The sequence below is a fragment of the Pipistrellus kuhlii genome, unplaced genomic scaffold (assembly GCF_014108245.1).
Source record: "Pipistrellus kuhlii isolate mPipKuh1 unplaced genomic scaffold, mPipKuh1.p scaffold_m20_p_46, whole genome shotgun sequence".
NCBI lineage: Eukaryota > Metazoa > Chordata > Mammalia > Chiroptera > Vespertilionidae > Pipistrellus > Pipistrellus kuhlii.
The window spans coordinates 780,462-841,409 of record NW_023425547.1 but is presented as its reverse complement, the minus strand read 5'-3'; the positions used below and the strand labels follow the sequence as shown (position 1 = coordinate 841,409).

At 38.4% G+C, this 60,948-nt stretch overlaps 2 protein-coding genes across 5 annotated transcripts; one reads left to right on the top strand and one right to left on the bottom strand.

Moving 5' to 3' along the window:
* Nucleotides 1–1,461: 1,461 nt before the first annotated feature.
* On the bottom strand, nucleotides 1,462–26,025 carry RLIM (ring finger protein, LIM domain interacting). Of its 4 annotated transcripts, XM_036412613.2 has the most exons (5): nucleotides 25,778–26,021; nucleotides 24,031–24,094; nucleotides 7,307–7,499; nucleotides 5,501–5,584; nucleotides 1,462–4,255 (listed from the first exon to the last, which is right to left on the bottom strand). In XM_036412613.2, exons 3-5 carry the CDS (start codon nucleotides 7,473–7,475, stop codon nucleotides 2,682–2,684), a joined length of 1,827 nt encoding a protein of 608 aa, XP_036268506.1. In that variant the 5' UTR covers nucleotides 7,476–7,499; nucleotides 24,031–24,094; nucleotides 25,778–26,021; the 3' UTR covers nucleotides 1,462–2,681. The 4 variants fall into 4 exon arrangements, with proteins under 4 accessions (XP_036268506.1, XP_036268507.1, XP_036268508.1 ...); XM_036412614.2 differs by lacking the exon at nucleotides 24,031–24,094 and having other exon boundaries at nucleotides 25,778–26,020; XM_036412615.2 differs by lacking the exons at nucleotides 24,031–24,094; nucleotides 25,778–26,021 and adding an exon at nucleotides 16,943–17,064.
* A 526-nt stretch (nucleotides 26,026–26,551) lies between these two features.
* On the top strand, nucleotides 26,552–43,359 carry LOC118704741 (Y-box-binding protein 1-like). The gene is given in 6 exon segments (XM_036412634.1): nucleotides 26,552–26,595; nucleotides 41,981–42,213; nucleotides 42,216–42,420; nucleotides 42,631–42,818; nucleotides 42,821–43,177; nucleotides 43,301–43,359. Coding segments are annotated over 6 exon segments (1,086 nt in total).
* The last annotated feature ends 17,589 nt before the right edge of the window (nucleotides 43,360–60,948 follow it).

The window sequence follows — 60,948 nt, the reverse complement described above, 5'->3', positions numbered from 1 at the left end:
CAGGACAGTATCTTTCTTTAATAAAGAAAAAGTGCAAAAATACAAAATAAAATGTAGTCTTTTGCAAGAACATGCTCCCTTAAGGGAATAGGTATTTGGATGCTGGTAGGAAAACAGATCTTTCTTCTCCACAGTACATCTGACACCTATAAATGACCTTGTCTTCAATGTCCACCAGTAAGTACATATTAATCATCAGCCTTGCAAAAAAAAAAAAAAAAAAGCAAATTCTGCTAAATTCTATAGTCTAATGGAAACCAATGAATGCTATTGAAAAAGATGTCCACATGCACATGCCCAATATGTGCATTCTACTGAGGGCTATAAACTTAAAATTCTATTTCCAGTATTTATGAGTAGGTTCAATATATACTTTCATAACCAGAATTCAGCATGAGTTCTTTAATACTTGAAAAATGAGTAATAGAGTAATGCATAGTGGGAGATACCTGTTTTTAGTAACTTTTATGCTTAGAATGAGCTGTTGTTTTTAAAATATATAAAATTAACACCCCCCATAATAATGGGACATTTTATACCAAGAGAAAAATGGGTTTGTTTTTAGCCAATCAGACTACCCCACAGATTTGAAAACCAGATTACATACCCTTAGAAAATGAGACAAGGAGGCTCACAAATATAAAGGAATTATGACTTTTACATGGACAATTTTTTTAAAAGATAAAATGTATTATATAAGCGCCATAAACAGTAATTTCTGCTTATATTAAAAAAAATAAGTGAAACTTTGTTTGAACATTATTTCCTTGCAAGAGCAGTACATATCCTTAGCAAACAACTACCACATTTACAAGTTAATTTCGTTGATAGGTAGGATTGAAAGCAAGAGAAAAACATGAAAATATGAGCTTTGAAATCATCTTCACAGCTAAATTTACAACAGTTAAAATAACTAGATAGGTTCCTAAAAGCAGACTTGTTTTATTTTTTGAGTATCTGATTATACCTGGGTAGTAAGCTCACTTTGTTAAAGGCCAAGGATGTGTTCAATTCCTCATAGGACCCATTAGCTTTTTCCAAATAAACAAACAAAGTCTTCCATAATCAGACTAATCTAAACCCCAACCAGCCTCAAAAGTAAAATTTGGCAAGAGTGCTGAGGTTCTTTTCACAAACCTAATGTTACTACTAAGGAAACAACATAAAGTGCATGTCCCATGGATCATAAGTCGGTGGCCTCATCTTCAAATATGGGCAGCACAACAAATTTGAATTTCAAATAACCCAACATGACTCATTTTCAAAAAGAAAATCTCTTAACTACTCAACTGGTCTTTAAATGTGAAATATTAGGTTGTGTTAAACAGCAATGAAATACTAACAAGTGTGCACAGGTACCTTAAATGACAAATCTTGAAAACAATGCAAACCGAGTCTTTCTTATTTGTATACACATCAGTACCAATGTTTATGCTAAAAGTGGTTTACAATCTCCTTCTTCTACCTTCTTTGTTTTTTGAGGAGACTTGTAAAAACAACAATGTAAATTGTACTAGGTCATAGTGGCTTATTTTTTTTTTAAAGCAAAGCTCTGCCCCAATATTTGTTCATCTACTTCATCTGCTCAAGTAGAATACTGTGCCAAAGATCTCACCATATGAAACCAGTATGATTACACTGTCTTCATGAAAAAGTTTAAATTCTTCCAGAGTAGTAGTCTCCCCAGTCTTTCATTTTCTGCCTAAATACAAGTTAAAACACACAATTTCCATTGGCCTTCAATGTAGTTCTATTCTGCACTCTGACCTTTACTTTGCAATGTCACAGTAGCTCACATACATTAAATAGTATAGATATGTTCTGCTCTTGACATGTACACACTTATAAAAGGAGCCTTATATTTTTTTGGTGTGATTTTTTTTAAACTATATTGGCTCATAAAAAGCATTTGTTTTCATTTCTATGCATGGTACTTTACAATTTGTAATGCATTATTACAACAGTGCATTGGAAAAGTACTGAGCCTCTACAAAATAGCTTTACATTTTTAAACAATTGAATGTGATTTTTTTTCACTTACATAAGCATAGGCTTTTTTAATATTTCCACAAGATAAACATCTTAATTAAACTATAAGCTCACTTCTACAGTGTGCCACAGTGATGGGCTTAGGAGACAGTTATACACTTAGAAGATCTAACCTTAGGTGTTATTTACATTGATATGTCCAATATCACCTTGCCTAAGAAGTGAACAAATAATAGTCAGCATGTAGCCAAATTAGTGCCAACTAATAAGTGGGAATGGTGAAGCTTTAAGCAATCACTTATAAAACATGTACTGTAACTTAGTCTAAACTGATAATTTCCTTAGCCTCTCTCTCCTATGGCATGGGAAACTTTAAAAATCAATATGAAACAGCCACTGCTAAGACAGATCTTTTAAGATAACAAAGGAGAAACTAATAAACATATATAATAAATCATTAGTGTATCAATTACTGATACTGAAATTAGATTTTATGTCCTAAAACATTGCTTTTTAAATATTTCCTTTTATTCTGGAACAGAAATTGGAGACAGGACAATTATTCATTCAGAAAGCAATGACTCAATTCAGGTTGCAACTTTACAAGCACCACTCAAAAAGTGGACATAAAGCAAGTGATTCCTGTTTGCCCATCACTATACCAGATACATATCTGAGAGCTCAAACCTTAATTACACAACGCTTTCTCTGTTACCAGAAGCTAAGACTGCCCTGCGACAAATAGGACAAGTAGAATTTTCAGATAACCAGCGATCGATGCAGTGGACATGATACTCATGGGAACAAGGTAGTTTACGAAGTTTGTTGCCTTCTGTATATTCTGTAATGCAAACACTACAGGTTTTTAATGCATCATTTTCACCAAAACTTCTCATTGCCAAATTGTCAATCTGTTCTTTGGTGAGTCCTCTAGGTTGGTCATCATCATCCTCATTTAAGAGGAAAAATTGAGCCAGGCTAAGGAAGGGCAAAGAGCCACTTTCATCAAATGTTACTGGGGCCCTGTGTCGAGCCTCTCGCCTGCCACCTGATGATGAGCTTCCTTCACTACTACTTTCAAACACCTCTGAGCTAACCTCTGAACTTTCACCATTGGAACTAGAACTAGGACTGGAACTCGTACTGGAACTGGAACCAGAACTGCTACCACCACCAGAACCCCCTCTTCCATTCCGTGACTCTGCCCTTTCCATATTTTGACTTGAGATTGAGCCACTAGACTCTGAATCACTATCACTGTACATAAAGTAGCTTAATTCACCAAAACCTGTCATTATTTGCCTTAACATGGTCTGAATTGCTACAGATGTAGTCTCACTTAAACCAGTATTTAAGATTCTACGAATTGGAATTCTGATGGTACTGACATAGGTTCTCACACCTGCCCGCTCAGAACGTGAAAATGTACGCCTAAAACCTCCTCGTTCACTTTCATAAGTGACTGTGTTGTTTGGCGTCTGAGACCTTGACCGAGTTCTGCTAGCTATGCTATCTCTCTGCCGATATTCTCCAGGACGGACTCTTCTTACTTGAAGGTCAAGGACTATGGTTGGAGGTCTCTGTCCTGATCCTATAGATTCACCATTGCCAATTGTGTCTGAAGAACCTGCTCCCTGTGAGGCATTTCTTATTCCGGAAGTTGCAAAAAGTCCTCTACTTAGCAAGTCAGGTCCACTTATTTGCTGTCTTAGTGTCACATGGTGCCGGGTTCTAGAACTTCCTTCAGTCTCATTTACCAAAGGATGCTCAAAAGTCTGAGATGAGATACTATGATGAGACCTTCGTGGAATTTCACTCATTGGATGCAGAGGTGACCTGCTTCTTTCAGCTCTTGCTCGTGTTCTCCGATGGTCGGGGCTTCTGCTTCTTGCTCTTCTTTGACCTCTAGTAGATGGGACTTCTATTAATGCTTCAGTTGAATTGCGTTCTGATCTGGATGGCCCTGCAGATGTTGATTCAGATCGTGGATTTCCCACTTGCCTTTGGCTGTTATCCATGTTTTCTCCATTAGAACGTCTTGCAGATGGCTCATTTTCATTCTCTAGGTTTTGACTCCCATTATTACGGTTTACATTGATCTCTAAGCTGAATCTGAAATCACCACTGCTTGGATTAGTCCGACTCACTGCTCGCCAAGATTGGTTTCCTCTCTGACCACTTCTTGTTGTATTTCCAGTTTGTCTGACAGAGTTAAGCCAGTCTATTATAGAGTCACCATTAGACACATCATCTGAAGATTCTCCACCTGTTTTTAAAAAATAAGAGGAGAAAAGGAACTACTAAAATTAGGATAATCATGTAATAGTGCTCTAAAACTATTGTTATTAGAAAAAACTTAAAAACTTTGTATTAGAAAAAAAAGGAACAGCTTCTGAACAGATTTCAAATTTATAGATTTTTGTAAGCTGTACTACATAAACTTGCAAGTAAAGGCAGAGACATTTCAATTTCATTTTGAAAGAGCAAGCTAATCCAAACAAAATTTAGAGAATTTTCTTAAAGAGGATCTGGAGATAGTCTATTATATACAGAGCCTAGCATACCACTGTGGACTGTCAGAAGACAATACTTTAAGTTCACTATTAAGACACTCTTGCAATCAAACAAGGTAAATACTAGTTAAGGTATAGAGCTAGAATATAGTTCAAATTACATTGCTGTCAAATTTTCACTAGCCTGTAACATTTTTTATAGGCTCTTGATTTAAGTGACTTTGATAAGACATTTTAAAATACAAGACTGCTGTAGCTATTGTAAAAATACAAAATAAACAAGGTTTATAGATTTGAAAATGTATTAATATTTCTTCATGTTACCAAGATTCCTAATTAACATGAAATTGGACATCAGACCAAATGAATAGTCTGAACCTAGCACAATACATACAATGGCACATTCAAGACCAGACTGTTATCACAGCCTCTTTGGTTAGATAGTGAAATTCTCTACTTCACATTGAGAAAAAAACATCAGGATGTTAGAATGTTTATCCATATCCCTAGCTTCTACCCACTAGATGCTGATAACAAACTCCCAGTATTGATAGACAAAAAATGTCTCCAGCCATGGCCAATGTCCCATAAGGGGCAAAATTAAACCCTATTGAGAACCACGAGGTTAGAAAATAAAGCATTTCTTTCTGCTGGTGAGGAACTCATATGTTTACAAAAAAAAAAAAAAAAAAAAGAAATAATTCAGTAGATAGAAAGAAATTTCAATGGATATGGAAAATCAAGAAAATACTACATTTATATATGCCATTTCTCACAATGCCCAATTAATATAAACAACCCAAAGATGAAGCAGAAAGACACCTTACGTTCACATTCTTACCAAATATCAAGACAATGCCATTTCTCTTTTTATGAGCAGTTAACTTAGCACCAAATTAATTTATGCCATTTCTGGATAATCTTTAGCTGACATTTACTGTTATGAAGTTTTTTATCCATTCCATCCTCTACCCAACCCTTACAAACCCTTAAAATACCTCTATTTTCATCTGAGTTTTGTGGTGGTGGGCCCTCTTTAATTTGCTGTAATCTTCTCAGCAACTCTTCCTCAGTACTTTCACCTGAAAATAGTTTTAAAATGTTTGCCAAATTACAAATAAAAACTAATGACTCTTACCCATCTGAGATGAAAACCAAGGATTAGGAAATCTGGGTAAAATTCATTTCTTTGGGAGCATGACATTACAATTTATATTTGTTCAAATTTCTTATAGTTTACGGAATGTTTTTGTCTGTATTACCTCATTCATTACAATTGCAAGTCTGGAAGCTAGATATTACTATCTGTATTTTAAAACAAGAAAACTGAGACTGAGTGAGAGACTGACATGCTAATAAATGGCAGGACCAGAAGCCCAGTTTAGATATTCTGAATGAAACCTGGTACTGATGATACAAAATGTACTTCCTTTCACTAACACCTGATCTTTTAAAATTTAAGCAATTCTACTAAAAAATTAGTAAAATTAAATAGAGATAAGAACTATGGGAAATAATGGATTTTAACTATGATTAAATAGGACCTAATAGCTAAGCACAAAGTTCTGAATAATTGGTAATTTTACCAAAAGCCAGCTCTGGAGGATTATGATTGGGACATATTCAGGGAATCAGTAATAACAAAACAGAGTAAGTCTGTCCTAGAAACTAAAATTCCTATTAGCTCTTCCATAATTAGACTCATGCCTAGAAGTTAAATAAGTCAACAAAAATATGGTTCAGCCCAGCCAGCATGGCTTAGTGGTTGATCATCAATCTATGAACCAGTCAGGGCACATGCCCCGGTTGTGGGCTCAGGTTGTGGGCTTGATCCCTAGTGTGAGGTGTGCAGAAGGCAGCTAATCAATGATTCTCTCATTTTTGATGTTTCTCTCTCTCCCTTCCTCTCCGAAATCAATAAAAGTAATTTAAAAAATTGTTCAGCTCCACTGTTATCTTTTTTATAAAAGCACATTTAAAAAATATATATTTTATTGGCCAAAACCGGTTTGGCTCAATGGATAGAGTGTCGGCCTGTGGACTGAAGGGTCCCGGGTTCAATTCCGGTCAAGGGCATGTACCTTGGTTGGTTGCGGGCACATCCCCGGGAGGGGGTGTGCAAGAGGCAGCTGGTCGATGTTTCTTTCCCATCGACATTTCTAGCTCTCTATCCCTCTTCCTTCCTCTCTGAAAAAGAAACAATAAAATCTATTAAAATATATATATATATTATTGTTTTTTTGCAGAGAGGAAGGGAGAGGAATAGAGAGCTAGAAACATCGTTGAGAAACATCGATCAGCTGCCTCTTGCACACTCCCCACTAAGCCAAACCGGTTAGGGCAGCTCCACTGTTTTCAAATCAGCTCACTATAAATTCATAATATAATTCATAACTAAAAATATCATATAGCTGAAACCGGTTTGGCTCAGTGGATAAGAGTGTTGGCCTGCAGACTGAGGGATCCCAGGTTCGATTTGGTCAAAGGCACGTACCTTGGTTGCAGACGCATCCCCAGTGGGGGGGCCAGGAGGCAGCTGATCAATGATTCTCTCTCATCTATGTTTCTAACTATCTCTCTTCCTCTCTGTAGAAAATCAATAAAATATATTTTTAAAATATTATATAGGATAATTCCAAATATAAATGAACAGAACCAAGTAATAAATATAGTAAACGTCATTCTATATACCTTGCATTAAAATCACACTTCATAATGTCTAGAGAAACTGATTTTCAAAACAGGCTATTTTTTAAAAGACCAACGAATTACATATATAAATTCTTAAACTACATATCTCATACCTGGGGTGCCTAGCAAATTGTTATCCCTCATAAGCCTATAATCTTCTTCACTCAGGTTATTCACAAACTGATAGAAAGCTTCTTCCCGATCCAATCGGTCCATCTGACTTCTGCGCTGTGCTGCAGACTGATCACCACTTCCTTTATCATTAGAATCTGAGCTTTCCATCTTGATGAACAAGTGGAAATTTATCTAAAGGAGAAAGGAAATCAATCTTGAAAACAGAAGTATGTGTTCTATAAAACATTTTCAACTATGTGAAAATCCAGAATATAGGTCAAGATGTAAATTTTAAGAACTCATCTGAATGAAATTTTATAATAGAAAAACACCCCCAAAGCCCTATTTTACTAGGAAAAGACTAGGTCAGGGGTTGGCTAACTATGGCCCAACGGCCAAATTAAGCTCTGTTGCCTATTTTTTCTTGTTGAGACCCACAAATGCTTTTTACACTTTTCAATGTTTATTTTGAAGGAATTTTTATGATGTGTAAGTTATATGAAATTCAAATTTCAGTGTTTATTTTATTGAAATAGTCATATAGGTTCATTTACATTCATTATCATCTGGTTTTTATGATATAATGACAAAGTTTAATAATTGTGACAGACTAAATGTGGCACTTTTCACTGCTTTACAGTTGTGATCTGAGCATTGTAAGTTGTAGTGATGCAATTACAATTTGACAACATTTCAAGAGCCATGTACATCACCATACTGTGACAAGTTACAGGTGCACACTCATCAAGTCAAGAAGATGGACTTAAAATGCCACCCTTAAAGGCAAAGAAAAGGGATTATTTTATCGGATTAGATGGTGAAGATTGTTTATTATGCAGCATGTAAAGGCACAATAACTGTGCTTAAGTAATGAAATATATGTCGATATTATCAGACTGAGGATATTATCATTCTTAATTCATTCCTAATTCACAGGGAAGCTACAGTGTAAAATTAGAAAACAAGATAAAAAAACAAAATATTTCTTCACAAAATTAAAAAATAAGACTTCAACCAAAGTAAGTTTCCCGTGGCTCATTGGTGGCTAAGCAAGGAAAATCATTTATTGATGTTGAGTTAATTTGCATTTGATGGAAGAAGCTAAAGAAATGTGTACAGAGAAAATAAACTTGTTTAAAATTATTAGTGTTTTGATGCACACAGTTGCTCAGAAGTTAAATATATTGGGACACATCAATAAACAAATGAAAAACAAGGCATCAAATGATTTTGAGTGGTTTTCCTTGGCTCACTGTAAGTCCACAACTGTAAGTGATACTATTCACTGTTTATTCTAGGAGTCAAGAGTTGATTATTCAAGGAGTTTAAGATGTATAAGTAGCCTCTATAAATCTGTATGGAGCCGAAACCGGTTTGGCTCAGTGGTAGAGCGTCGGTCTGCGGACTGAAAGGTCCCAGGTTCGATTCTGGTCAAGGGCATGTACGTTGGTTGCGGGCACATCCCCGGTAGGGGGTGTGCAAGAGGCGGCTGGTCGGTGTTTCTCTCTCATCGACGTTTCTAGCTCTCTATCTCTCTCCCTTCCTCTCTGTAAAAAATCAATAAAATATATTAAAAAAAAAAAAAAAAAAATCTGTATGGAACTACTACAGGTGATAATGTTTTCAAAGAAGTTGAGAAAACACTAATGCAGCACAACCTGAAGTGGAATTTGCTAAGATGTATTACAACTGAAATAGTGGTAAAATGTGTAAAACAGAAAAAAAACGTGGTTAGATAAATTTACAAACCTTGTGAAAATGTAAGATATTTAAGTCTATGGTTATCCACAATATTATTCATCAAAGGGAGTTTTCAGAAAATATTTAAATCCATCATATTATTGAACCAATAGTGTGAATGGCGAGCTTCATTATTGTAGATTTAACAATCATCACCAGTTCCATGAATTTTTGTCAGAAACAGAAACTAAGTATCTTACTTCATCACTTGTTCATTTTGATGGCTTAGCATTGGTAAAAGTTTATTGTGATTTGTACCCAAGCCCAAGTGGAAATTTTTCCCCAATGAGAACCACCCTCAATTACCATTACAAAACAAGTGTGGAAATTTAGCTTTTGCTAAAGGATTCATAATGTTCTTAATTAATCCAAACTAAAATAACCAGGCAGCCCAGTCTGTGTGGCTCAGTGACTGAGCATCACCCTATGAACCAGGAAGTCGAGGTTCCATTCCTGGTCAGGGTACATGCCCCAGATTGCAGGCTTGATCACTGGTACAGGGTGTGCAGGAGGCAACCGATGGATGATTCTCATCATTGATGTTTCTATCTCTTTCTCCCTCTCCCTTCCTCTCTGAAATAAATTAAAAACCATATTTAAAATTACAAGGCAAAATAGTGCTTATATGTAAACTTACCCTGCAGTAAGTCATTTCAATTAACACTGGAATCACAAAGTCAAGCAAGCTGCTTTACATGCACTTCTTTGTGCTATCAAAGAAATGAGAGCTGCATTCCCATACAAATTAGTAGATATATTTTATGAGCACAAACTACAGTTCCAGAAGTATTTTTTTAGACCTTGGTGCAAATAAAAATAAAATTTCCTTATTTCAAAATCCATTTACTAGTAAGTGTGCAACTTGGGAGCTTTCACCTAACCTTCACAAAGTGATAACTGCAGTGTAATGATGTTAAAAGGTAAAGATGCAGAGAAGAGTCTAGAATTCTATAAATACTTTCTAAGGGATGAGTATGCTTCATTAAAATTATATGCTTCTGGCCGAGCCGGCTTAGCTATGAACCAGGGAGTCACGGTTCAATTCCTGGTCAGGGCACATGCTGGGGTTGTGAGCTCCATCCCCAATATGGGGCTAGCAGGAGTCAGCCGATGAATGATTCTCTATCACTGATGTTTCTCTTTTTCTCTTTCTCTTTCTCTTCCTCTATCTCCTTCCTTTCTGAAATCAATAAAAACATTAAAAAAAAAAAAAACTATACACATCTGGACTGATTACATAGCAGGAGCACTAGATGAAAACCTACACATGATTTTGATAAGGAATGTTTAACTCCAATTAAAAAATGTTAACCCCCAAAAGAATGCCTTTTTTAAATTAGTAGACCTATATTAAAATATTGTACTTGATTATTATTACATTTTGAGTTCTTAATTGTTTTTGGAAGTGATGGATAGGTTTATATCCTTGATTGTGGTGATAGTATCACAGGTATTTGCTTATGTCCAAATGCATCAAATTGAATTCATTAAACTTGCAATATTTTGGTATATTAATTATACATAAATAAAACTTAAGAAATCACATATTTCCTCAAAAGTTCAAATCTGCCAAAACCGGTTTGGCTGAGTGGATAGAGCATTGGCCTGAGACTGAAAGGTCCCAGGTTCGATTCCTATCAAGGGCATGTACCTTGGTTGCAGGCATATTCCCAGTAGGGTGTGTGCAAGAGGCACCTGGTCGCTGTTTCTCTCTCATCTATGTTTCTAGCTCTCTATCCCTCTCTCTTCCTCTCCGTGAAAAATCAATAAAATACTTTTTTTTTTTTAAAAAAGTTCACGTCCAACAAGCTATAAAACCCCTACAAAATTCCTAGAGTTCATTAACTGTTCTGCCTTCTTACTGGAACCTGTATTCTTGGAAGAGATTGTTTTTAATGTTTTTTATGGGGAACTCTTCACAAAGGCAGGGCTGTTTAGTCCTTGAAATCTTTGTTGGGATCCAATCCTTCATCATTCTAATTTCTGAAGCATGTGACTATAGATGTGAAATTCTGCCCATCTTCTTCCTGTAATTCAATATCATTTATACTGCTCTTAAAAATCAATGTCTTCTTGTTTATTTCTAAGCTGCCTCTAGAAAAGGTATGAACAATTGCTTTTTTGATTAGAAAAATAATTTTTCAGAATCTATATACCATGCTTCCCAAAATGTTACTTATTTGGGGGAAAATATGCACTATAAAACATCTCTACTAACATTGATTTCTACTATAAACTCAGTATTAAAACTGCATTTTACTTTGTTTTTTACATTTTAAGTTTTATCAAGAAAAACTGTGGAAATTTGGCTTCTCTTTATATATCAATAACTGCATAATATGCTTCAATTTTACTTTATTTTTTTATCAGCAACACAAAAAAAGTATTACTTGGCCTTTTACAGAAATAGTTTGATAACCTCTGCTCTTGATAGTACATAAAACTGGCCCAAATTCTTAATTATCATTCACTACTTATATGGCCTTAGGAAATACTAGCAGATTTACACACATTCTAAATTAACTGGTGGTAAATAATCTAAAATTCCATCCAACTTCAGCTGGATCTTTTTAAACTCACAATGACACAATAAGTTAATCCCATGAACATATGATAATCTGATTTGTAGAAAAAAGGGAATCTATAGGTGCTGGTACTAGGATTTAATGTCACACACAACACATGAAGTATCTGGATGTTCATAAGTCAATACTAAAGAGAAAAAGAACAACAAACCTTCTTGCAGATATAAAAAATAAAAACCCTAGTCTCTACCTGTCTGCTGAACCTAAACAAATTTTAGTTCAGACATGGGCACATCTAGATTTCCATCGGTTTAAACAAATGAGATGAACACATCAAGGAAGGGGTAGGAAGGATAAACTTAACATTTTTTGAAAAAACTTTCTAATCTCACAACTAAGAATCCATAATTTTGGTAAAACTAAACTATAGAAATTTCTGAGACATGTTTTTATAGTAACTTGAAACTTTAAGATGACTAGAAATCAACAGCTTAAATAAAGCATTCATAAGTTACATGGGCCATCCAATAGAAAAATTAACAAAAGGAAACCACATTTTTTCATATGTAGCTAACTATCGATAATATTATTTGATAATAGTAAGCTAATTTTTAAAATATATTTTATTGATTTTTTTACAGAGAGGAAGGGAGAGAGATAGAGAGCCAGAAACGTCAATGAGAGAGAAACATCAACCAGCCGCCTCCTGCACACCTCCCACTGGGGATGTGCCCGCAACCAACATACATGCCCTGACCGGAATCGAACCCGGGACCCTTCAGTCCGCAGACCGACCCTCTACCACTGAGCCTAACCGGTTTTGGCAGTAAGCTAATTTTTTAAAATATAGAAAAGCGCAAAGGAAAAAGTACTTCAGCTGCAATTCTTCAAAGAAAACCACATTAACATCTGACTACTATACTTAAGTAGTTACTATTTTGAATGCTAATAATATGAAAGTTATGATGAAGGAAGTCCACTTGTGAAGGACCAATGAGTTCTGAAATTTAACAGTAGAGTTGAAAAGCTTTAAAAATATAAATCTTTCAAATAAGGCAAAAATGTCTGTTAAGTTCTGACATTTGAAGGCCATGAACCAAAAAAAACAAACAGTAAACTCATGTACCAAGCACTGTTATGGGGCAGATTTTTTAAATAGTTTTGAAAAACAGTACCTAAAATAAGAAAGGGGTCTTGTACTGAGTATGTGGGAGAGTTGGTATAGTAACAAGATGTAAGATAGAGGTACTCAAGTTCTATTTTGTTTCTATTTGATTCAATAAGAAAAATCACCTTCCAACTGAAAATAGTGGCAAAAACAAACTTTTCAAAGAGAGTTAAGAGCCTAAATTCCAAAACTTCTAATGATAATCTTTAAAATACTAGACTTTAAAATTATCTAATATTCAAAGAAAGTGACGTGTATAGACTATAGCATAGCAAAATCTGACAATAAACCCAAGGGAAAATTCTGCAAACATGTACAAGAATATGTGTTCACCAGCAGTAAGGATCATTGCCAAATTAACCTCATTTTGCTCACATAGAGGTGTTTCTCAACTTTGGTTTGCATGTGAGAATCACCTGAGGAGCTCTCTCTGGGGTTGACCAAACAGCAATATTTTTACAATTTCACAGTTAATTATATTGTGCAATCAGGGCTGAGAGCCATTAAGACAATACTGCTGACTAGTTTGATTTGGTTTCTATAGAGAGACCAAAAAGATTTTTCATGCTATCTTTATGAAGAAATGTGGGCTAGAGCAGTGCTTCTCAAACATCAGCATACAAACTGAATCACCTGAAAATCTTGTTAAAATGCAGATTCTAATTCAGTAGATTGGAAGTGCAGCTTAGAACCTGCATTTTATTTGTAATTTTAAATTTCTTTTAGATTTTATTAATTTCAGAGAGAGAGAGAGAAAAACATCAGTGATGACAGAGAATCGATTGGCTACCTCCTGCACGCCCCACTAGGATTGAGCCCACAGCCTGGACATGTGCCCTGACCAGGAATCAAACCATGACCGCCCAGTTCATAGGTCCATGCTCAACCTCTGAGCCATACAAGCTGGGCAGAACCCGAATTTTAAATCAGTCTCCAAGTAATGTTATCATTCTGATATAGAATCAGTTTGAGCAACACGGAACTTGAGGACAATATAGTTTAAGAGATTCACATTATTGAATACCACCCTTAAAGATTATGGACCAATGTTACCTTGAACATTTTACTAAGAGTTATACAGCTAAAATAACTCATAGTAAGAGTACTAGAGAAAGGGAAAAACCTGTCTGGGCAGTTCAGATGAAGATAACCTGGCATTTTTAGTTAACAAAAGTTAAATAAAAAGCTGTTTGACCTGCCTGTCTATGAAATCTAACATACTCCCTACTTTGCTTTCACAGACCAGTATTCAATAAAGATATGTAACTGCCCCACTGCAACCATCTGTTCACACTATATGTGGACTATCTGAAACATTTTAAATATCTGCAGAAGAAAAAGGGACAAACAGAAGAAAGTATCTAGAGTAACTAAGATGACTGCAAGCCAGGGATCATCATAAAATAAATGGTAAAATAACCTGGAGATGTCTAGTGTGAAGACAAAAACGGGAACAATTACTGTCTTCAAATATTTAGTTAAAACATGAAAGTGTGCCAAAATAAAGTCAAACTAGAGCCAATAGTTGAAGAAACATGGAAGCATATAATTCCTTCTTTTAATACAATAACCTAACAAGTAAAATTGTTAGGTTAACAAACTACCCATTTCTGGAAATATTCAAGCAGAGGCTTTGTATTAAAGAGGGGAATCCTTATCAGTTAGGAATTTGAATATACTGATTTCAAAAGACCATTTGGACTAAAATGTCATTAAGTCAGATGGGTTAAGTATCTTGGTTTTCTCCTCTGGGCTTACAGGTCATATTTATTTTTCCCATTTTTATTGAATATGTTAGGGTGACATTGGTTAACAAAATTATACAGGTTTCAGGTGCATAATTCCACAACACATCATCTGTACACTATATTGTGTTCACCACCCAAGTCAACTCTCCTGCCATCACCATGTATCCCCACTATACCCCCTTACATCTCCTCCCTACCCACCAATCACCACCATACTGCTGTCCCTGTCCATGAGTTTTTTCTCTTTTCCTTTTTTGCTCAATCCCTCCACCCCTTCATATCCTTCAACAGCTGTCAGCCTGCCTCTATTTTGCCCGTTCATTTTGTTCATGAGATTCCAAAAGTGAAATCATGACACTTTCTTGACAAACCAATTAACTTAGGTTGCCCCATCCCAGCCCTCCTACCATCACACTTCTACTAATGCTGTTCCCTCAGCCTTTTTTTAGGTTCTCCCCATTGCATTCACCCTTCAATGTTCCATAAAATCCTATCTAAGTAATTATTACTATTTCACCTACCAATTTTTGCATTCATCTCTACACAGCGTTTGTCTGTGCCATCAAAGTGGCACTTTGTGCTTGATATGGTCTTTTATATATTTAATATATAGCTTACTTATCCAACATAAATCATTTCAAAATGTTATCAATATAAGAATCAGTGAAGTGTTTTACATTTTTTTTTATAGCAAGTCTCTGAAATCTGGTGTATGTTATACTCATAGCACATCTCCAACTGGATGCTATATTAGCAATTGTTCAATAAAAACAAACATAAAAAAATAATAAATTAGCAATGGTTCAAGTGAAATGCAGTTCTATCAAAACAACAGCTGTGTTCAATGAAAAAGTATTTTACACTGCTTCAGTTTTTTATTTAACTTTATTAAAATTAAAGAAAATTTAAAGTTCAGTTCCACAGCTACCCTAGTGACATTTCAAGTGTCCAGTAGCTACATGTGCATTTTGAAAAAGGAACTCCTGAATGCAAGCAATATTCTAAAATGCCTTGTAAAATAATCTTACACATACCCAATGAGCCTGGTCTCATTTTCAACAGTTCCTTCACCATTTAAGTGGTATATACTGGAAAATGTAATGAATATAAACCACTAGTTCAGCCCCTGGGAGATGTAATGTCACTAATGTTTGTTAAGTGAAAACAAAAGCTTAAAAATCCAGGCCATAGATGTCAGAGAATCACAGTCCAAATGATCTAATAGATCTCTTTCCATTTTGCTGTGAAAATATTAGTGAAGAATTATGCTAAAAATTTGTAGTACAGCCGAAGCCGGTTTGGCTCATGGGTACAGCGTCAGTCTGCAGACTGAAAGGTCCCAGGTTTGATTCTGGTCAAGGGCATGTACATTGGTTGTGGGCACATACCCGGTAGGGGGTGTGCAAGAGGCAGCTGGTCAATGTTTCTCTCTCATCGACTTTTCTAGCTCTCTATCTCTCTCCCTTCCTCTCTGTAAAAAATCAATAAAATATATTTTTTAAAAATTTGTAGTACATTTCCAATTTACTAAGAGGAAAAACGAATCCCTACACACCCCTTGGCTCCTTCTATCATCATAAAAGAGAAGAACTTCACTGTATTATCTTACTGTCAGTTATAATATTCATGTGCATAAATCAGGTATTTTGGATTGAGTATAAAATTAGCATCAGCCACTTTTTAACTTAAATCCTATCCTATATAATAAAATCCTAATATGCAAATCGACAGGCCAGAGGAACCTCCAGTTGCTATGTCGCACACGGACCACCAGGGGTCAGATGCTCGACACAGGAGGTGCCCTCTGGTGGTCAGTGAACTCCCACAGGGGGAGTGCCACTCAGCCAGAAGCCAGGCTCATGGCTGGTGAATGCAGTGGACGTGGCGGGAGCCTCTCCTGCCTCCAACTCCAGGGCAGCACTAAGGACTCCTAGGGGGATGTCCACCTCCTGGCTTAGGCCTGCTCCCCACAGGCCTCTAGTATTTCTATGAAAAGTTTACCAATAGAACAATTTAAGAGAAAAAATATATAAATGTTTCCTAAATCACTTAGCTCTCCCCCAAATTATAAGCAATACCCACCACTCTATATTTACACAGTCCTTTCATCTACATTTCATTTAATTCTTACAATAGTCGTATGAAGAACACCTCACTACCTCTATTTTACAGATATAAGAAACAGAAACACAGAGAGAGGAAGTGATTACCAAAGGCTGTGTGGCTAATAAGCAGAAAGAGTCAGTAATTAAATCTAGGTCTTCTGATCCATATTCAGTCAACTTTCCACTAAATGGACAACTGACTCCCAATATATTCCAAGATGATATATTTTAAAATACATTCTATCAAGTGTTCAAAATCCCTATGAGCTTTGTATACTAGATTGATTCCTCTTTTAAAAATTCCCAAAGTGATAAAGCCTTTATAAGTACATTACCAGCAGGACTTAACTTTTGAATCAGTCAACTTTTAGTGTATCTGTTTTAAATACAGTTGTCCCCTAGATAAACAGCATATTTTATTAACCTTATCTGTCTCAGCATGCTGTGTGCCAAACGTATCCAAATCCATTCCTGGAAACAAATGGCCAAATTAGAAATTTTGCCCAGTCACTTAAAAAATTACTCACAATGAATGTATGACAGTGCCGGGTAAATTTTTTTTTAAATAGCTAAATAAATCTTTAATATCTCTAATTGCAAATGTACAGAAATTGCACAGCCACACAGTCTTAGAACACCAACACTTTCTCTATACATTATTACATAGTTAAAAGCCACAGCCGGAGAGGCTCCGGCCGAGACTCCACGTTTGCAGTTTTGTCCTTTTCACATACTTACAAAAGGAGGGCAGGGGGTGTGGGGCCGGGGGGCTCGGGGCCGAGTGTAGACAAAAGGGGGCTGTTTCCCTGGACAGTCTGCCTTCCGCAGACAGACGGGTGGGAGGAAGAGGTGCACCCCCGCAGATGCTCTGTGGGGGCGATGAGAGCTCTGTCCTCAGATCCCCACCCCCTTATTGGGCAGTTGGAAAAAGTCTTCACTTATAGGAAGTTTGGCAGTTTCGTTCACCCTAAACATAAAAGTTCAACAAAAAAGTCAGGCCCCTCTGTGCTGGCAAAGGAAGGCAGAGGGCCTCCCGTAGGGTCTGGGCTGGGACCATGTCCTTCCCTCAGCCCTCCCTGGGACCCTCTGCCTGCAGGCTGTCCAGCACCGCAATGTGGGTTCTGTGTGGCCCGGGCGAGAGCCCCCTTTGCTGGCCTAGCTGGAACGCACGTGCCCCTCACCCCCCACCCAGACAGCATACTGCAACGCAAACCAATTAACGCCAAGGGCAGGGGAATGCCCCAGCACCCAAACTTCTTCCTCCTGCCCAATACTATTCTCTAGATTAAAATATAAAATACAAACCATCGGAGAGCAGCGGTCCCGGGCAGCCCCGGCAGCACCAGGACTAGAGGACTATGTAAAACCATTAAGTGAAATAGTTACATTACAGTCAAACACCAAGAACATTTACAAAAATGGTCAGACTTGAAATTCAGATAAAAATCTGCGGCATCTGTACACGTTTAGTTTTTGCACTAGGTAAGTACAGTTTGGCCTGAGAGCTCACAGCCCAGCCAAGGCCGCCAGCACTGGCCGCCGAGCCAGCCTCCCGCGCCTGCCGCGGACCCCCCTGTATTTTTAAGAGGCGCTGGGTCCGAGGTCGTTCTATGAGGCATTCGGTGGGAGGAGAGTCAGGTGGGGGAGGGGAGCTCACTAGGCTGGGAGGAGGGGAAGGACGAAACTGAACCAGAGGACATCACTGGGGCCAGGCCCTGCCTGTGAGACCAGGAGAGGGAGAGCAGAGCCTCGGCCCCCACGGCCTTCCTTCCTGAGGTCTGTGACCCTGGGGGCTGCCCTCGCCCAGTATGTCTCTGGCCTGACTGAACTGCAGTTTTCGTCTGAGAGCCCATTCCCTGAGCGTGGTCCAGGCCCAGGACGGGCGCGGTGTGGTCTGGGAGTGCCGGGTAAATTTAATTCTGAGAAAAAGCCAACAAGAAAACCAAACCTGAGATTTATTAACTGTAATTAGAGAAGTTAAAACAGATTTTATTTACCTTGAGAATTTTAAACCATCGTTAGTCATTAACATATATTAATATAAATTATGCAAACTACTATATTTTTGACCACTGCTAAAAGCATATCACTTAATCATTGTAATCCATTTACTCCAATGCTTAAATATGTAATTTTTATGGGGTGAAAAGTCACTTAAGACATTTTGATCAGTTTTAATAGGTTGGAGACGTGGTGCTAAGTATAAGCACACACATTATATTCAATGGACATACTCCATCATAGTACCCAATTATGGAGACTTAAGGGAACAAAATGTACTGTTAACAAAACCAACAGTCTTTACAAAACTGAATTCTGAAATTCAAATGCTTTTTTGAGTGTCAATTTAAAAATAAGCCACATTTTTTAAGTCTGGAAGAAATAACATCTTTTTCAAAAGAAAAAGGGAGGGAGGAATCAAAGTAACCTAATACCAACCAACTACCAAAGTTATCTTGAGCATTTTCATGTGTTCATACAAACTCCAAACTCAAAAGTGTTCTAAAGTAGAACATGCCGATTAAAAAATAAAAAAATTAAATTAAATTTTAAAAAACTGACATAAGTATGTGTCATTGAAAAGAGAAGGGCAGGTATCATCATGTTTGCAACAGAGATTCATTAAAACCTCAGAGTAGATGTAAATTAATGACATACTATCCTTGTCAATAAAGAAAATGTTAGATCATTCATACCATCACCAGAGAAAAATATAATGCAGTTAAAAAAATCAAATCACAAAGAACTATGGTCAGGATATAATGTACCATCACATATGTAGTCACCAAAAGTGTTGGGAATTCTTCATATATAGAATGTTTAATTAAAATGTTTCGGCAATTGGCTCTTGCAGGTTTGCTCAGTGGATAGAGCATCAGCCTGTGGACTGAAAGGTCCCAGGTTTAATTCCAGTCAAGGGCACATCACTGGATTGTCAGCTCAATCCCAGTAGGGGGTATGCAGGAGGCAGCCGATCAATTTTTCTCCCTCATCATTGATGTTTCCATCTTCCTCTTCCTTCCTCTCTGAAATCAATTAAAAATATATATATATTTTAAATGTTATGGCATTTGACAAAACCGGTTTGGCTCAGTGGATAGAGCGTCGGCCTGTGGACTGAAAGGTCCCAGGTTCGATTCCGGCCAGAGGCATGTACATTGGTTGCAGGCACATCCCCAGTAGGGGGTGTGCAAGAGGCGGCCGGTCGATGTTTCTCATCGATGTTTCTGACTCTCTATCCCTCTCTGTAAAAAATCAATAAAATATATATTTTTAAAAAATGTTATGGCATTTGTAACAGACAAATGAAAGGTTGAAAACACCCAGGATGGCTTTTTTTTATTCCATGAATAGCAGTGTGGTATTCAGCTGTGTAAAAGAACAAACAAAATAGAAATACTGGGTTCTTGTCTTAGCTGTAACATTAACTATTAATAGCTGTGTTAATTTGGCCAATTCAGTTAACCACTTGTACCTCAGGGTCTCCATCAATATTAGAGTACTGGATTATTAAAGCATTAAAGTACTTTCCAGTTCTATGAATTCATGACTATGAATAAGATATAACCAAAGTCACATTACAGTATTAAGACAGAAAAATAAACCATAAGAAACATAAAAAAAAATTAGGACGTAAGATAAAAAGTTGTGCTTTTCTCACTCATGTATTTCAGTCTCCCTTTTGGTCACCACCTTATCTGTTTGAAAATAAATATAAAGCACTCCTCTTTTAAAAGCAGGGGGAAACTGAGGTATCATGCCTTTACTTATTGCAGGATACCTCTCACCACCCACACTATTTGTGGATTATTTCCAGCATTGGCCTATCAAAGGATGCTACCCAGGGCTCCACCACTGCTGATACTACTGTAATATGAGATTATAAAATATTATTTATATGACAATGTTAGCTTAGCCTCACTTATATACTATTTCTATCACTTGAAAAGGATCATAACAAAAATACACAAAAGGATTCAGAAATGTCCTTCATATGTCTAATCTCTTTGCAAGTCTACTGACTTGCAGTTCACAATTTTAACTATTACAACCCTCTAAAACAGTAGGATCAAAAGAAAAGTCAACAGATCAAGGACAGAGATCAAGCCAAATGCTGCCAATTCATAGGAGCAAGTTAGTTTTCAAAGGAAGCTATTATAATGACATTTCAATTCACTCAAGTACTTGAGGCAGAATTTCATATTCTTCCATTACCCATTTCACTGATCTGCCTCACTACATTAGAACTTGGTCTTATCCACACAAGCTCCATTCTGACTTGCTTTTTCATTATTCCCAAGAAGTAAAAAAATTACTCAAAACCCAAAAGGATCATATATTTATAAAAAAGTTACTAAAGTAAAATTACTGATTACTAACAATTTTGGTGATAATTGGTAAATAAAGTACTATTTTTGAAGACACGAGTTTTCCATCAAAAATTAACTTTTTAAGCCCTAGCTAGTTTGGCTCAGTGGATAGCCTTTGGACTGAGGGGTCCCAGATTCCAGTTGAGGGCACATGCCCATGTTTCGGTCCCCAGTAGGGGGTGTGAAGGAGCAGCTGATCAATGATTCTCATCATTGATGTTTCTATCTCTCTCTCTCCTCCCTTTCTCTCTGAAGTCAATAAAATATTAAATAAATAAGAGTGAAGTCAATTTTTAAAATTAATATCACTTGACCAACCCTGGCCGGGTGGTTCAATTGGTTGGAGAGCCTCTTCCTGTACGCCAAAAGGCTTCAGATTTCATTCCCAGTCAGGGCACATAAATAGTTTGCAGGTTCGATCCCCTGAGCAAGGGTTGTGGAAGGCAACCAACTAATGTTTCTCTCTTCCTTCCTCTCTCTCTAAAAAAAAAATAATAATAATCAATAAAAACGTATCCTCAGTGAGGATAAATAAAAAAATACATTAAAATCACTTGACTAAAAAAAATTATCTACATAAATGACTATTATATTATTTGAAGAAATCAACTTTGTGTTACAGAACCAAACATGCTGACAACTGTGCTTCCTGAATCTGAGTTTCTAAATAGAAATAATGACAAAGGTGACTATATATCCCGTTTGTACAGTAGCAGTCTATACCTGTTGTCGTATAATACTTAATAGGAACCTGGTCCTCTTTCATTCTCAAAAGTAACCCAGTTTGCAGAGACTGGTTTGGCTCAGTAGATAGAGCATTGGCCTGTGGACTTGGGTCCCAGGTTCGATTCCAGTCAAGGGGATGTACCGTGGTTGCAGGCACATCCCCAGTAGGAGGTGTGCAGGAGGCAGCTGATCGATGTCTCTCTCTCATCGATGTTTCTAACTCTCTATCCCTCCTTTCTTTTCTGTAAAAAAAATAAAATATATATATTTTAAAAAGTAACCCAGTTTGAATAAATTATATGGCTACTTAGATGTAACTGACGGTAACTTTACTGAATAAAAAATGAAAATTGTAATTAAGAGTTAACTCCTTCTTACAAGCAAGTGGAAGAGCAAAAGGAAAGCGACTTTTCATTTCAGAAAAGATTACTGAACACAATATTTTCCCACACACACAGTAAGTTCATCACCATACAAATGTTATAACAGAAACCCAACCTGTAGTCATGAAATTGCAAAAGGTCCACGAATCTATATACACACCACACACTGTCTACAGCTATTTGTCTCAACATATGTAGGTGCTATTATGACTAAAAAATTAAAATATTGGGTTGGAGCACTAAAATACAAGAAAATTGACAATAAAATATTGTCAATTTTCTTGTATTTTAGTGCTCCAACCCAATATTTTGTATTGGGAATATATGTATTCCAGAAACAATATCTGGAATATATGTATTCCAGAAACAAAACCATAAGTTCATAAGTATATTCCCAAGTCGTTCAAAATTGCCAAGACTTTTTTTAATCTAATAGATATTTCTTTTGATAAAAGGTAATATGAACTGCTTGACTTTCTGGGAAACTTCCATATTCAAGGTTGAGAAATATAGATACAGAAGTACTATTGCTTTCTTATATTGGTTGTCAAAATCTCAAAGGATTATGTAAACTGACTACTTTTTTAATCTTTTGTGTTACACAGAAATTTTAAGGAATTAAGACACACATCCCAGGCCCAAGGCCATGGCCCAAAATTCTAGAACCTCATTGATTTGGGTTTGCCAGGACTTTTCACATTTTAATTGGTTTCATATTGTAAGTTGTAAATTAAGGAGGCTGGTCCATGATTTACTGTTTCCCAATCCACTAGGACTGTAGAAAAAGTAATATAACGTTATACTTCCATGAATGCAGATGCACCTTTGACCTACTGTGTTACTTAAGGCTTCACTACCTATTCACTAACATGAAAGAATATATCCAACCAGCCTAGTATTTGTAGCTGTCATTTCATAATTAAGCCATTTCATGAAACCATTTCTGATTTTAAATTATCAAATTATACAGTAATAGATGAAACGGGGGGGGGGGGAAGAGAAGGAGTGGGGTAATTGCTAAATACGTCTCACCTGCTTCATAAAATATTCTTTTTAAGCTTTTGATGCAATATAACCTATAGATTTTTTTTATTATGACCTTCATTTCTTTGCATTTCTGATCTAAACAGAGCAATTAAGTCTAGAGGCAAAAAAGTTTAGTGACTTCAGGCATTAGACAGACCTGGGTTAAAATGGGGGCTCTGCCACTTATTAGCTATTTAATCTAGGACAAATTATTTAATAACCTCTTCCCAGAGTCTCAGTTACCTCAGTAAAATAGATAGCATCCTCATGAAGCTTTGCTGCGATGATTATTCATGTAATAGCACAGGACCTAGCACATAAGCACTCAATACAAGTTAGTTATGAAGTTAGGACAACTACCCATCCCAGTTTGCTTGGGACAATCTTGTTTGTGCCTGTTGTCCAAACATAATTAATAATAATGTCCCTTTTGCTTTTAAAAGCAACCCAGCCAGGGCAATAAATTATGTGGTTACTTTTAATGATGATGATTAAAAGAGTTAATACCAATTAAAGTATCATATATCAATTACTTTTTGAATCTTGAAAAAGAAAAAAATAGAACACAAAATAATGTAAGATGATGTTCTGTAAAAAAGTCTACTGATATTTTTAGCTATTCAATGAACATATGAACAATATTTATTTATACCCATCATGTTCATTTTGTTCTACACAAGTACTAGTAAACTTCAGACACTATTTTAAAACAGGAAAATTCACAGATAAAGCACTAGTGAGTTCCAGCTACTCAGAAACACTACCCTTTGAATTACCAGTATAAAACATCCATTCTCATCACGAAGTATGCCCAGCACCAACTAACATGTATCAAATAAGCCCATCCAATTACCAGGTCTTCAAAACTGAGTATTTTAAAACATGCATTCTACACATAAATAATCAGGAGACGCAACAAAAAAATAAGTTACCTGACTGTTATGACATAGTATTGTAAAACAATAAACTGGATTTTAGTTTTCTTCACACTCTGCTCTAGAAAAAAAAAAGAATCCATTATTCTTCCTCTTTTATATTTTCTTTGAAATACACATTTTAAAAAAATACACATCCTAAATATTGTAGTCTCTCTCTCACACATACAACACACACACAAACCTACCCAATATAACTCAAAATTAAGATATTTGGGGAGACAGGTTAGAATGAACCATGAATCTTATATTCTAGATATAAAATTTCCAATCTATCGTTTAATATAAGCTTGCTTAAAATAGGCCTTACTTTATCAGACCAGTAATTTCACATTTTGATACTTTTGAGGACTTACTGGGAACTTCACAGTTACCTCTGTAAAGTAGTCCTAGCAGTGGCCTAGGCCTAAGGCAGAAACTAAAAAAGTATGAAAGAACATCAGGATGAAACATTTTTCAATAAGAAAAGTGGGTTCTAAAATCATATTTTAAAAAGTATTTAGACATGAAGAATGAAATAAATGATTAGTAGTTAATAGTACGTTTATTTCTCCCTTCCTTCAATCACCCAAAGATATTGTGGTTAATTCTCATTCAGGACGTGCAGGCTCCTTATTTCCAGCAAAAATTATTGTGGGGCAAAAGGTGGATGACAACCCGATATAAATGCTTCCCCTTGCCCCCAAATGATAGAATGACCCAGATAATAAACTTGCTAGGCCTCAGATTCCAGGACTAACCTGTGGAATAAGTATGGTGAAACTGTCTAGGGAAGGAACGTGGCTGTCTCCTCCATCTTGAAATTAATCAGCATAAGGGAAAAAGGGACTGAGTATTCAGGAAGCAGAAGCCCAACCGGTTAATACTAGTTACTAAAGCTATGGCGTACGTGGCAGGTACCGCCCGCAGAAGCCAAGACCCCTAGGCTTTTTTTTTTTAAGGGGGCGGGGGTTGGCTGATGGAACGGAAATTAACTTGAAAATCTTCTGGCCACATTCCTCCCTTTACAAGGGTAAAACAACACGCAATTGCTCTTCCCTCCTTTTTTTGGGGGGTGGGAAGGTAGGGACGGTAGGTATCCTTACTGTGATATCTGGCAAAGGATATTCCAGGGTTATTCAAACGAGGGAGTAAACCACATTTGCCTGAGATCCTCCGGGAAGATGTCATCACAGCCTCAGGGGCCACCTAATTGATAGTGCCCCGCGCGAGCTCAAAAGGAGGTTTTGCAAATCCTGGGAAGTGGAAAGGCCCAAGAATTCCCGGCATCGAACTTAGAGCAGCCAGACTTACCTCCTACTCCCAAACCCCAGCCCACCGAAGTAAAGGGGCGGAGAGTCTCCAAAGGGAAGGAAGTCTCCAAAGAACCAAAGAGAGAAAACCCTGAAAAGATTCAAGATTCTCACGCCTGAGGCCAAACTTGAAAGTCGCCTCCCTGAAATTCTCAAGACTCTGCAGGGTCCTGGCTGCGGGTAGCGCGGCCGCAGGAAAAAAATATATATATATATTGCCCCAGCACACTTCCCTCCGGAGAGCTGCGGACTAGACACCCAACTAAAATGGCAGCGGCGACTACGCCACGGAGCCCCCCGCAGCACCCGGCGCCCGGGGTCCGGAAGCGGCGCCTCGCCTCCTCCGCCTCAGGCCACTCGGACCATTTTGAGAAAAAGCGGCGGCCGCAACTCCGCCGTCTCCCTCTCGCTCCCCATCCATTTCTCAGAGGACCCCCCAAAGCTCCACTTACTCGCTGTGAGTTGTTGGGATCCGAGTTGGGGGGAAGGCCGCCGCCGCCGAGGCTTCCGCGCGCCTCTCTTTGCGCCGCTCTCAGACCCGCCTCCGATGAGTCGCTGGTGGAGACCCGCCTCTAGCCCCGCGCCCGCTCGGAAACGTTGCTCAGGCAGCCATTATCTCCCCCATTGTTACCAAGCAGCGACAGGAAACGACTGCCCCCAACAGGAAGTGATGATGCTTTATCCCGGGCCTCACACCGGCCCCGCCCTCGGCCCGTCAGCCAATCGCAGGCGACTCCTCCAAAAGCCTTGGCGGGAGGAGGACGCGCGCGGCCCGCGCTGGAAAAGGAACGCTGCGCGTGACGTGTGACGTCGACCGTGAGACAAGCCCCACCCTCCTCCGCCATTTTGAATTGTGGCTAGAAATTAGCTCTCCGGGAATTGTGGGAACCTTTGCTTTCCCATTTTGAAACCGAAGCACGTCACCTTCCCATGGCTTGCAGCCGTTTTTTTTCAGAGAGCTAAAAAGGTGATCTTAGTTTAACTTGCGGTCGCTTCACACAATGAATCCACAGTAGTTCCTACACCATCCTATCTTTTATGCGAGGTATATGTTTATGAAGCGCCAACTGTATGGTAAGCCCTGTTGTACATGTTGGGGATACAGCGGAAATAAAAACAGACCAAAGTACGAGTTCTCCTAGACTAAGAGAGAGAGAGAGAGAGAGTGAGAGAAAGGGGTGAGAAAGTGCTACGAATTGCAATTTTTAAAAAAAGACTGGTCAGCGATGGGCTTTCAGATGGTAACTCCTGAAATACTGGAAAAGGGGCGGTGATTGTAAAAGGGTGGGAAAATCTGATAACGTTGGAATTTGTGAAGGGCAGTTAAGGAAGGTCTTCTTATGAGGTAATGCCAATAGGAAACTCCAGAATAAGCCACACAGAATCTAACGCCCGGTTTCACAATTAAAGAAAAACAACATTATCCAAGTTTTCAGGATGTTTCCATGTTTCTTTTCTCACTTTTCTGTGGGTTTTTTTTGTTTTTTTTCAAGTAACACTCCAGCTATATTGGCTTTTTTCCCGATTTTTTTTTTTTTTCAACAAACCAAACCTCTTCCCACCTATACCATTTTACACAGGCTGGAATATTTTTCTTCGTATCTTTCCTGTCTTCATACAAGCCTCTTCTCAATTGTGGTTTTCCCAGAGAAGACGTCCGGAATCACCCTATTTTACGTAAAAATTTCTCCGCCTTCTTAACTGCTTAATTTTCTTTAAAGCACTTAATCTTAAAATGTATTATTTGTCTACCTCAACTCTTAAGAGCAGTGAGCCTCTTTTGTTGTTGTTGTTGTTCACTGTCACATCCCCAGTCAGCTCATAGTAGGCTCTCACGTATTTTTTGAGAGAACACTTCCTCAGCATGAAGGCCATTTTATCAGCCTGGAACATAAGTATTTTACTCCAAGCAATTACCCAATATCCCTCATAAGCTCCTCCTGGACCAGCTTTCCAGCAGGCTTGATCTTGTCATTTTTGACAGTATGAAAATATGATTTAAGTGCTATATGTCTAATCAGTTTTTGTCTTGTATTATATAATCACATACTAGAACTTTTACTAGATGTGTAAAAGGAATTCTTCAATATCTTGCAATGTTATTAAGGCTGATATTGAGCTTATGGTAATAACATTACCAACTCCTTAACACACATGTGTCAAACACAAGGCCCGCGGGCCAAATCCGTCCCGCCAGGCCTTGCAATGTGGCCCGCACCGCGCTGTCATCACTGCACTCCGCTGTGTTTCCATCACAATGACAGTTTATGACTGTTCAGTAAACCATTCGGCCCGCGATTTAGGCTGGATTTTAGATTTTGGCCCCTTCTCTGATTGAGTTCGACACTGCTACCTTAACACATTCTTAAGGCAAACATGGCTTACCATAAAAAGAAGTAGAAGAAAATGTAAGTGAATATGTGTATACCCTTGAGGATATAGAACTTTCTAAATATGACACAAAATTCATAAGTGGAAATACTATTAAATACGACTTCATAAATAAAAGTAAAGCTTCTGAATGTCAAAATGTAAGGTTAGTAAAGTTAAGTGACAAATAGCAAACTGGAAAAAAAATGTCAACATGACATAAAACAGGTATGGGGTAATACTAGTTTGTGATAAAATTAAAAGACAACATAATTGACAAAAACTGCTAAATACATGATAAACATATCTGGCTAATATCACTAGTCCCTAAAGAGCTATTATAAATTGATTAAAAAATAAATACCACAATTTAAAAATGTGAGAAGGACATGGATAGGCAATTCAAATGTTCAACCACACTAGTAATCAGAAATAAAAATTAAAATAGGATTTCTCTTTTTGTCCCTCAGAATATCAAAGAATAAAATTCTGATAATATTGTTGATGAAAAGCCTATGAAATGGGAACACTTGTATGCTGCTGTTACAAATTGATATAACATTTTTGAGTCAATTTGTCAATATGTGTCAAAAGCCTCAAATATCCATACTGTCTGACCAACAAGACACATATAGAAATGTATTTTAAGGAAAAGAAGTGGACAAAGATGTATGTAATGTTAATCATTGAAATATCAGTCCTAGCCAGTATGGCTTTGAGGATAAAGCATTAGTCCATGGACTGAAGGGTCCCGAACAAGGACATGTACCTCATTGCAGGCTCAGTCCCTGGCCCTGGTTGTGGTGCATGCTGGAGGCAACCAATAGATGTGTCTCCCTCTAGCACATCCACTTTTATCTCTCTGTGTCTCTTCCCCTCCTTTCCATTCTCTCTAAAGGAAAAAAAAAATGGGAAAATATCCTCAGGTGAGGATTAACAACAAAAAGAAGAAGGAAAAGGAGGACTAAAATATATGAAAATTAGTAGTTAGGTCTAAATTTGTTCAGGTATGTTATTAAACCAGAGGCCTGGTGCACAAGATTCATTCACTCGGGGGCGGGGGGGGGGGGTCTGTCAGCCCAGCCTGCTCCCTAAGCCAGCAGTCAGACATCCCTCTTGCAGTCAGGGGCTCTCACAATCCAAGACCCCTTGCTCCTTACTGCCTGCCTGCAGCGGAGGTGGGAGAGGCTCCCATCACTGCCATTGCACTCGCCAGCCATGAGCTCGGCTTCTGCATTGAGTATCTGTCTCCCCCCGACCCTGTGATCAGTGCCTGTCATAGCAACTGGTTGTTCCACCATTCAGTTGATTTGCATATTACACTTTTATTGTATAGGATGAAAACAAGCAATGTATGAAATTATATGCATGTAAGCAATGGATGCAGACAATGGGGGGATGGTGAGAGAAGGATTGGGGGGTGGGAGGACAATGGGGGATAAGGACACATTTGTAATACCTTAATCAATGATGGGGAAAAAAGTTAATGAAAAAATAAATTACATGCATGTTTGTTTTAATATATTTTTATTGATTTCAGAGAGGAAGGGAGAGGGAGAGAGAGATAGAAATATCAATGATGAGAGAGATAATTGATTGGCTGCCTCCTGCATGACCCCCAATGGGGATCGATCCCACAACCCAGGCATGTGCCTTTGGCTGGAATCGAACCCGGGACCCTTCAGTCCACAGGCTCACTGAGCCAAACCGGCTAGGACTACATGCATGTATTTTTATATTAAAACTAGAGACCTGGTGCATCAAAATTTATGCACTCAGTGGGGTCCCTCAGCCTGGCCTATACTCTCGAAGTCGGGGACCCCTCAGGGGATGTAAACCTGCTGGTTTAGGCCTGCTCCCCATGGGATTGGGCCAAAGCTGGCAGTCAGACATCCCTCTGGCAGCCCAGAAGCCCTAGGAGGATATCCAACTAACAGCTTAGGCCCACTCCACTTGGATAATGGGCATAAGCTATTAGTTAGCCATCCTTAGCACTGCCACAGAGGTGGGAGAGGCTCCCACCACCACCACTGCACTGGCCAGCAATGAGCTGGCTTCTGGCTGAGCAATGCTCCCCCTGTGGAAGCATTCCAGATCTTTCTGCTGTTTGGTCAATTTGCATATTACCCTTTTATTATATAGGATATGTTGTAAATATGCATAAAAAGTCTAGATGAATATACAGGCAAATAAAATGTGAAGGAATTATTAGGCTTTTTAATATTCTTCTTTAACTCTTTCTGCATTGTTTTGAATATTTTACAATGTGCATGCACTACTTGGTATTGGGAGGAAGAGTCATTTTCATTTTGAAAGAAAAGTCTATCTGGATCTGAAAGAAAATAGCATCTCTCCATCCTCTTATTTCTTCAATTCTTCATTCAAGTATACCCTTCTCTCCTTTGATCCTTCCTCTCTCCCTTCTCCCTCTTTCTTTCATTGGAATTGATCTTGTTTATTTTGTACTTTGTTATTCATTGATTGTAGTATTTGTTTATAATCTGTCAGTTCCCACTGGCCCACCACCAGACTTAAGTTCCTTGGGAACTGAGGCTTTCTCCCACCCCATTCACTGCTATATTTTCTGACCCTAAAATATGTAACAGACAATATATTTTTAAAGAATCAATGAATTAAATTGTATTAATAGTTCACATTATTTTGGATCTTATCCTAAGAATAATGAGAAGTTTTTAAAGAGCTTTTAAAAGGAGATCATTTAAAAATGATTCAATAAAGGTGTTTTTAAAATTTTTTATGATTGATATATGCTTTAGACTGCATTTTCTTTAGAGTAGATATGCTTACTGTTTTAAGATTCTAAACTCCTTTATCTTTATGAAATGAAACTGATTTTGTTTCAAAATGACACCTACAATATGTATATTTATTTAGTTCAGAAACTAATTTTAATGTCGAAGTAGCTTTTTAAAATCTTTTGAATAAGTATCACTGGCTCAAATCAATTTAATTGGAAAAAAAATGTCTGTCTCTTAGTGCTTCCATTTTGTCTCAGTTAGATTATTTAGGAGTTCACAATAATATTAAAAATATAAATGAATCATAAATGTTATCCCCTGAGGAAGGGGATAAGAGGATGGGAAAAGACAAGTGAAAGGTAATCAGTAATTCATTTTATTCAGTTAAGTCATTCATTCAGCATTATGCATTGTGTGCTATGGCACTGTGGTAGACCTTGGGCTATAAATATAAAAGGTATAGTCTCTGTTTCAAGGAAGTTCACAATCCAGAAAAAGAGAGGTATCCTATAGTTCATCTACAGTCATTTTGTAAAGATATGTGGAACCCAAAGCTAATGTGTTGGTTCCACTGTAGGGATCCAGGCAACACTTTTAAGCAAGTCACCCACAAGCTTGTATTTAAGAATATCAGAGGTTTTAAAAATAAGTGAAAGATTAGAGAGTGGAGCACATAGTGTAAGAGTAAAGCCCTTCTATTCTTTACCATATTTAGAAGACTTAAAAAAACCCAGCATCATATATTCACTGTAGATTGGTAGAAAATATTACAATTGCTTTCATTACTCACACCTCAATGCCATATTTGTATTTGCATGCTATTGAAAATCTAGTTGCTCTAGAACTTAGTTTATCTCTTTGAAAAATGTTTATAGTGATATCTATTGTTCATCCCACAAATGACCTGTAAATTAATTAATGTGGTTGTTCTCCAGTAACATATACTCTAGAGATAGAAAGTATTATTGAAAATATTTAAATATAGTAGAAATAAAATATGTATTTATGTCTAATTAATGAGTAGTAGGGGAACTCATTTACTGACATGCCTTTTTTCAATCAATTACAGCCACAATGAAAGATGTCTCTTTACATTATATGATTTCTGGGAATATAAAAATAATCTGCCTAGTGAAGTTAATGTCAAGCACCTTATGTTTCAAAACATGAATGTTTTAGATGCTCTAGTTAGAAAGCAAAGGATAATTTTCCAACTCATGCCAAACAACTAAGAAGTAATCTTCCTGTAACAACTTGAGTATACTATTGCAGGGAGAAGAGGCTTCTCAATTTAGAGAAGCCTTATCTGCAATTAATAATCCATTTATTTAAGTATTTAAACTGTGAAAATAAAATGTTGAGTATGCACTGTCCCAGGTATCAGACAACTATGTAACAAGTTTCTCTTTGGAGACAGGATGACTCTGTCCCTGTTTTGTTTTTTTGTTTTTTTATCTCCATCCTCAGTCACCTTAAAAATCTCAAGTGCATCTGTTTTTATACCCACTTAAACTTTCATTTTCATACAGGTCAGCTATGTATTTCCATTTCCACCTGCACTGTTTTATACTCTCTTAATATTTTTTGAACTCTTTGGACCTTGCATTCAAACCTAATACACTCCCCTGCTTCCCTCGTCTCTTCATAGAAAGGTCTCTCCTCAGCACTCTGATTGCAAAGTTCCAGTTTCCAAAAGACCTCCATTCCCCCAAGACTCACTGAGAAAACAAACAAAAAACCCAAGTGCAGACTTTTTTTTTCCTAGAAAAGCTTTCATATCTCAAACTCAGACGAGGAGATGGGTGAGGCTTTCAAATAAAGTGCACACGCCTAGGCCTCATCCTAGGATTCTGATTCAGACGTTTTAAGAACTTAGGAATCTACATTTTAAATAAACTCTCCAGAAGGTTCAGATGCAGGTTATCTGTAGAGAAGTGTTTGAAAGATGGACTTTAGTAAAAACAATAATAGTTACCCATCTATGTGACTCTACTATGTGCCAAGAACATTATGTACATTATATCATTTAACTCTCATAAAAAAATTGAAAAATGTTATGAGCATTTTATAGTTGAGGAAAATGAAACCCAAAGCAGCAAAACCAAAATATGCATGAGATCACACAACTAGGAATTAATGGAGATAGGTTTGTATTATAAGTGTATGCTGCTTCTAACAACCCAGATCTCCTAGCTCCTAAACCAGGGCTTAAGTAAATAATATATGAAAATAATATTTTCTTAAAGATGATTAAAAAATAGAAAGTCCAGCTTAGCTAAAATTTTATTCCTTACATTTTCTGTATATCTTACAGTACTAAAGATCTTGAATGGGCATGGTCTTTTCAAATATGTTCGTCGTCGTGCCCCCCCATGCCCCCCCCCCCCCACTCTCCGCTCGCTCACGCCCTTTTTGGCAAGACAAAAGTACTTGAAAATACCTAGGGGAAAGATACAATCTCTGATTTCAGGAAAGCCTGGACAGTGCTTATCTGCTTCTAAGAACTCAAGATGAGCTAGCTGTGATAAAATGCCTATCAGTCTTCTACAGCTATATATGTCAAGGAGAAATAGAATTCTGTGTTAAAGTATGCCTTACTACCTACATATAAAAGTAAAAAATAGAATTAATATTTATTGGGGGCTTAAAATGTTGTGCTCATGTAGGCAGCACATATACTAAAATGTGCCAGGCTCTATATTACCACTAAACAGTCCTCTTATTTCAGGCTCACAATAAGCATGAGACAAGGGTATTAGCATACCCATATTAAAGTTGGGAAAATTAAAATTTAAAGTAACTCTATCAAGCTATACAGCTAATAAGTGAAGGAGCCTGGGATACATACTGAATCTGTTACTTTAGAGTCCAGGTCAGGTGCTTAATCCCTCAATTAAACCTATACAACAAGCATGTCAAATACCCGGCTGGTGGGCCAGATGTGGCCCACAACTAATGTTTTTGCAGCCCAGTGATTATAACAGTATATAAGAAACGTTTTAATAAAAAAATTTAACTTAATTTTTACAATATATGTTATACATAGTTGTTAACAATGAACTACAACATTCGCTAATGACTGATTACTATAATCATATTGTATTCATTTCCCTTACTAACCTTACACAGAGGCACACCATTTCTCTCAATTATACTAGCAAGTGAATATTTTAGCAGCCGATGGCCACGACATTACTCTTGTACTGACTTGTTTGGTATGTGTAACAGGAAATATTTTGCTTTCAGAGAACAAGAAAAATAGGTTTAATTTGTGCAGTTTTTCAGTGTCTAGTACTGGTAAATTAATGTTCAAGAAAAAATATTAACTTTTATTAAAATGTTCTATTGTTTTGTTATGATTAGCCATTTATTTCAGCCCTTTGTATTAAGCATGTCTCTATCAAAATAAACCCATGTTTCTATGAAAAGTGAAGCTTTTTTTTTTTTTTTTTTTTTTTTTGCTGCCCACATAAACTTAAACCTGGTTTATTTGGACCATGTTAACCTTTGAGTTTGACATGCTTGCTATACAAACTAACCTTTCAGACAAATAGTACCCTTTAGACAGAAAAATAACTGCAAGTGGGTTATTAAAGAGACAACTCCACATGATTCAGAATAGGGAGTGGAAGAGACTATTTTTTTATGCCATACATCTTTACATTTTTTATTTTCACTTTTTTATTGATTGAGGTATTACATATGTGTCCATTGCCCCCCACCCAACTCCCTTACATGCCCTCACCCCTCTATTGTCTCTGTTCATTAGTTATGCTTATATGCATCCATACAAGTCTTTTGGTTGATCTCTCCCCCTTATCACCACCCTCCCCTACTTTCCCTCTGAGGTTTGAGTGATACTTCTCTGTCTCTGGATCTGTTTTTTGTTCATCAGTTTATGTAAGGAGGTATTTTTATTTGGATGTTCTTGCTTTCTCCATGGAGCACAGGACTAGCAGGTTCAAGCATTTCTCACACATGAAGGACCCACTACCTTTATAACCATTTCACATTGAGTGGTAGCTGACCTGCACAAGTTTGAACTCTAAGCAAAGAGAAATAAATACCTCGTTCTCTTTTTTACTCAGTGCACTATCTTCTCCATCATGGTCTCTCAGCTACTCCCATACTGGAAAACACACTTGCACTTGTGAAGGAGCGTTTATTATGTGAATCTGCCTACAAACTCTCATTCTTTTTTTTTTAATTTAATAAAGCTTTATTGTTCTAATTATTACAATAGTTTCTCCCCCCCATATCTCCTCTCCACCTGGTTCCCACCCCACCCTCTGCCTTTACCTCCCCACACTGTCCTCATCCATAGGTGTATGATTTTTGTCCAGTATCTTCCTGCACCACTCATACCCATTTCCCCCTGAGAATTATCAGTCCACTCCCTTTCTATGCCCATGATTCTATTATATTCACCAGTTTATTCTGTTCATCATATTTTTTATTCACTTGATTTTGGTGTTCACTTGTTGATATGTATTTGTTCATAATTTTTATCTTTACTTTTTTCTTCTTCCTCTTCTTAAAGAATACCTTGCAGCATTTCATATAATACTGGTTTGGTGGTGATGAACTCCTTTAGCTTTTTCTTATCTGTGAAGCTCTTTATCTGACCTTCCATTATGAATGATAACTTTGCTGGGTAGAGTAATCTTGGTTGTAGGCTCCTGTTATTCATCACTTTGAATATTTCTTGCCACTCTCGTCTGGTCTGCATAGTTTCTGTTGAGAAATCAGCTGACAATTGTATGGGTGCTCCCTTGTAGGTAATTAATTGTTTTTCTCTTGCTACTTTTTTATTTATTTATTGTTTTCTTTTCTTGGAGGGGGGGGGTGCCGGGAGGAGGTGGCTTGGAGAAGGATGAAGGGGGAGGGTAGAGGGAAGTGGGGGCCTCTTGCTACTTTTAATATTCTCTCTTTGTCTTTTGCTCTTGTCATTTTAATTATGATGTGTCTTGGTGTGGTCTTCTTTGGATTCCTTTTGTTTGGGACTTGTAAGTCTATTTCTTTCACCAAGTGGAAGAAGTTTTCAGTCATTATTTCTTCAAATAGGTTTTCAGTATCTTGTTCTCTCTCTTCTTCTGGCACACCCATAATTCTGATGTTGGTATGCATGAAGTTGTCCCAGAAGCTTCTTACACTATCTTCAACTTTTTGATTCTTTTTTCTTTTCCAGTTGAGGGTTTTTTTGTGTTTTTTTTTTTGCTTTTGTTTTTGTTTGGTTTTTTGTTTTTTGTTTTTTTGTTTTTTTTTGGGGGGGGGGGTTTCTTTCTTTGTATTTCAGATATTTGACTTGATTCTTGCATTCCTCTAGTCTGCTATTGGATCTCTGTATATTATTCTTTATTTCAGTCAGTATATGTTTAATTTCTAGTTGTTTCTTTTTCATATCCTTGAGGGTCTGGCTAAATTTATTGGCCTTTTCTGGGAAATTTTTTTTAAAAAAACCTTATAATTGTGGTTTTGAATTCTATATCCAGTCATTTATTTTCCTCCATTTCTTTCATTTGTGATCTGTTACTTTGTCTTCAAATTTTTGCTGCTTCCCTGGGTTGGTAGGGTAGCTTTGTGTGCTAGATTTCCTGTATGGCTTAATAGGTCAGCCTCTCCAGTCACCTGATATGGACACTCTTGGTGCACCCTTTGTCTGTTGTGTACAGCTTTGTTGTATTTAAGTCTTGATAGTTGTTGTTATCACTGGGAGGAATTGACCCCCAGGCCAATTGGCTATGTGTATCAGCTGTGTCTACGCAGGGAGACCTGTGCTGAAGAGAGCCTTATAGGACCAGACTTGCAAAATTGCAAAAGCCTCTTCTGTGGTCAGTTTGGATGAGGTAGAGTCTCAGGGATGAGCAGACAGTCTGGCTTCCCATCAGCCCTACTCTTGTGCATGCGTGCATCCAGACCTCTACCTTCTATGGCTCCCCTGAGATTCTGCCTGACAGTCCAGATTCCCCCAGGCTTGCTCAGAACTGGGGTCAGTTCAGTCAGGAGCTTCTGACTCCCTTCCACTAGGGAGAAATAGCAGCAACCTCAGCAGACTTGTGAGCGCATGTGCACGAGCCTCTAGACCCCTGCCCACCGCAGCTCCCCCGAGTCTCCCTGTGCCTTTCTTCCTACCTGACAGTCCAGACTTCCCCTGTATGAGCCTGGGTTTACGGGGTTTTGCTAGAAACTGGGATTCAGTGCAGTCAGGGGCTTCCTTGCTTCTCCCGCCAGAGAGAGCCAGCCAGGCACTCTGCCACCCTTCTTCTCTGCACTTGTGTCTCTGTACCTCGTCCTTAGCATCTCCTCTGATTCTCTGTGTGCTTTCCTCTTTCCTTCTAGTTGTAGAATTTCAACTCAACCGGCTTTCCTGTGGTTCTGGATGATGTCCATTCTGTCTTTTAGTTGAAGTTTTGAAATTGTTGTGCAAGACAGCAGTTTAGGTGTTTACCAATGCTACCATCTTGGTTTCTCCAAACCCTCATTCTTGACAAGGAATGTTTATTTCTCTGATTCTTAGATGCCGGAGTCTTGGGTTTTTATTCTGTTTTGAAGTAAATCTTCAACAAAAACTATACACAGTGACAAAAATATCATAATACTAAGACACAACTAGATTTCCTATCTTCTTCTTTGACTCAGAACTCGATTCAGCAAGAAGCCTAAAGTAATCAATAGAATATCAGACAGGTAGCAGTGTAGCTGAACTGGTCAATTTCCATTAGTTAAAATTATACAGTTTGACTGTCTTTTAAATACATAACCTCAAAGCCAACACAAGATAAGGTGAGGAATCTAAGTGACATAAATGTAGTTAGTATTAAATAGGTCTTACCCTGAGCAAAGTTGCCAGAGAGACAAAGTTTATTTTGGTTGTCCCTTCAGAATTTCTGCCCCAACTAAATTACCAAGCATATACCTCAAGAATCCCCCTGTCATTATTTAGCCAAGTCTAGTTAATTCCAAACAATATTCAAAAGTTTTGTTATATCCTCTTGCTCTCAGTGATTTTTCTCTTTAAATTGGCTCACATTTTAAAATGTAAGGATGACTTGGAAAACTACAGGGACAACACCATCCCCACACTCCCATACATGAATTTTGTGCACAGGGCCTCTAGTAATTATATAAGTGCACAATGCTTTATATATAAGACTATTCATCAAAAGATGGTTGTTAATAACAATGCAAAATAGAAACAATCTAAATATTCAGAAATATAGTATTGGTTATATAACTTACAGTACAGTGAATGTATTTCAGAAATTCAAGGTGATTATGTCTGTCCATATTTATTGGTATTGAGAGATATTTATAATATGTTATAATATGAAAATGCTGGTGACCAAATATAGTATGCTTCTCTTTTTAAAATTTTATCTTAGAGAGGGAGAGAGAGAGAGAGAGAGAGAGAGAGAGAGAGAGAGATCTATTGGTTGCCCTGAACAGAAATTGAACCCACCATTTAAAAAATAATATTTTATTGCTCTTTTACAGAGAGGAAGGGAGAGGGATAGAGAGTTAGAAACATTAATCAGTTGCCTCCTGCACACCTCTTACTGTGGATGTGCCTGCAACCAAGGTACATACCCTTGACTGGAATCGAACCTGGGACCTTTCAGTCTTCAGGCTGACACTCTATCCACTGAGACAAACTGGTTAGGGCCAAACCCACCACTTTTTGGTGTACAGGATGATGCTCCAACCAACTGAGAGACACATTGGCCAGGGCTAGTAGGCACCTTTTAAAATATGTATAATAATATCTACAAAAACGTCTGGCTATAGAGTCACCAAAATATTAATAATGTTTATTTCTGGATGGTGGAATTAAAGGTAACTTTTGTTTTCTTATTTATATCTTAGATATTTGACACTTGAGAAAAACTTAAGTATATGCACATTGTTTTGTATTAGGGTATTTGTTAATAAATTATGGCATAATTCAGGATGGAATATTATAGCACCATTAAATGGTTTATTTTAGTTTAATGACATAGAAAATGTTTATGACATATTGTCAATCAAGAAAAATCAATTTATTAGATGAGATACATAATATGATTCTAATTTTGTTTTATGATTCTAATTTTATTTTATTTAATTTATTTTTTTTAATCTTTAAATGTATTTTTTATTTTTTATTTTTTAATTAATTAATTTATTTTTTTTACATATTTTAATGATTTTTTTTGCCCCCCTCCCTCCCTCCCCCATATCCCCTCCCTCCCCATAGTTTTATGTCCATTGGTTGTACTTATATGCATGTATACAAGTCCTTCGGTTGATCTATTATCTCCCCCAGATCCTCCTCCCCTCCCCGTTGTAATTTGACAATCTGCTTGTTGCTTTACTGTCTCTATATCTATCTTTTGGTTCATCAGTTTATAATGCTCTTTATTATCCACAAATGAGTGAGGTCATGTGGTGTTTCTCTTTCATTGATTGGCTTATTTCACTCAGCATGATGTTCTCCAATTCCATCCAGGTTGCTGCAAATGATGAGAATTCCTTCTTCTTTATGGCAGCATAGTATTCCATTGTGTAGATGTACCATCGTTTTTGGATCCAATCATCTGCTGACGGGCACCTAGGCTGTTTCCAAATTCTGGCTATTGTAGATTGTGCTGCTATGAACATAGGGGTGCATATATCCTTTCTCTAATTTTATTTTAAAGACATATTTTGTAAGTATGGGTAAAACAAATCTGGAAAAGTATATATTTAAATATTAACATATATTTCTAAGTACTGGCATTATGGGTTATTTTCCCCAAAATTTTTTGCAAGAACATGCGTTAGTTTTGCACACAGAATAAAAAAAAATGTAAATGTTATGGAAGAGAAAGAGACTTTTATCACTACAGAAATCACTTTTTTACCTTTCTGTGTATCACAAATTGTCCATTAGACTGTTACTATTATGTGTGCAGAGATTCGGTGTTTTGTTTTGTTTTTAATATATTTTATTGATTTTTTTTTTTACAGGGAGGAAAGGAGAGGGATAGAGAGTCAGAAACATCAATGAGAGAGAAACATCGATCAGCTGCTTCCTGCACACCTCCTACTGGGGATGTGCCCACAACCAAGGTACATGCCCTTGACTGGAATAGAACCTGGGACCCTTCAGTCTGCAGGCCGATGCTCTATCCAATGAGTCAAACTGATTAGGGCTAGGTGTGTCTTTTTTTAATTGCCCTTGGTACTTATTTCCTGTCACATAGTGTTCTGCATTCAATAAGTATTGACACAGCATTTGGGCATGTGCATATATGTATATACCTATGTGAGTATGCATATTTAAATATACCAATCTCTTTTTTTTTTCACTACTGAGAAAAAAAATGAAAGGGAAGTTATTGAAAAGTGCTATAGGTCTACAGGTCTTTTGCCATTTTGGGGATAGGAAAGCACTTGCCAAGGATAAGAGTACAGTTACCATTAAAGATTTGGGGGGCTCATACCAGTCAAGTGTTAATTTTAGCCCAAGCAATTATTTTCTAGTACCATCTCTGTATAGGTGATATTGGTTCTAGCCCAAATATCCTGAGGTTCTAGTAATTAGCCTGTGTGGGAACCATGCCAGAGTCACAGGACAATCAAGGCAACTCAGAGCATGAAAGACCTTGTTGATAATATGCCAGATGGCCAAAGCCACTCTGAACATGGGAATCTTAATCAGAATGTTCAAGATAAGATACCATAAATAAGTGCAAGGACAGTTATGGTGTACTGTGCACACGTGCTTTGCTGTAGCCACAATGATTGATGTAACTATTTATTGGGAGGAGGCCTCTTTTATCCAAGTGTTATAATATGTTACAGACCAGCCAGTGTGCTGCTGCTACTGTGAGAGTACAGGAAAGGCTGGGGAGGTTGGAGAAGCTGCAGAGGCAGAGAATTCAGGTGCAGAGACTGATGTTGGTATTTGGTTTATCAGCTAGTGTGCGGCTACCTGTATGGGTCATTGCTGTGAAGGACTATTTTGTCTGATGGTTTTATGGCCACTTGCTTCTATAAGAAAAGCTTTCTTATATACATCCACAACTTCTATCACCTGGCGTCTAAGAAAGTCCATCCCCTGGCAGAGGAGCTCAGCCTCGACAGTGTAATAGGCAGGGGTTGAGATGGATCTTGCCCTGACAGCCTGCCTAAACAGTTTATTGGAAATATTTAAATAAAAATATTTACCACATACTACAGCAACCGGTAAAGAACTCTGTATGAAATAAAGAGATCTAAGTTTTTCTTGCATTCAACTAATATAACACCCATGTCTTCTGTATCCTCTAATCTCTGCCATTATTGCTCCTACCACTCATGCTCTAATTTCCTGTCTGCAACTCCCAAGCACACCTGGAGTTAGAAATGACAGTGGCAAAGGGCATGAACTTTGAAATGGCATGATTCATGCCAAAGGTGAAATTATGCCTAGAACCCAAAAGATTGTAAAGATAATCTTGCTGTATAATTACTAGTAGCTCTCCATTTATCAGCAGGATTGAGTTGGCTGACATAGCTGACCCAAGTATTTCATCCTTGCACACTTCTTGAACTGTGTGCACTTCTGTCAAGAAGGACATCCTTCCCAATCAGTTATTGGTATCATTCCTAAGCAAGAAGAAGCCTGATTAACTGTACACTTTCTGTTCAAGTAACAAGGTAGTCTCATCAAATAGTATTCTCCAATACTAGATCTGTTTGGAAACCTCATCTTCTCCTCTAATTTGCAATATAGCACAATGATTTATTTATCCTCCCTAATGTGGAGCCCATTTTTAACCATCTCTAAGTGAGAAAGCACTACTTTATTTTTTGAGATTGTATTGGCAACCAGGGTCAAAAGATATGAAGACTCGAGCTCCATTATTTGCAATGATTGGAATTTTAAATGTGCCATCACAAAATGTGGTATATTTATATATAATGAAATATTATTCAGCATTAAAAAGGAAGGACATTCTGATGCACACTACAATATGTAAGAAGTTTAAGGACATTATGCTAAGTAAACTAAGCCAATCATAAAAAGACAAATACTGTATATGTTCAATTATGTGAGATATCTAGAGTAGTCAAACTTATAAAAACAATATAGGCCCGGCTGGTATGGCTCAGTGGCTGAGTGTGGACCCATAACCAAGAAGTCACTCGTTCAGTTCCCTGTGAGGGCACATGCCCAGGTTGAGGGTTGGATCCCTGGTGGGGGGTGTGCAGGAGGCAGTCAATCGATGTTTCTCTCTCATGGGGGCTTCTATCTCTCTATCCCTCCCCCTTCCCCTCTCTTTAAAATAACTTTTAAAAACATAGAATAGTAGTTTCCATGGGCCGAGGAGGGGAAATGGCAAGTTGCTATTTAAAGGGTACAGACTTTCAGTTTTACAATATGGAAAAGTTCTGGAGATGGGCAGTAGTGATGGTTGCACAACAATATAAATTTACTTAATGTAATTGAACTATACACTTAAAATAGTTAAGATGGTAACTTGTGTGTTATGTGAATTTTACCACAGTTAAAATTTAAAACAGAGAAGTAAGAGTTCGATCTGTAGCAGGAGCGGAAAGTGGACTCCAGAGAGCTCTGAGCAGCCCCATCACAGTCACCACCCTCCTAGTTACCATTACACCCTGGAAGGAACTGCAGCTGCCAAAGCTGGCCCCAGTCACTATCTCCACAATCTTGAGCAGCGAAGCCCAGACCCAGATGCTGCCTCCTAGAGCCCCCACCCTTGGTGCTGCAGACACCAAGCCCTGCACCACAGGCAGCCAGGATGTCTCATATTGGTGGAGACTGCCGGTGGGGACAAGAAGGTCATTGCAACAAAGGTTTTTGGAACAGTAAAATGGTTCAGTGTAAGAAACAGATATGGTTTCATTAACAGGGATGAAACCAAAAAAGATGCATTTGTACACCAGTCTGCAATAAGGAAGAATAACCCCAGGAAGCACCTTGACAGTATAGGACCATGGTCGGCAAACTGCGGCTCGCAATCCACATGCATCTCTTTGGCCCCGTGAGTGTGGCTCTTCCTCAAAATACCACGGCCTGGGCGAATCTATTTTGAAGAAGTGGTGTTAGAAGAAGTTTAAGTTTAAAAAATTTGGCTCTCAAAAAAAAAATTTCAATCATTGTACTGTTGATATTTGGCTCTGCTAACTAATGAGTTTGCCAACCATAGGTGTATTGGAGATGGAGAGACTGTGGAGTTTGATGTTGTTGAAGGAGAAAAGGGTGCAGAGGCAGCAAATGTTACAGGCCTTGGTGGAGTTCCAGTGCAAGGCCATAAATATGCAGCATACTGTAGCCATTATACTAGATGCTATCCACATCGCAGGGATCCTCCATGCAATTACCAGCAGGGTTACCAGAAGAGAGTTGGGGAAATAATAAAAAATCAGAGCATGTTCCCAAAGGCCAGGCCCATCAGTACCAGCCCTATGGCAGGCAAAGGTTCCCAACTTATTACATGCAGAGACCCTATGAGCCTCGACCACAGTATTCCAACACTCCTGTGCAGGGAGAAATGATGGAAGGTGCTGACAACCAAGATGCAGGAGAACAAGGTAGACCAGTGATACAAAATATGTATCAGAGCTATAGACTATGGTTCTGCAAGGGCTGTCCTCTCCAAAGACAGCCTACAGAGGACAACAGTGAAGAAGATAAGGAAAATGAAGGAGACCAGATCCACGGTCAGCAGCCACCTCAATTTTTTTTTAATTGCTGTGCAATAGCTTTTTATTTTGATGTAGTCCCATCTGTTTATTTTCCCCCTTTGTCTCTCTTGTCCTAGACACCATAACAGTGAAAATTACGCTCCATCAGATGTCTGTTATTTTTTCACTTAGGTTTTCTTCTAGGATTTATATGGTTTCATGACTTAAATTTAGGCTTTTATCCATTTTGAGTTCATTCTAGTGTATAGTGTATGTTGGTGGTCTAGCTTCATTTTTTTTGCACGTTTCTGTCCAATTTCCCCAAGACCATTTATTGAAGAGACTGTCTTTACTCCATTGCATGCTCTTGCCTCCTTTTTCAAATATTAATTGAGCATAATGGCTTGGGTCAATTTTTGGGTTCTCTGTTCTGTTCTATTGATCTATATGCCAGTTCTTGTGCCAGTACCGGGTTGTTTTAATTGCAATGGCTTTGTAGTATAACTCAATATCCAGTATCATGACCCCTCCAATGTTGTTTTTCTTTCTCAAGATTTTTGCAGCTATTTTGGATCTTTTTTTGGTTTCATATAACTTTTTGGAATATTTTCTCAAAATCTGTAAAATAGGCCATTGGTATTTTCATGGGGATTGTATTGAATCTATAGATTGCTTTGGGTAGTATGGACATTTTAATGATGTTGATTCTACTAATTCGTGAACACAGTATACAGTATTCCTCCACTTGTTTATATCTTCTTCTATCTCTTTTTTCAACATCCTATAGTTTTCTGAGTGCAGGTCTTGTACCTCCTTGATTAAGTTTATTCTTAAGTATCTTTACTTTCTTTGGTTGCAATGGTAAGAGGGATTTTTTTTAGTTTCTCTTTCTGAGAACTCATTATTGGTGTATAAAAATGCTAATGATTCCTGGTGCTAATTTTATATCCTAATACCTTGCTGAATTCATTTATAAAATCTAGTAGTTTTTTGGTGAAGTCTTTAGGGTTTTCTATTTACAATATTATTTCATCTGTGAATAATGACAGTTTTATTTCCTCCTTTCCAATTTAGATGCTTTTTATTTTTCTTACTGTCTGATCACTGTGGCTAGGACTTCCACTACTATGTTGAATAAAATTGGTGAAAGTGACAATCTTGTCTTGTTCCTTTTCTTAAGGAAAATAGTTTTAATTTTGCTTATTGAGTATGTTATGATATTGGTTGGATGTTTGTCATATATGGCTTTTATTATGTTGAGGTATGATCCCTCTCTTCCCACTTTGCTGAGAATTTTTATCACAAATGGGTGTTGGATTCTGGTCAAGGGCATGTGCCTAGGTTGCAGGCTCCTCCCTGGCCTAAGCTCTGGTCAGCGCATGTGCAAGGAGCAACCAATTGATGTGTTTCTCTCATATCGATATTTCTCTCTGTCTTTCCCTCTCTCTTCTACTCTCACTAAAAATCAATGGGAAACATTCTCTGGTGAAGATTTTTTTTAAAAAGTAGAATCAAATAAATATAAGCATAGTATATGGTGCTCATAGATAAGAATACTTAGCATCATTAAAATGTTTATAATACCCTAAGAAATCTATAGATTCAATGTAACTTCTATTAAATACAATTACATTTTCACAGAAATAGAACAAGTAATTCTAAAATTTATATAGAACCACAAAATACCCTGAATAGCCACAAAAAATTTGAGCATTGGAGGTAACATGATACCCAATATCAAACTTTAGTACTAGACTTCTATAGTAATCAAAATGGAATACCCTGTTTCCCCGAAAATAAGACAGTGCCTTGTATTAATTTTTGCTCCCAAAGATGCGCTAGGTCTTATTTTCAGGGGATGTCTTATTTTTCCATGAAGAAGAATACGGTACACATTTATTGTCAAATGAAAATAAAGGAAATTTATTACCTGTATACGGTACGGTAGTATGGTAGTTGTCAACACAAACCACACAAACTGTGAATCCTACAGTATCAAGAATTTACTCATTTATTCAATGACAATTATGTCATCATCTTCTGGAACATCATCATAACAATCCAATTCCTGAATTTCCTAGTGAATTTCTTGTGACTCCATTTCTTTCAGAATCAGTGGACCAAATCTCTCATGTTTAACCTAGGGGGGGCCTTATTTTCGGGGGATGCCTTATATTTCACTCAGAAGGAAACCTGTAAGTAGGTCTTATTTTCGGAGGATGTCTTATTTTTGGGGAAACACGGTAGTACTTGCATAAAACAGACATGTTGATCAATGGAACAGAATAGTGAGCCTAGAAACAAACTCTTGTCTGTGTACTCAATATTTAACAAAGGATGTGAGAATGTATAATGGAGTAAAGTCAGTCTGCTCAATAAATGGTGCTGGGAAATCTGGACAGATTTAAATCAAGCAAAAAAAAAAAAAATACTAGACCACCTCCTTACACCATATAAAAGAATAAACTCAAAGTGGATTAAACACTTAAATATAAGTCTTAAACCTAGAAACCCCTAAACCCCTAGAAAGAAACATAGGCAGTAAAATATCTCACATTTCTCTAAGCAATACATTTTCTGATATAGCTTCTCAGGAAGGGAAACAAAATAAAAAATAAAGAAATGGGACTACTTCGATCTAAAATTTTTTGCACAGCAAAGGAAACCATCAACAGGAAGACAACCTACTGAATGGGAAATTATATTTGCCAATGATACAATTGATAACAGGCATAAAGAGCTCATGCAACTCAGTACCAAAAAACAACAACAATCCAATTAGATAGTGAGCAGAGGAATTGAATAGACCCTTCTCCATAGAGGACATACTAATGGCCAATAGACATTTGAAAAAATGTTTAATGCCACTAATCGTCAGAGAAATCCAAAAACCACAATGAGATATAACCTTCTGACAACAGCTATCATTAACAAATCAACAAGCAAGTTTTGGCAGAGATGTGAAGAAAAGGGAACCTTTGTGCACTGGAGGTGAGAATGCAGATTGGTGCAGCCAGTATTGAAAACCATGTTGAATTTTCTCAAAAAAAACATAAATAAATAAATAAAATGGAATTGCCTTAAAATAAATGGAATTGCCTCAGCAATTCCACTTCTGGGTATTTATACTAAGAAACCCGAAATACTAATTTGAAATAATATATGTTAGCTCTGATCAAATAATTGAATCAATGCCCCCTACCCTGGGAACTGACCTTCACACAAAAATCATACCCATAACACTTCTAATTCTGAATCTACTTTTGACCCAGCAGACCACCATTAGGCCACTTCACAATGCACATTCCACTTGCTTAGACCACTTTCCACTTGCTAAGACCATTATCTCTGCCCTCCGGACTTCCCAGAATCCAGACCTGCACAGAGAATTCTCAGCCCAGAAAAAAACCTGCCAAAAGTCCTTTAAAAACCTAAAAACCGCTGACTCCCATCACTGGGATGCTGGAGCCATCCAGGCTCAGCCACCTGATGTGCGGATGATCAAATAAATTTATGATCATTCTGGCCTCATGTGATCCTCCTTTGGGGACCTAACATTTGGTGCGGAAAACCCGGGAGGATTCCATGGGGATGGGGAGCCATCTTCCTGGCTTCAGTCACCCTGAGTTTCCTACTCTGAGAGCCATAGGCAGTGGCATCTTGACCTGGGTTTACCTGAGAATCCTACTTGAATGACTCAATTGCCTGCCTAGATCAGGCCTTCTTCCCTAACAGGGATCCCCCCTCTCATGAACCCCAAATGAAGTTCCGGTCCTCCAACAGAGGGTAAGTGAGGGGCTAAGCCTCCTCCGGGCCCATGTTTCAAATGCAACAAGGAAGATACTGAGCCAAGTCCTGCTCAGTGTCCTCCCTCTCTTACAAGGGTTCCCCCCTCCCCAGGCAGCCAAGTAAGATGCCAGATTGGGAATATTTCTTTCTCCATTGCTGACCCTCCATCCCACACCAGCTTGGGACTGAAGAGAGACCCTCGCCTGGGCCCTGCCCAAGGTGTGTAAGGGAAGGCTACTGGAAATCAGATTGCAGTCTGGCCCCTCAGGTCAGACCTCAGTCCAGCAAGGCCATCCTCTGCATCTGTTTTGGAGCTCCCATACCTTCTGGGACTGGCCACCAAAGAAGCTACCCAGGTCCCGACAGGGCCCCACAGACTTACATCACCAGGACAGAGCCTCAGGTAATGACTGTGGTGGTAGGTAAAGCAATCTCCTTTTTATTGACACTGGGGCCACTTATTCTGTCCTCTCTGAATTCACTGGGACCCTTGTCCACTCCTCAGTCTCTATTATGGGGGCTGACAGGTTAGCCTCACAGCCATTAGCCACCTCACCTCTACACTGCATCTTACCAAATACCCCCATTCACTCTTTTCTCATTCTAGTTCGCTGCCCAGCCAGGGCTACCATACATTCCCTCATAAAGCCCAGTTGTCCCAAACCACAGTTACCTACCTCAGTTTCACTCTCTCACCCCACAAGGCTGAGCCATTCCTTGGACTGTAAATGCCTTATCTCCTTATCTCCTCCATGACTGTCCCCTCCTCTGAACAAGAAATTTTCTTCTTTCTGGGTACTCTCACCTTCAGGTTCACAACTTTAGTTTTCTTGCAAAGCTCCTCTATGACATGACATGGTGAAGAGACCCCCTCACTGAGCCTTTAGATAACAAGACCAACATTCTCACCCTCTTTAATGCTCTAAAAACTGCTCTCACCTCAGCACCTTCTTACCATCCCCCCTCCCAAAGGATAGTTTTGTTACTAAAACAGTCTGACTATTATCAGAAACTGAGCTCATTATCACCCAAACCTTAGCAAGGAAAAATGTCAGTTTTGAATCCAAGCAGCTAGAGGCCTGGATTTCTAGCTGGGGCTGCTGCCTCCTCTCCCAGCCTTTTCTCTAGCCTCATATGCCTACACATAATTTTCTGAAGTCTTTGGTAACTTAAAGGCTTTGGAGCATTGCTAGGTTAAATGATAAACATCTAAGTATTTTTAAATAATGTAAAATACTGAAACATTGATTGCTAGACATGTTTTAATTTGCCTGCTCTTAGTTTTTATTACAAAAGGACTCTTGTACTTTGTTGTATGTATATTTTCTTGAAAGTAAGAGTGTGTTTAAAGTGTGTTCATAAATGTAAATGCTGGCTGTTTACTTTTTGGCTAAAGCTGGTTATTTGTGAATGGGTAGAAGGTTTGTATTGTCCACTGAGTCAGGGTCTGATCACCCCTGACATCCAAAGGAACCCCTTCCCTCCTAGCAACCCTTCCTAGGCTCTCTCTTATTGCTTATATCCTTAAGTTGAAATCTATACTTTATTTCTATGGTTCATTCCTAGTCCTTAACACTATCACTGAAAGCCTCACAGGTCTTCCTACTTGGTATTTAGGAATTTCCCTCCCCCCTTTTTAGCCTTCTTAAAAGTCATAAACTGCAAAGGACACTGAGTCAGGAATGATCCCATAAAACGGGGAAATAACAAAGCAGACCAGGAGCCCAAAGCAGTGCTCCATCTGGGGAGAAGGAAGCCTCCATCTCCCCAACTTTTACATATACCCCATGTAACACCTTAATAAACTCCAGAGGAACTTCAGTCCTATTAGCTCTTGGGGCCACTCAGGAAGATCAATGGTTAAAATTTCAGGGAAAATATATCCTTCCCCAGGAACAGACCGGAGATATCTTACGGGCTAAACGTAATTCCCTATATATATATATAGGGTTACATTTACAACTCCTAAAACCCCTCATCACATGTTCTATCCTAGCCTTCCTACTACAAGACATCACCCAAACCTGTTCTACCTATTACTCTGTATCTCCCCAAGGACAGGTTAGACCTCTTTCCTCCCCGCCCCCATTCATCAGTCAAGGGATCAAATCCCTGGACAAGACTGGACAAGACTGGCAGATTGACTTCACTCACATGCTCCCTTTTAAAAAAAAACACAAATATATTTTAACCCTTATAGATACTGTCTCAAGGTGGGTAGAAGCCACTATAGCTGACCCACCTCATTACAATCAGAAAATGGACCCGCTTTCAGATGTCAAATAACTCAACAGGTCTCTTCCACTCTGAACATCCAGTGGAACTTACATTCCCCTACCAGCCCCAATCTTCAGGCAAAGTAGAAAAGGCAAATTCTTAATTAAGTCTCATCTAACTAAATTAACACTCAAAACTAAAGAATCTTAACCTACCCTCCTACCTCTAGCTTTTATGCACATCAGGGAAATCCCCCCATGCACCCTCCTTCCTTGGTCTCTTTGGAAGGCAGCTATGCTCACCACTATACCACCAACGCGGACAGTCCTTGGTCTCTTTGAATTCATGTATGGGAGACCCTTCTTATTAGGAACTTCCCTTTCACAGAGACCCCTCTCAGAGACTATGTCCCCATTTTAAATCTCATCTGAGAGTTATGAAGAAAATGCTGACCAGATCTTCCCCTCAACCTTTTACAGGAGACATCCCTCCTACTCTTCCTAAAGGAAATCCATCAATAATTTACAGGCCTTATCAGGTACTATTAACTGCCCCAATTGCAGCTAAACTATCAGGACATACCCCATGGTTCCACCTTTCCAGGTTAAAACCCATCCCCGGAACAACTCCATCACATGAGCTGCAGTCCCTTAAGTATTACAGCCACCTGATCGGGCCAACCAGACTCCACTTTACTCGTATCTCAGAAGAAGAGGACAAATGAGTGAGCACCCCTGCAGGTGCTCTCTATGTACCCTAATAACTCTGACTTCCATGAAAGGCCACATCCTCTCCCAATATAAATCCTCCAGATCTTAGCCACTGCCACCTCTCCTTTTGCATCAGAATTCTCACCTTTCCATGGGACTCCCTTCTACAAAGGGACTTCAATTACCCATGGGACAAGATTTCCTTCTTTCTAGAAACATACCCTTTCCTCCCTTGGGACAATCCTGACCCTGGAAGTGTGAATTAGCTCTCCTTCTCACCCTATTCCAAACCTCTCTTACACCCATAGGAACTTTCTCACTTCCACTCATCTAGAACAAACAGTTCACATCACCCATTTTTTCTTAAATCAGACCAATCTAGCCTTAGCCAATAATTGCTGGCTCTGCCTTTCCCTCTCCTCTTCAGCATATACCACCATACCTATACCAATGAAGAGATGGAATCAGGCCAAAATCATGCTAGTTTATAAAAGGAAAGAGGAATTATATTTCTCAAAAAGGTAGACACCTGTTTAGGTAATTATAATATCCTACATACCAGGCAAATCAAGATTCCCTTCTTTTTCTACTTATATTCTATTTTTTACTAAGTTAGCTCCTTCCTCCCTCCTGGTCACAAGTCTAATCACTCTACATACCTCACTAATTGCCCAAGCCCCTTTATGCTACAAGGTCACAGAGCAATACAACAAAAGGCCATCTCCCATCATCAGTTTGCAGTACCACAGTTAACCTAGAACTACCTAACGGCCATTGGTCCCAATGGGTTGGCTTCCAGGGATGGTTATTTCCTTCAGCCAGTCTGTTTTATTTCTTATCCAACCATCCAGGACCCATGCTTCAACTACTCTTTTCCTTCCGTTTACTTTTCTCTTGAATATCAGCTCATTCTAGTGTTTCTGCTCACTTTCATTGCAATGGAATCTCAACCACTTATCTGTCACCTTTACTGGTAGTGCCATGGTGTCTACCCTCTCAATGTGGAGCATGGAACTAGGAGAAGAAAACTCATACCCTTTAGTCCATATCTTCTCCCTACATCTTTCTGCTTGTCTCCATGATTAGGGATCCTTCTTCCTCTGGAAAAACACATGCATCTGCCTCCCAACCAATTGGATAGGAATCTGTACTCTCATCTCTCACCCAATGTAGATGTAGCCCCCAGTAATCAGTCTTTACCTGTTCCTGTAACCTATTATATCCGACATAAATGGACAGTCCAGATAATCCTTCTCCTCATAACTCTTGGTATCTAAGCAGGTGCTGGACCTGGCATGGGGGGCTTAACCACTGCTCCACCATATTTTGAAATCCTGTCTCAGGACCTACCAGAAGTTCCTGGATGCCTAGCAAGGGGAAAAACTGGGAAAACAAGACCCTCGCCCCCAGGGTAATCTATTCTCCCATTTCATATCACTAGTCAGGCAACTTAGACCACTGATCTTATCCTCCCTAAAGATTAACATCTAGGGCCCTAAGGTGATCAGACATCCTGCTTTTGGCAGGACAGTTCCAATTTTTAACAATTTGTCCTGTGTCCTGTGGCGTTTTTTAAAAAAGTCCCGATTTTTTGAAAAATTCTTTTAAATCTTTTGGACTTTTTAAAAACATCTTTTTTATATATAAAAAAAAACACCTAATTCTAGGCCTCAGTTATATTTCAGCTCCAGGTCCAAAAAAACTGCAAAACCAGACAAGTGACACTGTGGCAGTCTCAGGACCAGTTTTTATCTACCAAGTCACTCAACAGGACCGCTTTTGAGTCTTCACCAACCAGTCTCTTGGGGGAATCATACTGCTACGACCCCTCATCCAGCCGACTACTATCAAAGTCCAACCCCCTGTGACCTCAATGTCCCACCTCAGCAGGAAGTAATTATAAATATGACCTTCATTTCTATTCCATAAAATAAAAAGGCTGGAATGTTAGGTCTGATCAAATAATTGAATAAATACCCCACCACCACCACCACCAAGGAACTGAACTTTAGGCTACTTCACAATAGACATTCCACTTGCTTGGACCATATTCCACTTGCTAAGTCCATTATCTCTCCCCTCGGGACTTTCCCAGAATCTAGACCTGCACAGAGAATTCTCAGCCCAGAAAAAGCTGGCCAAAAGTCCTTTAAAATCTGCTTACTCCCATCACTGGGGTGCTGGAACCATCCAGGCTCAGCCACCTGATGTATGGATGATCGAATAAATTTGTAATCCCTCATCATTCTGGCCTTGTATGTTCTTCCTTTGGTGACCTAACTATATATGCAGCATTATGTTACTTACAGCGTTAATTATAATAGCCAAGATATGGAAGTAGCCCAAGTGTCCATCAGTAGACAAGTAGATAAAATGGTGTTGTACATTTACATTTACAGGTAGTCTTAAGGAATAAAAAAGAAGGAAGTCTTAACCATTTGTGACTACATGGATAGAGCTAGAGGATAGAATACTAAGTGACATAAGTCAGGCAGAAAAAAACAAATACCAAATTATTTCACTTATATGTGCAATCTAAAGAAGAAAATGAAAAATTAATATTGAAACAGACTCATAGATCTATAGAATGGATTGACAGTTATCAGATGGGAGGAAAGTTGGGAAGCTGGGTGAAAAAGATGAAGGGATTAAGAAGTACAGAGTGGTAATTACAAAATAATCATGGGAATGTAAAGTACAGCATAGGGAATATAGTCAATAATATTGTATTAATTATGTATGGTGCCAGCTGAGTATTAAAATATTGAGGAAAACAGTTTTTAAATTATATTATTGTCTCACCATTATGCTGTGCACCTGCAACTAATACAAAATATTATTGAATATAAACTAATTGTAAAAAATTCAAATAAAAAAGAATATATCCTTCAGACCTCCATTTTTTTAAACCAGCTAGTCAACAAGACAAATGCAGTAAGCCATGTCTACAAGGTTAAGAACAACTAACTCCCAGAAGTTTTTATTTTATCCACTAGAGGCCCAATACATGAAATTTGTGCAAGAGTAGGCCTTCCTTCCCCCAGCTGCTGGCACCAGCTTCCCACTGGCACCCGGGACACAGGCTTCCCTTGCAGCTCAGCTTCGTCTGGAAAGATTTCCAATCTAATTACCATATTATGCTTTTATTATTATAGGTTATAGAATGAAGAGAAAATAATTTACCTCTCATATAATTCTTTTGAAATAATCAATGGGAAAATCTTTCATTTTAAGAAGGGTAAAAGATTTGAAAGTGTGGTTTTGTTTTTTGGGTTTTTTCTTTTTCTTTTAAAAAAAATATATTTTATTGATTTTTTTAAATTGATTATGGTCTCACATAATTGTCCTTATTCCTCCATTCCCATCCCAAACCCCTCCCTAGATATGCCCCCCCCTCCCTGTTGTCCAGGGCCACTGGCTAGGCCCATATGTATGCACACAAGTCCTTTGGTTGATCTCTTCCCCTTACCCCCATCCTCCCTTACTTTCCCTCTGAGGTTTGAGAGTCTGATCGCTGGTTCTCTTTCTCTGGGTCTGTTTATGTTGTTCATTATTTCCTCTAGATGTGTGAGATCATGTGATCCAAGAAATACCCTTGTAAGAACCTAAAGTGCAACAAGCCACAATGGTTATGCTAAGAGGCAAATGAATCAGTCTGTAGTGAGTTCCTTTCTGGGCCAACAGTTCCTTTGCATCCCAATTTCAATGCCAGATAGTTCCTTATGTGTACATGCCAGCCATGGTGTTTTTTTTTTGTTGTTTGTTTGTTTGTTTGTTTTTTACACCATAAAATAGGAAAGACTAAAATGGTCTTATCCTGGTCAGCAAGACATATCTGGGAAAACTTGGTAAGTAAAGGCAAAGTTACTATTTATACAAGAGCACATGCTACCCCATGATTTATTTGATTCATTGTAAATGTTCTTTTTCATTTTGATAATTTCAATACTTAAAAAATATTTGTAAGCAGTTTACATTTCACTTTGTATATCTGCAATTTTACCTACTTAACATGAACTTATGCCTACGTAGTAAAAATATAGGCCTTCTCTTTATAATTTTAACTTAGAAAGAAGGAATAATGTTTTTGTTTCTTTAGAACCTTAGGCATATTCAATTTCCAATACTCAATTTCCCGAGGCATCCAGTGACTGAGTTAAATAACTTTTATAAAATGCAAAGGGACATTTTCTTTCTTTCTAGAATTCTCTGAAAATATATACAAAAGCAGATGCATATTTTAAATATCTTACAGTTCAGGATAGTTTGGTTAATTAAGTTAAACTGATACAGTTATTGTACATGAATGTTTATGCATTTTAAGGTTAGAAACTAAGCCTGAGCTGGGAGGACACTTAGAAGGCCAACTTCAAGAGGAGGAAAATTAGGTCCAGTGAAATTAATTCAAAACCAAAGATAAATGTGTCTGTCTGCATTTTATGTGTATCCATGAAGAGTTTACAAAATAAAGTTGATATAATTGCATTAAAAAAAAGACGATATTTCTATTTAATGGCCAAAATAGCATACACAATTCATCCTTCACATAACTACTCAATTTAAAATTACTTATGCTGACCGTTGAGGAGAGGATCCAAGATGGCTGTTCGGGTAGACATCTAACCGCAGCAGCACACAACAATTTCAATGGAATATAACTAAAATGTAGAGTGGACATTGCCCAGAGCTTCAGGTAGTCGACTGACTGAAAATTCTACAACAAGAAGGAAAGAGAAAACCAGAAGGAAAATCAGAGGAGTTGAAAAAAAAAGCCTAAGGTATGGAGACATGCTGCGCGCCCGCACGCACGCATGCGTGCGCGGAGAGGTCGCAGCCAGAGAGGAGGAGAGGGCTGGGTGCTGCCTGGCGTTCCCTAGCAGGAAGGAAATAAAACCCCCAGCCTGGGCTGAACCCCCGAACCAGCAGCGCTGAGCCCCAGTTATGGGCCAGACCTTGGGGACTCAGGCTCCGGCAGGGGGAGACGGGGCTGTGAGGCAGAATCCAAGGGGAGCAGCGAAAAGCAAGTCCCCCGGAGTCACACGCACATTGTGCGCAGAGGACTGAATGTTGACTCTGATGCTGGATTACCCTAGCCGGAAGAAACAAAGCCTCCGGCGGCGCTGAGCCTCAGTCCGGACTGCTCTGAACCCCAGTTCTAGGCCAATCCCTGGGGACCCAAGCTCAAGCAGAGGGAGACGGGGCTGTGAGGTGGAGTCCTGGGAGAGCGGCGAAAGGCCCAACCCCCAGAGTCGTGCATATTGCTTGCAAGGGAAGGAATGTTGACTCTGATGCGGGATTGCCCTGGAGGGAAGGAAACAGGAGCCCCGGCCGTGTTGGGCCCCAGTTTTGACTGCTCTGAACCCCAGTTCGAGGCCAGACCCTGGGGACCCAGGCTCAGGCAGGGGGAGACGGGGCTGTGAGGTGGAATCCTGGGGGAGCTGCGAAAAGCGGAGCCCCCGGAGTTGCACACACTGCGCGCAGAGGACAATCTGTTGACTCTGACCCTAGACTCCCCTAGCGGGAAGGAGAAAAAAGCTCCAGACTGGAGGAACGCAACAAGGAGCAGAAGCCCTTGCTGGACACCAGCCAGCCGGGCACCAGCAAGGAGCCAGGCAACGGGGCCCCCCATGGGGGGGTGCCCCTGAACCTTTGACCGCTGAGCGCGGGCAACAGAGCCAAGGCCGGGGGCTGCTTCCTGGGTGGCGCCGACCCCAGCAACAGGCTGAAGCAGCACAGGAGCCTGCAGAGAACAAAGGGGTGCCACAGGCCAATCTGCTGAGCTCCCAGGACAAGGAGGAAGAAACCAAAGAAGTTCACAATGTGAAGAAATCAAGTGAGAGCAAAAGATAGTAAAATTACTTAAGAAAGAATACAAAGAAGATCTTGAAAAATCAGACTAAGTCAGAACTCAACTCACCAGCCAACATTGCAACATAAATGCGTTTTTTTAAAAAAGGACAGAATGTTGGAACAGCGGCGGCTAGGCCTAGAGTGGCCAGGCACAAGGCAGTGGCAGCTGGGCCCGGAGCAGCAACGGCCAGGCCCCAGAGCAGTAGCAGCCAGAACCAGAGCATCAACAGCCAGCACTGGAGCAGCCAGACCTGGGGCAGTGGCAGCCAGGCCTGAGGCGGAGGCGGCCAAGCCCAGGGTGGCCAGCCCAGGAACACCCAGACCCGGAGTGGCCGGGCCCGGAGAAGCTGGGCCCAGAGCAGCCGGGTTGGGAGCAGCCAGGCCCAGAACAGCAGTAGCCAAGCCCGGAGCATCCAGGCCGGGAGCGGCCAGGCTCGGAGGGGCCGGGCCCGGAGCAGGCGGGTCTTGTGCGGCCAGGCCCGGAGCAGCAGCAGCCAAGTCCAGAGCAACTAGATCGGGAGCAGCAGTGACCAGACCCAGAGCAGCTGGTTGTGAGACGAACCAGAGCAACAGAGGCCAGTCCCGAAGCAGCCAGGCCCGGAACAGCTCGCTCCTCGCCTGTCCCTGCCCCATGGCTGCCTCTCAGGCATGGCTGGAAACTTTTGCGGGAACTTGAGGGTCTGCTGAATCAAGTGATGAAGGCTTAGATCTGGATGTGTTGAGTTACTGATAGTATAGTGCTGGGGTGTTGATCTGTGAGTACCTTGGGTGGGGCCTGGATGAGGTGGGTTGACCTATTTGGAAATGTCTTTTGTGTGAAGTGTATCATTGGGCATGTGGAGGTATTATTGATATGAGAAAATGCTAAGTAACTGATTTACTATCTGAAAAGGGATTTACTATCGGGGAAAGGGAGGGAGGAAGAGACTGAACATAAACTGTGCACCTATGGATGAGGACAATGGGGGATGGGGAGGGGGCGGAGGGTGGGGTGGGAACCTGATGGAGGGGGGAAGAAATGAGGAACCTTTGTAATAATATGAACAATAAAGATTTATTTAAAAAAATAAATAAATAAATAAATAAAATTACTTATGCTTTCCTGATGAATTTTTATTTGAACTATTTAAAAAGTTGCACATCAATGTTTATATTGTACAATCTCAAATTTGCATAATTAAAATTTCTATAAAATGTGGCCAAATTAGAAAACATGAAGCATTGCTCTCTGACCTTATTTCTCTACTCATTTCCAACTACACTGAATGTCTTTAGGTTATTTGAGTACTGTGTGCTTCCTTCTGACAAGGAACCATTGCATGTAGTGTTCCTGGGATGTCCCCCAATCTCACCTTCATTTTCCTCTTCACCTAGGTAAATCATACTCATCCTTAGGGTTCTAACTCCAATATCATGTCAAGTATTTTGTCAGTGGTTGTCATAAAAGTATGTACCTTTCCCTCAGTGCTATTAATTCATTTTAAGCGATATATTCAAAATCAAAATAATTTTTGACTAATATAAATTTTATGAGAAGATAGTCAAAGTCCCATTTTGTTCAGTGGCATAGTCAGTATCTAGAACAGTTCCTGGCATATAGTAGAGGCTCAACAATAACTTGTTGAATTAATCGATTAATTAGCAAATGTCCATAGTTGCTTCAGTATTTTCTAATTTTGCCATGACAACCCAGATAATACATTAAATCATAAGTTTTAAATGAAAAGGAAGGGACTTCTAATATAATAATACCTAATATTTATCAAACATATTTGAATCAGCCACTATTTTAAATGCTTTGTATTCATTGTCTCATTTAATTCTTCCCCAAATAGGTACTGTAATTATTCCCCTTTTACTAATGAAGAAATTGAAGTAGATCTTATTGTTAGCAAGAGAAGCTTGGATTCAATCCCAGGCAGTCACCTTCACACTCCATGCTCTTAAATGCCAAGCTAGATTTTCCAGATGGGAAAATTGAGGTCCAGAAGAAAAGTGACTTGTCCAAGTTCTTACACCAATTTAGTGGTAGATCCAGAGATAGAACAGATATATTAATAATTTATAACTTTTAACTATCTTACTCTGCCACTGAGAATACATTAACTTTATTAATAGAACAACTATGCATATTATTGTACACAATTAACTCTTTAAATGTTATTTTTAAAATGAAGTCTTTCTCCAAAGAAAGATCAAGAGCTTTTTGAGTCATGAGTTTACTTATTTTCTTAGTTCATAGCTTAATAAAAATACAAATACTTGAGGATCAGTAGCTGGAGTGATTTATCAGGAATTCAAATAAGAACTATTAGGACAACACTTGCACACATCTGTTAAACAATAGCAAGTGGTAAGTATTACCTGACTGCTCACTTGGTACCAAGACGTCACAACTGTAATTTTTAAATCATGATAAGTCAATGGAAGTGATAGTCTTGTTAAACTGTGATGGTGGTGGTTGTGATTTTTTTTTTTTTTTACAGAGACTCTGGGATACAGCAATAATAATTTGACCCAAATCATACAGCTAGTAAGTGGTAGATCTGGGCTCTCTATCCACTCTGATTCCAAATTAGGAGAAAAGGTTTAAGGTGAGATATTAGTTATTGGGCGTGACATTTTGTGACATTATTTCCTCCATAACAATGGATTGACCTGGCCAGTGTGGCTCAGTGGTTGAGCATCGACCCAGAAAGTCATCGAACAAAGAGGTCATTGGTTTGATTCCTGGTCAGGGAATATGCCCATGTTTTGAACTGGTTCCACAGTTTGAGGCATGCAGGCTGCAATCAATCATTGATGTCCCTCTTTCATTGAGGTTTCTATCCCTCTATTCCTTTCCCTTTCTCTCTCTCTCAAACTCAATAAAAACATATTAAGCAAATGGTTAAAAGTGTTTTTTTTTCCTCCTCAATTGCTTATGGACAGCAAATGATTAGTTACTTTACATGTGATTATTCAACAAACTGATCAATGAGTGTATTCCTGTTTAAATTATTACAATGTGCCTCTCTGTTTCATTTGTGGGTTCCTAGAAAACAAGACATGCTATATATATATATATATATACAATATACATATCTATCTATCTATCTATCTATCTATCTATCTATCTATATCTATCTATCTATCTATCTATCTATCTATATCTATATCTATCTATCTATCTATCTATCTATCTATATATATATATATATATATATATATATATATATATATATATTTAGCATCTAGCATAAGACCTGACACAGTATTCATATTTACCATCATATTTTGAAGTGGTATAGACAATATGGTTTATATTGTAAATAAGTTTCTTGGAACAGAATGTTTTGTCGGCTACTTGAAAACTGTTAGTTGTGTGATTCAGAGTCAGTATACTTTACCTCGGCGTGTCCTAATTTTCTTAAATGTAAAGTAAGGACAATGCCTCCCTTACAGGGTTATTATGAGAAATGATAGCTCATTTAACATGACTACTACATAGATAATAAATAAATGAGAGTTATTACTTTGAGTCAGTAAGATGGGTATATAGATTAAGAAACTCCATTATATGTGAGGAAGATGTTCTGGGGAATTCGCACCCCTAATACAGAATTTTCTGATCTGTGAATTCTCTAAAATTCTATGAATAATTCTGAATATGTTCATGTTTTTGTGGTAATGGACCATTCATTTTATTAGATTCTTAAACTGTCATGTGTCCTGAAAAGTTTAATAATCAAAACTCCAATTACTTTAGATAGAATACTGTATTAAAACAATGTCATAATCACTCTTCCCCCCAAATTAACTCCATAGAAAGTTCAACTCCAAGACAGATGAAAAATGCATTTTGACAAATGACCTTCTATCTTCCCTATGCTATGGTGCTGTCAACTTTGGCAAAGGGGGATGGGGGAAAATGTGAAGCCATTGGGGGATAAATGAAACCACTCATACACTCCAACTCTGCCATAAGTTAAAGAATCTTTCTTTAAGGCCACCTCTAAATCCTGCATAGAGTGAAGAATATACATTTGTAATTTCCATAACACATAGAACTCATAGAAATTGGGAGAAATAAAGCTGAGAACATTAGAGGGGCCCAATCGTGGGGGTTTTAAATGCTCTGCCTCTCATTATCTTTATCCCCGAAAGTCAAAATCTCTCTTTACTTTTTCAGGTAATGGTTATTTTCAGTCTCTCATGGTCCATGGTGAAGAGAAAACACAAAGACAATGGTGTTAAAATAATTTTCTGTGAATTGATAATAAATAGTTTATTTATTTTATGTTTTATAGTATGACAGCATTTATTTAAAACATTTGAACAACACAAAACTGCTATTCTATATATTATTTGTAGCAGTATATACTAAAAATATTTTTTAATTTAATAAATCTTTATTGTTCATATTATTACAATTGTTCTTCCTTTTCCCCCCATACCTCCCCTTTATCCGGTTCCCATCCTACCCTTTGCCCTTAGCCCCCAACACTGTCCTCATCCATAGGTGTACGATTTTTGTCCAGCCTCCATACCCTTTCCCCCCCAACAATTGCCAGTCCATTCCCTTTCTATGTCCTTGATTCTATTATATTCACCAGTTTATTCTGTTTATCAGATTTTTTATTCACTTGATTTTTAGATTCACTTGTTGATACATATGTATTTGTTGTCACTTCGTTGTTCATATTTTTTATCTTTACCTTTTTCTTCCTCTTCTTAAAGAATACCTTTCAGCATTTCATATAATACTGGTTTGGTGGTGATGAACTCCTTTAGCCTTTTCTTATCTGTGAAGCTCTTTATCTGCCCTTCAATTCTGAATTATAGGTTTGCTGGGTAGAGTAATCTTGGTTGTAAGCTCTTGTTATTCATCACTTTGAATATTTCTTGCCATTCCCATCTGGCCTGCATAGTTTCTGTTGAGGAATCAGCTGACAATCCTATGGGTGCTCTCTTGTAGGTAACTAACTGTTTTTCTCTTGCCGCTTTTAACATTCTCTCTTTGTCTTTTGCTCTTGTCATTTTAATTATGATGTGTCTTAGTGTGGTCCTCTTTGGATTCCTTTTGTTTGGGGTTCTCTGTGCTTTCTGGACTTATAAGTCTATTTCTTTCACCAGGTGGAGAAAGTTTTCAGTCATTATTTCTTCAAATAGGTTTTCAGTATCTTGCTCTCTCTCTTCTTCTGGCACCCCCATAATTGGGATGTTGGTATGCTTGAAGTTGTCCCAGAGGCTCCTTACACTATGTTCATATTTTTGAATTCTTTTTCTTTTTGC

Coding starts and splice junctions, on each gene's coding strand:
- RLIM (XM_036412613.2), bottom strand. CDS start 7,475: ATGGAAAGCTCAGATTCTAATGATAAAGGAAGTGGTGATCAGTCTGCA. Junction 5,585..7,306: donor CAATTTGCTAGGCACCCCAG/GTATGAGATATG, acceptor AACTATTTTCAG/GTGAAAGTACTGAGGAAGAG. Junction 4,256..5,500: donor AAACTCAGATGAAAATAGAG/GTATTTTAAGGG, acceptor TTTTAAAAACAG/GTGGAGAATCTTCAGATGAT.